The sequence below is a fragment of the Primulina eburnea genome, chromosome 16 (assembly GCF_022965805.1).
Source record: "Primulina eburnea isolate SZY01 chromosome 16, ASM2296580v1, whole genome shotgun sequence".
Lineage (NCBI taxonomy): Eukaryota > Viridiplantae > Streptophyta > Magnoliopsida > Lamiales > Gesneriaceae > Primulina > Primulina eburnea.
The window spans coordinates 25,404,670-25,476,758 of NC_133116.1; positions in this window are offsets into that span (position 1 = coordinate 25,404,670).

The window sequence follows — 72,089 nt, forward strand, 5'->3', positions numbered from 1 at the left end:
CTTTATTTTGGGGTTGCCTAGGACTAAGAAGGGGAGGGATTCTATATTCGTTGTTGTGGATATATTTTCTAAGATGGAACATTTTATAGCTTGTCATAAAACCGATTATGCTTCAAACATTGCGGATTTGTTCATTAGAGAAGTCGTTAGGTTGCATGGCATGCCTAAGACTATTGATTCTGGTCGCGATGTTAAATTTTTGAGTTACTTTTGGAATACTTTATGGTCTAAACTTGGCACGAAATTGTTGTTTTCTACTACTTCTCATCCTCAAACTGATGGACAAACTGTAGTTGTCAATAGCACTTTGGGAACACTTTTGCGTGCTATTCTTAAAAAGAACTTGGATTGACATTTCTATGGACTTTATTTTGGGGTGCCTAGGACTAAGAAGGGGATGGATTCTATTTTCGTTGTTGTGGATAGATTTTCTAAGATAGCACATTTTATAGCTTGTCATAAAACCGATGATGCTTCAAACATTGCGGATTTGTTCTTTAGAGAAGTCGTTAGGTTGCATGGCATGCCTAGGACTATTGTTTCTGGTCGCGATGTTAAATTCTTGAGTTACTTTTGGAAGACTTTATCGGATAAACTTGGCACAAAATTGTTGTTTTCTACTACTTGTCATCCTCAAACGGATGGACAAACTGAAGTTGTCAATAGCACTTTGGGAACACTTTTGCGCGCTATTCTTAAAAAGAACTTGGATTGACATTTCTAGGGACTTTATTTTGGGGTTGCCTAGGACTGAGAAGGGAGGGATTCTATTTTCGTTGTTGTGGATAGATTCTCTAAGATGGCACATTTTATAGCTTGTCATAAAACCGATTATGCTTCAAACATTGCGGATTTGTTCTTTAGAGAAGTCGCTAAGATGCATGGCATGCCTAGAACTATTGTTTCTGGTAGCGATGTTAAATTTTTGAGTTACTTTTGGAAGATTTTATGGGCTAAACTTGGCACAAAATTGTTGTTTACTACTACTTGTCATCCTCAAACGGATGGACAAACTGAAGTTGTCAAAGAACTTTGGGAACACTTTTTCGTGCTATTATAAAAAAGAACTTGTATTGACATTTCTATGGACTTTATTTTGGGGTTTCCTAGGACTAAGAAGGGGAGGGATTCTATTTTCGTTGTTGTGGATAGATTCTCTAAGATGGCGCATTTTATAGCTTGTCATAAAACCGATGATGCTTCAAACATTGCGGATTTGTTCTTTAGAGATGGAGGTAGGTTGCATGGCATGCCTAGGACTATTGTTTCTGGTCGCGATGTTAAATTCTTGAGTCACTTTTGGAATACTTTATGGGCTAAACTTGGCACAAAATTGTTGTTTTCTACTACTTGTCATCCTCAAATGGATGGACAAACTGAAGTTGTCAATAGAACTTTGGGAACACTTTTGCGTGCTATTCTTAAAAAGAACATTGATTGACATTTCTATGGACTTTATTTTGGGGTTTCCTTCGACTAAGAAGGGGATTGATTCTATTTTTGTTGTGGTGGATAGATTCTCTAAGATGGCACATTTTATAGCTTGTCATAAAATCGATGATGCTTCAAACATTGCGGATTAGTCCTTTAGAGAAGTCGGAAGGTTGCATGGCATGTCTAGGACTATTGTTTCTGGTCGCGATGTTAAATTCTTGAGTTTCTTTTGGAAGACTTTTTGGGCTAAACTTGGCACAAAATTGTTGTTTTCTACTACTTGTCATCCTCAAACGGATGGACAAACTGAAGTTGTCAATAGCACTTTGGGAACACTTTTGCGTGCTATTCTTAAAAAGAACTTGGATTGACATTTCTATGGACTTTATTTTGAGGTTGCCTAGGACTAAGAAGGGGAAGGATTCTATTTTCGTTGTTGTGGATAAATTCTCTAAGATGGCACATTTTATAGCTTGTCATAAAATCGATTATGCTTCAAACATTGCGGATTTGTTCTTTAAAGAAGTCGGTAGGTTGCATGGCATGCCTGACTATTGTTTCTGGTCGCGATGTTAAATTCTTGAGTTACTTTTGGAATACTTTATGGTCTAAACTTGGCACAAAATTGTTGTTTTCTACTACTTGTCATCCTCAAACGGATGGACAAACTGAAGTTGTCAATAGAACTTTGGGAACACTTTTGCGTGCTATTCTTAAAAAGAACTTGGATTGACATTTCTATGGACTTTATTTTGGGGTGCCTAGGACTAAGAAGGGGATGGATTCTATTTTCGTTGTTGTGGATAGATTCTCTAAGATGGCACATTTTATAGCTTGTCATAAAATCGATCATGCTTCAAACATTGCGGATTTGTTCTTTAGAGAAGTTGGTAGGTTGCATGGCATGCCTAGGACTATTGTTTCTGGTCGCGATGTTAAATTCTTGAGTTACTTTTGGAATACTTTATGGTCTAAACTTGGCACAAAATTGTTGTTTTCTACTACTTGTCATCCTCAAACGGATGGACAAACTGAAGTTGTCAATAGAATTTTGGGAACACTTTTGCGTGCTATTTTTAAAAAGAACTTGGATTGACATTTCTATGGACTTTATTTTGGGGTGCCTAGGACTAAGAAGGGGATGGATTCTATTTTCGATGTTGTGGATAGATTCTCTAAGATGGCACATTTTATAGCTTGCCATAAAATCGATGATGTTTCAAACATTGCGGATTAGTTCTTTAGAGAAGTCGGTAGGTTGCATGGCATGCCTAAGACTATTGTTTCTGGTCGCGATGTTAAATTCTTGAGTCACTTTTGGAATACTTTATGGGCTAAACTTGGCACAAAATTGTTGTTTTCTACTACTTGTCATCCTCAAACGGATGGACAAACTGAAGTTGTCAATAGAACTTTGGGAACACTTTTGCGTGCTATTCTTAAAAAGAACTTGGATTGACATTTCTATGGACTTTATTTTGGGGTTGCCTAGGACTAAGAAGGGGAGGGATTCTATTTTCGTTGTTGTGGATAGATTTCTAAGATGACACATTTTATAGCTTGTCATAAAACCGATTATGCTTCAAACGTTGCGGATTTGTTCATTAGAGAAGTCGTTAGGTTGCATGGCATGCCTAAGACTATTGATTCTGGTCGCGATGTTAAATTTTTGAGTTACTTTTGGAATACTTTATGGTCTAAACTTGGCACGAAATTGTTGTTTTCTACTACTTCTCATCCTCAAACTGATGGACAAACTGAAGTTGTCAATAGCACTTTGGGAACACTTTTGCGTGCTATTCTTAAAAAGAACTTGGATTGACATTTCTATGGACTTTATTTTGGGGTGCCTAGGACTAAGAAGGGGATGGATTCTATTTTCGTTGTTGTGGATAGATTTTCTAAGATAGCACATTTTATAGCTTGTCATAAAACCGATGATGCTTCAAACATTGCGGATTTGTTCTTTAGAGAAGTCGTTAGGTTGCATGGCATGCCTAGGACTATTGTTTTTGGTCGCGATGTTAAATTCTTGAGTAACTTTTGGAAGACTTTATCGGATAAACTTGGCACAAAATTGTTGTTTTCTACTACTTGTCATCCTCAAACGGATGGACAAACTGAAGTTGTCAATAGCACTTTGGGAACACTTTTGCGCGCTATTCTTAAAAAGAACTTGGATTGACATTTCTAGGGACTTTATTTTGGGGTTGCCTAGGACTGAGAAGGGAGGGATTCTATTTTCGTTGTTGTGGATAGATTCTCTAAGATGGCACATTTTATAGCTTGTCATAAAACCGATTATGCTTCAAACATTGCGGATTTGTTCTTTAGAGAAGTCGCTAAGATGCATGGCATGCCTAGAACTATTGTTTCTGGTTGCGATGTTAAATTTTTGAATTACTTTTGGAAGATTTTATGGGCTAAACTTGGCACAAAATTGTTGTTTTCTACTACTTGTCATCCTCAAACGGATGGACAAACTGAAGTTGTCAAATAACTTTGGGAACACTTTTTCGTGCTATTATAAAAAGAACTTGTATTGACATTTCTATGGACTTTATTTTGGGGTTTCCTAGGACTAAGAAGGGGATGGATTCTATTTTCGTTGTTGTGGATAGATTCTCTAAGATGGCGCATTTTATAGCTTGTCATAAAACCGATGATGCTTCAAACATTGCGGATTTGTTCTTTATAGAAGGAGGTAGGTTGCATGGCATGCCTAGGACTATTGTTTCTGGTCGCGATGTTAAATTCTTGAGTCACTTTTGGAATACTTTATGGGCTAAACTTGGCACAAAATTGTTGTTTTCTACTACTTGTCATCCTCAAATGGATAGACAAACTGAAGTTGTCAATAGAACTTTGGGAACACTTTTGCGTGCTATTCTTAAAAAGAACATTGATTGACATTTCTATGGACTTTATTTTGGGGTTTCTGCGACTAAAAAGGGGATTGATTCTATTTTTGTTGTTGTGGATAGATTCTCTAAGATGGCACATTTTATAGCTTGTCATAAAACCGATGATGCTTCAAACATTGCGGATTAGTCCTTTAGAGAAGTCGGAAGGTTGCATGGCATGCCTAGGACTATTGTTTCTGGTCGCGATGTTAAATTCTTGAGTTTCTTTTGGAAGACTTTATGGGCTAAACTTGGCACAAAATTGTTGTTTTCTACTACTTGTCATCCTCAAACGGATGGACAAACTGAAGTTGTCAATAGCACTTTGGGAACACTTTTGCGTGCTATTCTTAAAAAGAACTTGGATTGACATTTCTATGGACTTTATTTTGCGGTTGCCTAGGACTGAGAAGGGAGGGATTCTATTTTCGTTGTTGTGGATAGATTCTCTAAGATGGCACATTTTATAGCTTGTCATAAAACCGATTATGCTTCAAACATTGCGGATTTGTTCTTTAGAGAAGTCGCTAAGATGCATGGCATGCCTAGAACTATTGTTTCTGGTAGCGATGTTAAATGTTTGAGTTACTTTTGGAATACTTTATGGTCTAAACTTGGCACAAAATTGTTGTTTTCTACTACTTGTCATCCTCAAACGGATGGACAAACTGAAGTTGTCAAAGAACTTTGGGAACACTTTTTCGTGCTATTATAAAAAGAACTTGTATTGACATTTCTATGGACTTTATTTTGGGGTTTCCTAGGACTAAGAAGGGGAGGGATTCTATTTTCGTTGTTGTGGATAGATTCTCTAAGATGGCACATTTTATAGCTTGCCATAAAATCGATGATGTTTCAAACATTGCGGATTAGTTCTTTAGAGAAGTCGGTAGGTTGCATGGCATGCCTAGGACTATTGTTTCTGGTCGCGATGTTAAATTCTTGAGTCACTTTTGGAATACTTTATGGGCTAAACTTGGCACAAAATTGTTGTTTTCTACTACTTGTCATCCTCAAACGGATGGACAAACTGAAGTTGTCAATAGAACTTTGGGAACACTTTTGCGTGCTATTCTTAAAAAGAACTTGGATTGACATTTCTGTGGACTTTATTTTGGGGTTGCCTAGGACTAAGAAGGGGAGGGATTCTATTTTCGTTGTTGTGGATAGATTTTTTAAGATGGCACATTTTATAGCTTGTCATAAAACCGATTATGCTTCAAACATTGCGGATTTGTTCATTAGAGAAGTCGTTAGGTTGCATGGTGTAAGGCTCGAGAATTATCAGTTTCCATTGATGCTAGACTCATAGAGGTAAGAATACATGACATTTAAATGAGAATTTTGAAGGCATGGCCGAAGCCACACCGCCCCCGCGGTGCTTAGACTACCGCCCCCGCGGTGTAGGTGACAGAAATTAGTGGAATTTTGCGAACAGACACCGCACCCGCGGTTTTAGCGTGACCGCACCCGCGGTGTGAGACCGCACCCGCGGTCATGTAAGGACCGCACCCGCGGTCTAAGAATTTCAGAAAATATTCTGGCTGCCGAGAGCTCAGCGCACCCGCGCTCTTACACTGCCGCACCCGCGGTGTTGCATGCGAAATGCCACCTTTGAATTTCGTGTTGACACATGGCTTGGGGTATATAAGCTTGTATTGGCACCTCAGCTATTCTCCATTTCAGCAGCCGAGAAGCAAGAGCAAGGGGAGAGAGTTCACTTCTTTATAGTCTTTGCACTTGAGATTTTGAGTGGGTTTGTGTTCCGATTTTAATTTCGAGGCCGGATTCATGCTCCTTGCAACGAGGGCTAGCTAAAGATGTAAGTTCTTATATTTCCAGCATGTTTCGAAATTTATATGCTGGGGAAATTATGTTTTGAGTTGAGAAATGTGCTCTTGGTATATCGAGCATCGTAGATTCGTTATCAGATTGATTTTCAGATATCGTATGAGCTTGTTTCGATTTTCAGCATGTGTTAAGTTACGGTTGTTCAGATTTCAGCCTATGTATTGAGGTGTGATGAGATTATGAGTTGATTATGATCGAGTATGATATTCTTGGATTATCGATATCGAAGAATTATGCCGTTACGCCGTCGAATTGCATTGAAACCGATGTTAGCTTTGTATATTGATTTGTTTGAGATGTATATGATTGAAGTGCACATTGTTTATGCCATTTCAGATTTGTATTGGCTATTGTGAACTCGAGACTTCGACCGACGATTCGACAAGAAAGGTATAATTCATGTGGTCACGGGATTGCACAACTCGATTCAGATTTGATACGAGTTTCCCTAAATCACATACTAGATTGTTATTACATTGATTATGTAATGCCTTGTTTATTGATTTATATTCGAGTCCTGAGATAGGAGAGATTGGCAGACTTGCCAAAACTAGACGTTTCGGTGTATCGTTGCATAGTAGTAGATTTGCTCTATGTGTAGACCCTCGATACAGAGTTGACCGAAGTCTAGGAATAAGACGTAACGTTGCCCCGAGTGGTTGGGTAGGTAACAGACCGTCTTATTCACACCGGGATCCCTAGATTAGAAAAGAGTCGAGTCAAGATGTGAATTGTAGAATACAAATTTGTATTCTACTACATGTTTAGATGTATATTCATGTTACTTGATTTATGTTATGCATTGTACATGATTATGACATTGCATGCATCCATGTTTTATACTGGGATATGTTCTCACCGGAGTTATCCGGCTGTTGTCGTGTCTGTATGTGTACATGGCAACAGGTGGGGCAGGATCGGGGTCACGAGCTAGATGAGAGATGATGATAGCGTGGAGATCTCGGGCATTGCAGATTACTAGTGTTTCCTTATGAAACTTGTACTACTTATGTTTGTATTTGAGATTCGAACACTAGTGTATGATTGTACTAGACAGATATGTATGTACATTATGTTGTTTATTTCAGTTAACGATATGTTATGCTTTATCTATACATTTGAATTAATGTTAAAAGCAAATTTTTGACCCACATTTTCGAACAAAGATCCAATTAAATCCCAAAAGAATTGAGTTAGAGCCCGGGTCCCCACAACAGGTGGTATCAGAGCCGTAGGTTCTGTAGACTGAAATAGAATAGAATGAGCGGGGTAGATCGAGTCATCTTCCTTGCTTTTGAGATGCTAGCATGCTTTATTGCTTTCCCTATTATATGTTGTGTTGTATTATCTGAATTGATTTACAGCATTTCAAGCCTGAATCAGAACCGATTCTCGATCAGAGGTATATGATCAGAGAAGGGCTGAGACAGATGACATTGGGTGTGTACTAATCAGTTTTATGATCAGATTTATGCCGCCTAGACGAGTGCCACAACCAGAGCAGGGTAGCACATCCGGTGCACAGATGGATGTCACCGCTACACCGATGGAAACCTTATTGAAGAGATTCCAGTCTTTCCATCCGCCTACCCTGAAGGGCACCGAGAGTGCAGTAGAGTGCGAGAGCTGGCTCGATGATATCGAGATGTTGTTTGAGTCTTTGGCTTACACTGACGAACGACGTGTGAAGCTGATAGGGCATCAGATGCAAGAGGTTGCAAAGAGCTGGTGGTTGACTACAAAGAGAGCCTTGGAGCACCGAGGCATTGATATCACGTGGAAAGTTTTCAAAGATGAGTTCTATCAGCGCTTCTTTCCCGTTTCGTACCGGAAAGATAAGGGAGCTGAATTTGCGAATCTGAAGCAGGGACAGTGGAACATCGAGGAGTATGTTGCTAAATTTTCTGCATTGCTACGATTTGCACCGCATGTGGCCGGGAACGACGAGGCAGTGGCCGATCAGTTCATCAACGGACTAAATCCGGATGTTTTCACTTTGGTGAACACGGGCCGGCCTAGTACTTTTTCAGAGGCACTGAACCGAGCGAAGGGAGCCGAGGCTGGCTTGATCAGGCAGCGAGGGGCTTCCTACGGTGTTCAGGGGCAGAGACCGCCACAGCCTACTACCGTACAGTTTCCACCACCTCCTCCTCGTTTCGATAGCGGATCTAGTGGTAGTGGCAAGAAGGAATTTTTGAAGGCTAAAGGCAAACAGTTTAAGAAATCTGGGAGTAGTTCATCGAGTTCGAGTGGATCTCGACAGAGAGGTCAGGGGTCAGATTATAGTGGCGCATACTGTGGTTCGTGCGGAGGGCGACATGCGACGGAGCAGTGTCAAGGAGTTCTGGGACGCTGCAACATCTGTAGGCAACAGGGACATTTCGCCAGAGTTTGTCCCCAGAGAGGTGCACAACGATTCCAGAGCACAGGATCATCAGCACCAGCGCCACAGATGGAGAGACAGGCATCCTCTGTACACTCCTTTCAGCCACCCTCCACACAGACACAGCAGAGGCCAGGAGGTAGTCAGACGGTGAGTCAGCCTCCTCGACAGCAGGCACGTGTCTTTGCCTTGACAGAGGAGCAGGCGCAGGAGGCGCCAGATGACGTCATTGCAGGTAATTGTTTCCTTTGCGGTTATCCTGCATATGTGTTGATAGACACAGGGGCATCGCATACATTTATCTCTGAACATTTTGCATTGAGACATTCATTGCCTGTTGAGTCGTTGTCGACAGTAGTGTCTATAGCTTCTCCGTTGGGAAGTGGCTTGATATCTGTGACTACTGTTAGGCACTGTATGCTTCAGTTTGAGGGGCATGAGATTGATCTTGATTGTGTAGTACTTGGTTTGGCTGATTTTGATTGTATAGTCGGTATAGACATGTTGACCAAGTACAGAGCCACGGTAGATTGTTTCCACAAGATTGTCAGATTCAGACCCGAGATGACAGACGAGTGGAAATTCTACGGCAAGGGTTCCAGATCTCGGATTCCCTTAGTATCTGCTCTGACTATGAGTAGATTGCTTCAGAGAGGAGCAGAGGGCTTTCTTGTATATTCAGTAGATCTACTGAAGACGAGCCCAGCATTGGCAGATTTGCCAGTGGTTTGCGAGTTTGCAGATGTTTTTCCTGATGAGATTCCAGGGTTGCCTCCTGTTCGAGAGGTTGATTTCAGCATAGATCTTATGCCTGGTTCTGTTCCTATTTCGAGAGCTCCGTATAGGATGGCGCCGATAGAGTTGAAAGAGTTGAAAGTACAGTTGGAGGATCTTCTGTCCAAGGGATATATCAGACCCAGTGTATCACCTTGGGGTGCTCCGGTGCTTTTTGTTAGAAAGAAAGATGGTTCGATGCGACTGTGTATTGATTATAGGCAGTTGAACAAGGCGACCGTGAAGAACAAGTATCCGTTGCCTCGCATCGACGATTTGTTTGACCAGTTACAGGGATCTTCGGTATATTCGAAAATTGATTTGAGATCAGGGTATCATCAGCTCCGAGTTAGAGATGTTGATATTCCGAAGACTGCATTCCGAACCAGGTATGGACATTACGAGTTTGTTGTTATGCCTTTCGGTTTGACGAATGCACCAGCGGTGTTTATGAGTTTGATGAACCGCATTTTTCAGAGATATTTAGATGATTTTGTGATTGTGTTTATTGACGATATTTTGGTGTATTCGAAGAATTTGACTGAGCATGCAGATCACCTGAGGATTGTATTGAAGACTTTAAGAAAAGAGCAGTTGTATGCTAAACTGTCCAAGTGTGAATTCTGGTTGCGACAGGTTGTCTTCTTGGGGCATATTATATCTGGAGAGGGTATTGCGGTAGATCCGAGTAAAGTTGAGGCTGTGATCAGTTGGCCGAGACCGACTTCTGTGCCAGAGATACGCAGTTTCATGGGTCTAGCCGGGTATTATCGACGTTTTATTCGAGACTTCTCCAGTATAGCGAAGCCGATTACCCAGTTGACACAGAAGAACATGCCATTTGTGTGGTCAGAAGAGTGTGAGAGCAGTTTTGTTGAGCTGAAGAAGAGGCTGACTAGTGCGCCTGTCTTGACAATTCCATCAGGTACAGGTGAGTTCGTTGTATATTGTGATGCATCTCACAGAGGGCTTGGATGTGTTCTTATGCAGCGAGGGCACGTGATAGCATACGCCTCTAGACAGCTGAAGCCGCACGAGACTCGTTATCCGATTCATGACCTTGAATTGGCGGCGATTGTGTTTGCACTTAAGATCTGGCGTCATTATCTGTATGGCGAGAAATTTGAGATTTATTCCGATCATAAGAGCTTGAAATATCTCTTTTCTCAGTCAGAGTTGAACATGAGGCAGCGACGATGGCTTGATCTGCTGAAAGATTTTGATTGCGAGATCAAATACCATCCAGGAAAGTCGAATGCAGCGGCAGACGCCTTGAGTCGAAAGGTATGTTCTTTGTCCTTGTCGACTATAGGTGTATCGAGTTTAGTAGAAGATTGTTGCTTGTCTGGATTGACATTTAATACAGAGAGTAGACCGTTGCGACTTGCTGCGATTCAGATTGAGCCAGACTTGATTTCGAGGATCAAAGAAGCACAGAGAACTGATCCGAATGTACAGAGATCGATTGATATGGTCAGAGCTGGTCATATCTCAGAATATCAGGTCAGAGATTCTGTTCTGTATGTGCATAACCGCCTAGTGGTGCCAGATGTTTCAGATTTGAGACGACAGATCATGTCGGAGGCACATTGTAGTCGGTTCAGCATTCATCCTGGAGGCAGGAAGATGTACAATGACTTGAAGACACAATTCTGGTGGAAGCAGATGAAGACAGACATTGCAGAATTTGTGTCTAAGTGCCTGAATTGCCAGCAGGTGAAGGCAGAGAGAAAGAAGCCCGGAGGTTTACTTCAGAGTTTGTCTGTTCCTGAATGGAAATGGGACCACATTTCCATGGACTTCGTGACGAAGTTACCTCGATCTTCGCGGGGCTGTGACGCGATTTGGGTTGTGATAGACAGACTGACTAAATCAGCGTGCTTTATTCCGTACAGGATGACTTATCGACATGATCAGATGGCAGCGTTGTATGTCAGAGAGGTCGTCAGATTGCATGGTGTGCCGAAGTCGATCGTATCAGATCGTGATCCACGATTCACTTCTCACTTTTGGCACAGCTTGCAGCAGGCTTTGGGTACGACTTTACACCTGAGCACTGCTTATCATCCCCAGACGGACGGACAGTCAGAGCGGACTATCCAGACTTTAGAGGATATGCATAGAGCTGTAGTACTAGATTTTGGTACTAGTTGGCAAGATTCATTGCCGTTGTGTGAGTTTTCATACAACAACAGCTATCAGACGAGCATAGAGATGGCACCGTTCGAAGCTTTATACGGAAAGAAGTGCAGATCTCCGTTGTACTGGGATGATATTTCTGAGGTACCAGAATTGGGGCCTGATATGATTCGTGAGATGACAAAAAAAGTGAAGATCATTCAGAAACGAATGAAAACGGCACAGGATAGGCAAGCGAAATACGCCAATATTAGACGTAGACCGTTAGTATTCGAACAGGGAGACAAAGTATTTTTGAAGATTTCACCTTTCAGAGGCGTTGTCAGATTTGGAAAGCGAGGAAAGTTGTCTCCTAGATACGTCGGTCCGTATGAGATCCTTGAGAAGATTGGCGATCGAGCTTACCGACTTGCTCTTCCTCCTTCACTGTCCGGTATACATGATGTTTTTCATGTATCGATGTTGCGCAGATACATGCCGGATGATTCTCATGTCATTCAACCTGACGAAGCCGAGTTAGATCAGACTTTGAGCTACGTCGAGCAACCGATACAGATTTTGGATCGGAAGGAAAAGAAGCTTAGAACCAAGACTATTCCGCTGGTGAAGGTTCAATGGAATCGTCATGGCATCGAGGAAGCAACTTGGGAGACAGAGTCTGAAATAAGACAGAGGCATCCCGAGCTGTTCTTATGATGTGAGTCTTTCTTCCCGATTTGACTTTACAATTTTGTATATAACTGCATGAATAATTGCTTGTGATTTCGAGGACGAACTCCTGTCTAAGAGGGGGTGTAATGCCCGAGATTTAATTACTGTAATCAGATGTTGATTAATTGACTTAATGTGGTTATAGCCGGGCCAGACCGAGATTTTATTGGACCAAGAAGTAGGAAGAGCCAAGATGTGGGCCGAAAGTGTCTCGCCCGGGCGGAAGTTTATGTCCGCTCGAGCGAGACGGAATTATGCAAGAGGGCCGAAAGTGTCTCGCCCGGGCGGAAGTTTTTGTCCGCCCGAGCGAGACTGAATCGCGCAGAAGGGCCGAGAGTTGCTCGCCCGGGCGGAAACTTATGTCCGCCCGAGCGAGAGGCGTGTGTTGTGAAAAATTGTGCCACGTTTCTCTTACATGCATGGAGTATATATATATATGTATATACGTGCAAATGAAGGAAGAAAAGAAAAAGGAACGAAAGCTTCGAAGGAAAATAGCTTTTGAATTTTAGAATTCGATTTGCGATCAATCCGTCCGTTAGATTTTAAATCCGACTTCGGTACCGTGTTCCTAGCAACGTAGGCTACAACTGGACGTAAGTTTTACTACGTTTTGACATGCTTTGAAATTATGATATTGTTAGAATTGAATGGAACTCATATATGTTGTTCTCGACATATTAGACATCATAGAATCAAAGTCAGATTAAGAAACGGATTGATTATGGAATTGTTATGATTTTCGGAATAGTTTTGGAGTCAAGTGATATCAGAATTGAGTTGTTATTGAGTATGAGATATTAGAATTAATATCTGATTGATAGGGTATTGTTGGGTATATTGATATTATACCGTTATGCCATCGATATTGAATTAGATTGAGTATTGAGCAGGACAGATTTAATTCGAGTGGTATATTGATATTATACTCCACGATATTGTTCTTGTCAGATTGAGTATTGACAGATTTGAGTTCGAGACTTCGACAGAATCAGAATATCAGAAAGAAAGGTATAAATTAATGTTGAGTTGGGATTGTACAACTCGAGTGAGGTTTGACTCGAGTTTCCCTAAATCACATACTTTTATTTATTGCATTGATATTTGCAATTGATAAGACTTATGATTGTAGCTTATTGATTTATAGCTACTGTATGATAAGATTAATATTTGTAGCCTATTGATTATAGTTACTGCATGAGATGACTACTGATTCGTTAGTCATTGACTGAATGGTTTAGATACTGAATGCATGTATTGATTACTGAGTCGTGAGTCATAGGCTGATTCGCCTAGTCACCTGTTGATTCGTCCGGTTATAGACTGATTCGTCTATTTATTGGCTGATTCGCCTAATTATAGCTGATTCGCTATATTTTGACTGATTCGTCTAAACTTAAGCTGATTCGCTTAATTACAGGCTGATTCGTCTGGTTATTGGCTGATTCGCCTAATTCTTGACTGATTCGTCAATTCTGCGGCTGATTCGCCCAGACACTGAATATATGAATTATATCGATGCCGTTTAGGGATTGAGTCATTCCTATCGACTGAGATTCGGTATATTATCATTATTCAGACATCGGGATCCCTAGGATAGAGTTGAGTCGAGTCTGAGACGACGTGTTAGTTGAGTCGAGTCTGAGATAACGCGTCGGTTGAGTTGAGTCGGATATGACAGGTTGAATTACATTGTTTATATCATTCATGTTTATTGAATGCTTGATATTGATTATGTTTCTGATTTGAGACATGTTATGAATACTTCTTATATGCTTTCGTATATGTTTTTATATGACTGCATGTTTACATTGTTTATACTGGGATATTTATATCTCACCGGAGTTATCCGGCTGTTGTCTTGTTTTGTATGTGTGCATGACAACAGGTGGGGCTGGAGCAGGGTCAAGAAGAGAATGAGAGAAGATTAGATAGCGTGGAGGCTCCGGACTTGGTTAGAGATAGGGTTAGACACTTGATATTAGCTGTTAAACCCTAGTTGAATAAATGTATGTAGTACAGGACTTGTACTTTTATACTGAGTTGTATGTTCATGTTTAATATGTAATTTGAGTAAATTACATTACGTTTCCGCTTTGTATTTGGAAAAAAATTTAGACCCTGTTTTATAATTGATTAATTAGTCCCAATGATGATTAAGTACTTGATTAGCGTCCGGGTCCCCACAACAGGTGGTATCAGAGCAGTAGGTACTAGAACTGTAGATTCTTTAGATTGAGATAGAAGAGGCTAGTGAGCGGGGTAGATTGAATTTTCTTTCCTTGCTTGTGATTGCTAGCATGACTTACTGCTTTATATAATATATATTACTTGATTTATCTGATTTGATTTTGTAATATGTATTATTGGCACGAATCTGAATTGATTCTCGATCAGCAGTAAGATGATCGGAGGAGAGATTGAATTGAAACAGATGTACTGGATTGGACTACTAATCTTTTTGAGTTTCAGATATGCCTCCCAGAAGAATCCCAGAACAGGGTAGTACATCGAATCCTCCAATGGATGTAACACCAACTCCAATGGAAACCTTGCTGAAGAGGTTTCAGTCATTCAAACCACCCACTCTGAAAGGTACTGAGACATCAGTCGAGTGTGAGAGTTGGTTAGGTAGCATTGAGTTGCTGTTTGATTCACTGGGATACAGTGATGAGCGCCGGATTAAATTGATTGGACACCAGTTGCTTGATGTTGCACAAAGCTGGTGGGTTACAATGAAGAGGGCCTTGGAGCAACGAGGTACGATTATTACTTGGGATGTATTTAAAACTGAGTTTTATCAGAGATTTTTCCCAATATCGTACAGAAAGGACAAGGGGGCGGAGTTTGCCAATTTGAGACAGGGTCAGCTGAACATTGAAGAATATGTGACCAAGTTCTCTACCTTGTTGAAGTTTGCTCCTCATGTGTCTGAAAATGACGAAGCCGTTGCTGATCAGTTCATCAATGGCTTGAATCCCGATATATTTACATTGGTGAACACAGGGCGACCCAATAACTTTGCTGATGCCATGAATAGAGCAAAGGGCGCTGAGGCGGGCCTGATAAGGCAGAGAGGAGCTGAATTTGTTCCTCCAGTGTCGAGACCACAGCAACCACTTCCCCGATTCGTGAGTGGCAGTAGCATTGGTGGAAAGACCGATTTTCTGAAGGCTAGAGGAAAGCAGTTTAAGAAGTCTGTCGGCAGTTCTTCTAGCTCTAGTGGTTCTCAGCAGAGTTATACCGGCGTTTACTGCGGAAATTGTGGAGGGAGACATTCCACTGAGCAATGCCAAGGAGTACTTGGTAGTTGCCACTTCTGCAAGCAACAGGGACATTTTGCCAGAGTATGTCCACAGAGGGGTCCCCAAAGATTCCAGGGAGCTGAACCATCTGGATCAGCGGCACAGTGGGGTAGACGATCAGCTGCCGTTCCTTTATTTCAGCCAGCACCATCTCAGTCACAGCAGAGGCCAGGAGGAAGCCAGACAGTCGGCCAGCCTCCTAGACAGCAGGCCAGAGTATTTGCTTTGACCAAGGAGCAGGCTCAGGAAGCACCAGATGATGACGTTGCAGGTAACTGATTTGTTTGATTATCCTGCATATGTATTGAGGGATGCCGGTGCTTCACATACTTTTATTTTTGAAAGATTTGCATTGATGCATGCATCATCTGTTGAGTCCCTATTTACTGTAGTATTTGTTTATTTTCCTTTGGGGAAAAGATCTTGTATCAGTGATTTCTGTTAGATCTTGTGTACTACAGTAGGATGAGAATGAGATCGAGTTAGATCGTGTGGTAGCTTGTGTTGTGCTAGTGTTCTCTGATTTTGGGACGGCATTACTGATATTGATATGCTGACTAAGTACAGAGCTACCCTAGATTAGTTCCAGAAGATGGTTAGAATCAGATCTGAGATGACCAAGAATGAATATGGTACGATAAGGATTCTAGATTGAGAATTCCTTTGATCTTCGTACTAGCTATGACTCGATTATGACAGAAAGGAGCAGAGTGACTCCTTATGTATTCAGTTGATTTACTGAAATTGAGTCTATCATTGGCTGATTTACCAATGATATAAAAGTTATTAATGTTTTCTCTGATAAGACTTCAGATCTGATTCCAATCAGAGAGATTGATTTTAGCCTTGAATCTGATTGAATATTGATGCTTATTCTGAATACGTGTTTAAGACAAATGGTAGGCAATGGAGATTACATTGTACCGTCCGAACCAGAGCTGATGTTGAAACGTTAGCAGTTCAAAAAGCTGATTAGAATGGTTAGAACTCAATAACGATAGTCAGAACAGAGTGTCGATCAGAGTAACAGATATGTGATTTTGTATTTTGTATGAGATTGATTATTCTGTGATGTCAGATGTGTCAGAATGGTACAGTACAGCTTGATATTGATAGGCAGAGCCGAATACCAGGTAGGTATTTCTTCTTTAATTTATGTTATTAACTGATTTGTGTATATCAAATAGTTCGAATCATAAAGAACAGATATTGTCAGAAGCTTACAGTCATGGATTCAGTGTTCAGTCTGATGATTGAGACTGTATTGTATTCGAACAGATAGTGGTGATATAGACAAATACCGATAACTCTGAGGGATATAAGCCTATAGGCGATGATCATCTAATATTGCATGCAATCTCTGACTATGTATTTATCAATCCGAAAACATTTAAACTCTTCTCTGGTTTTAACAATCACTTTGAACTCTATATATCTCTTTGTATTCCCTTTAATCAATAATGAGACATACAATGCCTCCAATACATATAACAATACATACTATGGATCAAATGAAAGGGAATAACACAATAAACCCTTTGAAACACATACATATATAATCATGTGAGCAAAAAGGAATGAAATTCCACTTACAAACCACAACAAACACCTCAACTTAGCTCTTGATCACCACCTACAACAAATAATCCACAAATAACACCAATATCAACTAAATATCCAAGTTTACAAGCTAAATAATCAATAAATCCACATAAACAACCAACCTAAATAACTCTTAATTTACAACCTAAACAGAATCGCACCAAAAGCTTACCCAAGCTTCCTAGCACCAAGGAGAACGTCGAACTCAAGTCGAAATTCCAAACAAACGCTTGAATCGAAGATAGGAAAGGAAAGAAATGATGAAAAACCCTAAAATGGAGAGAAAATGCGAAAATGAGAAGGAAAGAAAAAGGAAAAGTGATAGCCAACCACTCCAAAATCGACTAAATATCTCGCCCATACCTTCACCGCGGGTGCGCCAACACAAGGACCGCGGGTGCGCCTAAGTTACGGCATACTCAAAAATTCTGGAACACGAACAGCGCGGGTGCAGCGACGCAAGCAGCGCGGGTGCGGTCTCTACCGCAGGGGCGGTCTCTACATCACCGCGGGTGCGGTGTGCTCACAGCATTCCAACTCCAAAACAGCACAGTACACCGCGGGGGCACTCCAGTTAAGAGCGCGGGTGCACTCAAGTCACGGCCAAGCACTATTCCCAAGCAACTAAAATCGAACCGACACTCTGAAACGAACAACCAACATCAACCAACACCTCAAGACAATAAAACTAACAATACTATAGCCCAAAAATACAACTCTGAACATCTAATCAAATATCCCAAATAACAAACGAAACTTAAATCGTACCGTACACCGGGCTCGGCTATTACAATCTCCCCCCCTTAAGGGAATTTCGTCCGCGAAATTGACGTCACGGTACGAACAACTCAGGATACTTCTCTCTCATCTCATCCTCTGGTTCCCACGTAGCCTCCTCTATCAAATGGTTCCTCCAAAGAACTTTGACAATGCCGATCTCTTTGTTCCTCAGAACTCTAACTGTGCGATCCAAAATCTGAATCGGAATCTCTTGATATGTCAAATTCGGTGTCAAGTCCAATGGCTCATGGCGAAGAACATGGGAAGGATCTGCAACATACTTCCTGAGCATCGATACGTGAAAAACATTATGGACTCTGTCAAGATCTGGAGGTAGGGCTAATCTGTAGGCTCGATCGCCAACTCTGTCCAATATCTCAAATGGACCAATAAATCTAGGACTCAACTTGCCCTTCTTACCAAATCTCATCACACCCTTGAGAGGTGCTATCTTCAGAAACACGTGATCGCCAACCTCGAACTGCATACACCGTTGGAAGGATGATTTTGGCATGATCATAGGAATGATGTTTTGTTTTTGTTATGTCATTTAAATGATCCTGTATTTATTTTGTAAAGATATTTGATGAAATGTATTTTGAAACTCCTTCCGTATATTTTTAAGAGAAAATTTTATTTCCGCTGCGTATTTATTTTAAAAGAGGATCGGGGTGTCACATTTAGTGGTATCAGAGCGGTGTTCTTCGGACCAATGCATATGACTTCGTCTACTTTCAACTGTCCGGGTATGTTTTCTTTGCATCTATCTATTGTCATGTATTGATTGGTGTCTTGTGAGCATTGTAGAGTAGAGGATGCCTCCTAAGCGTAAGGCGTCAGAGGGGGAGGATAGTTCGTCCTCGAGAGTTGTCGACGAGTTCGGCAAGTTACTGAAGGAGCAGGCTAAGGTTCACAGTGAGCAGATCCAGCAATTGCTTAGACTGCAAGGAGCAGGCCAGGGCAGAGGCCAAGGTAGAGGGCAGGTTGCTCCAGCTGCAGTTGGTTCTGATGCTATCTTTTCTGCGTTTAAGAGGATGGATCCACCCGAGTTTCCAGGCAGCTCCGATCCTTTAGCTGCAGTAGAGTGGGTCAAGGCTTTGGAGGCGATTTTTGATCATCTCCACTATGAGGACAGAGATCGTATCAGTTGTGCTGTTTTTATGCTGGTTAAAGCTGCACGTTTGTGGTGGAATGCGACCAAGGTTGGCATTGATGTTTCTACTTTGAAGTGGTCTGAGTTTACTGAGCTTTTCTACGATAAGTACTTTCCTGATGCACTGCGAGCAAGGAAGGTTACAGAGTTCTTGGAGCTTCGTCAGGGGAGCTTGAATGTAGATGAGTATATTCTCAGGTTCGAGGAGGGTTGCCTATTTGCTCCGTACATTGCTACTAGTGATAAAGATAAAGGCGCTCACTTCATTCGAGGCCTTAGAGCGGAGATCAGGCGTGATATCAATATGTCTAAGGCTGTTACTTTCAAGGAGATTGTGTCCAAGGCGTTGCTAGCAGAGCAGGACGAGAAGGATATTGCCAGGGAGAGGCAGGCGAGGTACCAGGCTAGTGTTCAAAGAGGCCAGAGTTCAGGTCAGCGTGGCAGAGATCGATTCAAGGGGAAGGGAAAGGTGGATCAGAGTCCTAGGCCACCGTCAGTGCCAGTTGCTCCGTCTGATTCTGAGAGATCTTTGTGTCCCAAGTGTGGCAGACCTCATCGTGGAGAGTGTAGATTTGGCACTCGTTCTTGCTATCGTTGTGGCATGCCAGGCCATATTTCCAGAGATTGTCCTAAGGGAGCTAGCCAGGAGAAGGTGCAGGGTCGTATCTTTTCGATGACTAAAGAAGGTATTAATCGTAATTCTTCTGTAATCTCTAGTTCCATTTTAATTTCAGGCAGAGTAGCTACTACTTTGATTGATACTGGTGCTACTCATTCTTTTATGTCTGAATTGTTTTTGAGATCTTGGGTTCGATCCTGGGGAGGCACATACTTAAGTTCATGGGCTTAAGAGTTCTATGAGTAACCATACGACGCCTATGGAAAGCCCGTGAGGGACAAAGGCCCCATAGAGGGAGCCCAAGATCGGGATAGCCTTGGGTCGGTTGGCAGTGGGCCGTATGGGCGGTCCACTGGGCCTGTAATGGGTCGTTACAGTATATCATGAACTTTCTCTTAGATGGTTTTACAGATTGACAGACCGTCAGAATGTATTAGCCAGATATTGGAAGATTTTTGTACAGCTTTAGTGCTGGATGTTAGCACTACTTGATATAACTTATTATCACTGTGTGACAATAACTATCAACTTATCAGATGGGTACCGTGTTCCTAGCAACGTAGGCTACAACTGGACGTAAGTTTTACTACGTTTTGACATGCTTTGAAATTATGATATTGTCAGAATTGAATGGAACTCATATATGTTGTTCTCGACATATTAGACATCATAGAATCAAAGTCAGATTAAGAAACGGACTGATTATGGAATTGTTATGATTTTCGGAATAGTTTTGGAGTCAAGTGATATCAGAATTGAGTTGTTATTGAGTATGAGATATTAGAATTAATATCTGATTGATAGGGTATTGTTGGGTATATTGATATTATACCGTTATGCCATCGATATTGAATTAGATTGAGTATTGAGCAGGACAGATTTAATTCGAGTGGTATATTGATATTATACTCCTCGATATTGTTCTTGTCAGATTGAGTATTGACAGATTTGAGTTCGAGACTTCGACAGAATCAGAATATCAGAAAGAAAGGTATAAATTAATGTTGAGTTGGGATTGTACAACTCGAGTGAGGTTTGACTCGAGTTTCCCTAAATCACATACTTTTATTTATTGCATTGATATTTGCAATTGATAAGACTTATGATTGTAGCTTATTGATTTATAGCTACTGTATGATAAGATTAATATTTGTAGCCTATTGATTATAGTTACTGCATGAGATGACTACTGATTCGTTAGTCATTGACTGAATGGTTTAGATACTGAATGCATGTATTGATTACTGAGTCGTGAGTCATAGGCTGATTCGCCTAGTCACCTGTTGATTCGTCCGGTTATAGACTGAGTTCTTTTGGAAGACTTTATGGGCTAAACTTGGCACAAAATTGTTGTTTTCTACTACTTGTCATCCTCAAACGGATGGACAAACGTGAAGTTGTCAATACCACTTTGGGAACACTTTTGCGTGCTATTCTTAAAAAGAACTTGGATTGACATTTCTATGGACTTTATTTTGGGTTGCCTAGGACTGAGAAGGGAGGGATTCTTTTTCGTTGTTGTGGATAGATTCTCTAAGATGGCACATTTTATAGCTTGTCATAACGATATGCTTCAAACATTGCGGATTGTTTTCTTTAGAGAGAGTGCTAGTGCATGGCATGCCTAGACTATTGTTTCTGGTGCGATGTTAAATTTTGAGTTACTTTTGGAATACTTTAGTCTAAACTTGGCACAAATTGTTGTTTTTACTACTACTTGTCATCCTCAAACGGATGGACAAACTGAAGTTGTCAAAGAACTTTGGGAACACTTTTCGTGCTATTCTAAAAAACTTGTTATGACATTTCGTATATGTTTTTATATGACTGCATGTTTACATTGTTTATACTGGGATATTTATATCTCACCGGAGTTATCCGGCTGTTGTCTTGTTTTGTATGTGTGCATGACAACAGGTGGGGCTGGAGCAGGGTCAAGAAGAGGATGAGAGAAGATTAGATAGCGTGGAGGCTCCGGACTTGGTTAGAGATAGGGTTAGACACTTGATATTAGCTGTTAAACCCTAGTTGAATAAATGTATGTAGTACAGGACTTGTACTTTTATACTGAGTTTATGTTCATGTTTAATATGTAATTTGAGTAAATTACATTACGTTTCCGCTTTGTATTTTGGAAAAAAATTTAGACCCTGTTTATAATTGATTAATTAGTCCCAATGATGATTAAGTACTTGATTAGCGTCCGGGTCCCCCCACAGGGGGAGAAATGTAAGGCTCGAGAATTATCAGTTTCCATTGATGCTAGACTCATAGAGGTAAGAATACATGACATTTAAATGAGAATTTTGAAGGCATGGCCGAAGCCACACCGCCCCCGCGTTGCTTAGACTACCGCCCCCGCGGTGTAGGTGACAGAAATTAGTGGAATTTTGCGAACAGACACCGCACCCGCGGTTTTAGCGTGACCGCACCCGCGGTGTGAGACCGCACCCGCGGTCATGTAAGGACCGCACCCGCGGTCTAAGAATTTCAGAAAATATTCTGGCTGCCGAGAGCTCAGCGCACCCGCGCTCTTACACTGCCGCACCCGCGGTGTTGCATGCGAAATGCCACCTTTGAATTTCGTGTTGACACATGGCTTGGGGTATATAAGCTTGTATTGGCACCTCAGCTATTCTCCATTTCAGCAGCCGAGAAGCAAGAGCAAGGGTAGAGAGTTCACTTCTTTATAGTCTTTGCACTTGAGATTTTGAGTGGGTTTGTGTTCCGATTTTAATTTCGAGGCCGGATTCATGCTCCTTGCAACGAGGGCTAGCTAAAGATGTAAGTTCTTATATTTCCAGCATGTTTCGAAATTTATATGCTGGGGAAATTATGTTTTGAGTTGAGAAATGTGCTCTTGGTATATCGAGCATCGTAGATTCGTTATCAGATTGATTTTCATATATCGTATGAGCTTGTTTCGATTTTCAGCATGTGTTAAGTTACGGTTGTTCAGATTTCAGCCTATGTATTGAGGTATGATGAGATTATGAGTTGATTATGATCGAGTATGATATTCTTGGATTATCGGTATCGAAGAATTATGCCGTTACGCCGTCGAATTGCATTGAAACCGATGTTAGCTTTGTATATTGATTTGTTTGAGATGTATATGATTGAAGTGCACATTGTTTATGCCATTTCAGATTTGTATTGGCTATTGTGAACTCGAGACTTCGACCGACGATTCGACAAGAAAGGTATAATTCATGTGGTCACGGGATTGCACAACTCGATTCAGATTTGATACGAGTTTCCCTAAATCACATACTAGATTGTTATTACATTGATTATGTAATGCCTTGTTTATTGATTTATATTCGAGTCCTGAGATAGGAGAGATTGGCAGACTTGGCAAAACTAGACGTTTCGGTGTATCGTCGCATAGTAGTAGATTTGCTCTATGTGTAGACCCTCGATACAGAGTTGACCGAAGTCTAGGAATAAGACGTACCGTTGCCCCGAGTGGTTGGGTAGGTAACAGACCGTCTTATTCACACCGGGATCCCTAGATTAGAAAAGAGTCGAGTCAAGATGTGAATTGTAGAATACAGATTTGTATTCTACTACATGTTTAGATGTATATTCATGTTACTTGATTTATGTTATGCATTGTACATGATTATGACATTGCATGCATCCATGTTTTATACTGGGATATGTTCTCACCGGAGTTATCCGGCTGTTGTCGTGTCTGTATGTGTACATGGCAACAGGTGGGGCAGGATCGGGGTCACGAGCTAGATGAGAGATGATGATAGCGTGGAGATCTCGGGCATTGCAGATTACTAGTGTTTCCTTATGAAACTTGTACTACTTATGTTTGTATTTGAGATTCGAACACTAGTGTATGATTGTACTAGACAGATATGTATGTACATTATGTTGTTTATTTCAGTTAACGATATGTTATGCTTTATCTATACATTTGAATTAATGTTAAAAGCAAATTTTTGACCCACATTTTCGAACAAAGATCCAATTAAATCCCAAAAAAATTGAGTTAGAGCCCGGGTCCCCACACAGGTGGTATCAAGCCGTAGGTTCTGTAGACTGAAATAGATAGAATGACGGGGTAGATCGAGTCATCTTCCGCTTTTGAGATGCTAGCATGCTTTATTGCTTTCCCTATTATATGTTGTGTTGTATTATCTGAATTGATTTACAGCATTTCAAGCCTGAATCAGAACCGATCTTCGATCAGAGGTATATGATCAGAGAAGGGCTGAGACAGATGACTTGGGTGTGTACTATCAGTTTTATGATCAGATTTGCCGCCTAGACGAGTGCCACACCAGAGCAGGGTAGCACATCCGGTGCACAGATGGATGTCACCGCTACCTACACAGACTGGAAACTTATTGAAGAATTCCAGTCTTTCCATCCGCTACCCTGAAGGCACCGAGAGTGCAGTAGAGTGCGAGAGCTGGCTCGATGATATCGAGATGTTGTTTGAGTCTTTGGCTTACACTGACGAACGACGTGTGGAGCTGATAGGGCATCAGATGCAAGAGGTTGCAAAGAGCTGGTGGTTGACTACAAAGAGACCTTGGAGCACCGAGGCTTGATATCACGTGGAAAGTTTTCAAAGATAGTTCTATCACCGCTTCTTTCCCTTTCGTACCGGAAAGATAAGGGAGCTGAATTTGCGAATCTGAAGCAGGGACAGTGGAACATCGAGGATATGTTGCTAAATTTTTTGCATTGCTACGATTTGCACCGCATGTGGCCGGGAACGACGAGGCAGTGGCCGTCAGTTCATCAACGGACTAATCCGGATGTTTTCACTTTGTGAACACGGGCCGCCTAGTACTTTTCAGAGGCACTGAACCGAGCGAAGGGAGCCGAGGCTGGCTTGATCAGGCAGCGAGGGGCTTCCACGGTGTTCAGGGCCAGAGACCCCGCCACAGCCTACTACCGTAACAGTTTCCACCACCACCTCTCTCCTCGTTTCGATAGCGGATCTAGTGGTAGTGGCAGAAGGAATTTTTGAAGGCTAAAGGCAAACAGTTTAAGAAATCTGGGAGTTAATCGAGTTCGAGTGGATCTCACAGAGAGGTCAGGGGTCAGATTATAGTGGCGCATACTGTGGTTCGTGCGGAGGGCGACATGCGACGGAGCAGTGTCAAGGAGTTCTGGGACGCTGCAACATCTGTAGGCAACAGGGACATTTCGCCAGAGTTTGTCCTCAGAGAGGTGCAAACGATTTCAGAGCACAGGATCATCACACCAGCGCCACAGATGGAGAGACAGGCATCCTCTGTACACTCCTTTCAGCCACCCTCACACAGACACAGCAGAGGCCAGGAGGTAGTCAGACGTGAGTCAGCCTCCTCGACAGCAGGCACGTCTTTGCCTTGACAGAGGAGCAGGCGCAGGAGGCGCCAGATGACGTCATTGCAGGTAATTGTTTCCTTTGCGGTTACCCTGCATATGTGTTGATAACACAGGGGCATCGCATACATTTATCTCTGAACATTTTGCATTGAGACATTCATTGCCTGTTGATCGTGTCGACAGTAGTGTCTATAGCTTCTCCGTTGGGAGGTGGCTTGATATCTGTGACTACTGTTGGCACTGTATGCTTCAGTTTGAGGGGCATAGATTGATCTTGATTGTGTATTACTTGGTTTGGCTGATTTTGATTGTATGATCGGTATGACATGTTGACCAAGTACAGAGCCACGGTAGATTGTTTTTCCACAAGATTGTCAGTTCAGACCCGAGATGACAGACGAGTGGAAATTCTACGGCAAGGGTTCCAGACTCGGATTCCCTTAGTATCTGCTCGACTCTGATTAGAGATAGATTGCTTCAGAGAGGAGCAGAGGGCTTTCTTGTTATTCAGTAGAATCTACTGAAGACGAGCCAGCATTGGCAGATTTGCCAGTGGTTTGCGAGTTTGGCAGATTTTTTCCTGATGAGATTCCAGGGTTGCCTCCTGTTCGAGAGGTTGATTTCAGCATAGATCTTATGCCTGTTCTTTCCTATTTCGAAGCTCCGTATAGGATGGCGCCGATAGAGTTGAAAGAGTTAAGAAGTACAGTTGGAGGATCTTCTGTCCAAGGGATATATCAGACCCAGTGTATCACCTGGGGTGCTCCGGTGCTTTTTGTTAAAAGAAAGATGGTTCGATCGACTGTGTATTGATTATAGGCAGTTGAAACAAGGCGACCGTGAAGAACAAGTATCCGTTGCCTCGCATCGACGATTTGTTTGACCAGTTACAGGGATCTTCGGTATATTCGAAAATTGATTGAGATCAGGTATCTCAGCTCCGAGTTAGAGATGTTGATATTCCGAAGACTGGCATTCCGAACCAGGTATGGACATTACGAGTTTGTTGTTTATGCCTTTCGTTTGACGAATGCACCCAGCGGTGTTTATGAGTTTGATGAACCGCATTTTTCAGAGATATTTAGATGATTTTGTGATTGTGTTTATTGACGATATTTTGTGTAGATTCGAAGAATTGACTGAGCATGCAGATCACCTGAGATTGTATTGAAGACTTTAAGAAAAGAGCAGCTGTATGCTAAACTGTCCAAGTGTGAATTCTGGTTGCGACAGGTTGTCTTCTTGGCATATTATATCTGGAGAGGGTATTGCGGTAGATCCGAGTAAAGTTGAGGCTGTGATCAGTTGGCCGAGACCGACTTCTGTGCCAGAGATACGCAGTTTCATGGGTCTAGCCGGGTATTATCGACGTTTTATTCGAGACTTCTCCAGTATAGCGAAGCCATTACCCAGTTGACACAGAAGAACATGCCATTTGTGTGGTCAGAAGAGTGTGAAGCAGTTTTGTTGAGCTGAAGAAGAGGCTGACTAGTGCGCCTGTCTTGACAATTCCATCAGGTCAGGTGATTCGTTGTATATTGTGATGCTCTCACAGAGGCTTGGTGTGTGTTCTTATGCAGCGAGGGCACGTGATAGCATACGCCTCTAGACAGCTGAAGCCGCACGAGACTCGTTATCCGATTCATGACCTTGAATTGGCGGCGATTGTGTTTGCACTTAAGATCTGGCGTCATTATCTGTATGGCGAGAAATTTGAGATTTATTCCGATCATAAAGCTTGAAATATCTCTTTTTCTCAGTCAGAGTTGAACATGAGGCAGACGATGGCTTGACTGCTGAAAGATTTTGATTGCGAGATCAAATACCATCCAGAAAGTCGAATGCAGGCCAGACGCCTTGAGTCGAAAGGTATGTTCTTTGTCCTTGTCGACTATAGGTGTATCGAGTTTAGTAGAAGATTGTTGCTTGTCTGGATTGACATTTAATACAGAGAGTAGACCGTTGCGACTTGCTGCGATTCAGATTGAGCCAGACTTGATTTCGAGGATCAAAGAAGCACAGAGAACTGATCCGAATGTACAGAGATCGATTGATATGGTCAGAGCTGGTCATATCTCAGAATATCAGGTCAGAGATTCTGTTCTGTATGGCATAACCGCCTAGTGGTGCCAGATGTTTCAGATTTGAGACGACAGATCATGTCGGAGGCACATTGTAGTCGGTTCAGCATCATCCTGGAGGCAGGAAGATGTACAATGACTTGAAGACACAATTCTGGTGGAAGCAGATGAAGACAGACATTGCAGAATTTGTGTCTAAGTGCCTGAATTGCCAGCAGGTGAAGGCAGAGAGAAAGAAGCCCGGAGGTTTACTTCAGAGTTTGTCTGTTCCTGAATGGAAATGGGACCACATTTCCATGGACTTCGTGACGAAGTTACCTCGATCTTCGCGGGGCTGTGACGCGATTTGGGTTGTGATAGACAGACTGACCAAATCAGCGTGCTTTATTCCCGTACAGGATGACTTATCGACATGATCAGATGGCCAGCGTTGTATGTCAGAGAGGTCGTCAGATTGCATGGTGTGCCGAAGTCGATCGTATCAGATCGTGATCCACGATTCACTTCTCACTTTTGGCACAGCTTGCAGCAGGCTTTGGGTACGACTTTACACCTGAGCACTGCTTATCATCCCCAGACGGACGGACAGTCAGAGCGGACTATCCAGACTTTAGAGGATATGCATGAGAGCTGTAGTACTAGATTTTGGTACTAGTTGGCAAGATTCATTGCCGTTGTGTGAGTTTTCATACAACAACAGCTATCAGACGAGCATAGAGATGGCACCGTTCGAAGCTTTATACGGAAAGAAGTGCAGATCTCCGTTGTACTGGGATGATATTTCTGAGGGTACCAGAATTGGGGCCTGATATGATTCGTGAGATGACAGAAAAAGTGAAGATCATTCAGAAACGAATGAAAACGGCACAGGATAGGCAAGCGAAATACGCCAATATTAGACGTAGACCGTTAGTATTCGAACAGGGAGACAAAGTATTTTTGAAGATTTCACCTTTCAGAGGCGTTGTCAGATTTGGCAAGCGAGGAAAGTTGTCTCCTAGATACGTCGGTCCGTATGAGATCCTTGAGAAGATTGGCGATCGAGCTTACCGACTTGCTCTTCCTCCTTCACTGTCCGGTATACATGATGTTTTTCATGTATCGATGTTGCGCAGATACATGCCGGATGATTCTCATGTCATTCAACCTGACGAAGCCGAGTTAGATCAGACTTTGAGCTACGTCGAGCAAACCGATACAGATTTTGGATCGGAATGAAAAGAAGCTTAGAACCAAGACTATTCCGTTGGTGAAGGTTCAATGGAATCGTCATGGCATCGAGGAAGCAACTTGGGAGACAGAGTCTGAAATAAGACAGAGGCATCCCGAGCTGTTCTTATGATGTGAGTCTTTCTTCCCGATTTGACTTTACAATTTTGTATATAACTGCATGAATAATTGCTTGTGAGTTCGAGGACGAACTCCTGTCTAAGAGGGGGAATGTAATGCCCGAGATTTAATTACTGTAATCAGATGTTGATTAATTGACTTAATGTGGTTATAGCCGGGCCAGTCCGAGATTTATTGGACCAAGAAGTAGGAAGAGCCAAGATGTGGGCCGAAAGTGTCTCGCCCGGGCGGAAGTTTATGTCCGCTCGAGCGAGACGGAATTATGCAAGAGGGCCGAAAGTGTCTCGCCCGGGCGGAAGTTTTGTCCGCCCGAGCGAGACTGAATCGCGCAGAAGGGCCGAGAGTTGCTCGCCCGGGCGGAAACTTATGTCCGCCCGAGCGAGAGGCGTGTGTTGTGAAAAATTGTGCCACGTTTCTCTCACATGCATGGAGTATATATATATATGTATATACGTGCAAATGAAGGAAGAAAAGAAAAAGGAACGAAAGCTTCGAAGGAAAATAGCTTTTGAATTTTAGAATTCGATTTGCGATCAATCCGTCCGTTAGATTTTAAATCCGACTTCGGTACCGTGTTCCTAGCAACGTAGGCTACAACTGGACGTAAGTTTTACTACGTTTTGACATGCTTTGAAATTATGATATTGTCAGAATTGAATGGAACTCATATATGTTGTTCTCGACATATTAGACATCATAGAATCAAAGTCAGATTAAGAAACGGACTGATTATGGAATTGTTATGATTTTCGGAATAGTTTTGGAGTCAAGTGATATCAGAATTGAGTTGTTATTGAGTATGAGATATTAGAATTAATATCTGATTGATAGGGTATTGTTGGGTATATTGATATTATACCGTTATGCCATCGATATTGAATTAGATTGAGTATTGAGCAGGACAGATTTAATTCGAGTGGTATATTGATATTATACTCCTCGATATTGTTCTTGTCAGATTGAGTATTGACAGATTTGAGTTCGAGACTTCGACAGAATCAGAATATCAGAAAGAAAGGTATAAATTAATGTTGAGTTGGGATTGTACAACTCGAGTGAGGTTTGACTCGAGTTTCCCTAAATCACATACTTTTATTATTGCATTGATATTTGCAATTGATAAGACTTATGATTGTAGCTTATTGATTTATAGCTACTGTATGATAAGATTAATATTTGTAGCCTATTGATTATAGTTACTGCATGAGATGACTACTGATTCGTTAGTCATTGACTGAATGGTTTAGATACTGAATGCATGTATTGATTACTGAGTCGTGAGTCATAGGCTGATTCGCCTAGTCACCTGTTGATTCGTCCGGTTATAGACTGATTCGTCTATTTATTGGCTGATTCGCCTAATTATAGCTGATTCGCTATATTTTGACTGATTCGTCTAAACTTAAGCTGATTCGCTTAATTACAGGCTGATTCGTCTGGTTATTGGCTGATTCGCCTAATTCTTGACTGATTCGTCAATTCTGCGGCTGATTCGCCCAGACACTGAATATATGAATTATATCGATGCCGTTTAGGGATTGAGTCATTCCTATCGACTGAGATTCGGTATATTATCATTATTCAGACATCGGGATCCCTAGGATAGAGTTGAGTCGAGTCTGAGACGACGTGTTAGTTGAGTCGAGTCTGAGATAACGCGTCGGTTGAGTTGAGTCGGATATGACAGGTTGAATTACATTGTTTATATCATTCATGTTATTGAATGCTTGATATTGATTATGTTTCTGATTTGAGACATGTTATGAATACTTCTTATATGCTTTCGTATATGTTTTATATGACTGCATGTTTACATTGTTTATACTGGGATATTTATATCTCACCGGAGTTATCCGGCTGTTGTCTTGTTTTGTATGTGTGCATGACAACAGGTGGGGCTGGAGCAGGGTCAAGAAGAGGATGAGAGAAGATTAGATAGCGTGGAGGCTCCGGACTTGGTTAGAGATAGGGTTAGACACTTGATATTAGCTGTTAAACCCTAGTTGAATAAATGTATGTAGTACAGGACTTGTACTTTTATACTGAGTTGTATGTTCATGTTTAATATGTAATTTGAGTAAATTACATTACGTTTCCGCTTTGTATTTGGAAAAAAATTTAGACCCTGTTTTATAATTGATTAATTAGTCCCAATGATGATTAAGTATCTTGATTGCGTCCGTCCCCACAACAGGTGGTATCAGAGCAGTAGGTACTAGAACGTGTATTCTTTAGATTGAGATAGAAGAGGCTAGTGAGCGGTAGATTGAATTTTCTTTCCTTGCTTGTGATTGCTAGCATGACTTACTGCTTTATATAATATATATTACTTGATTTATCTGATTTGATTTTGTAATATGTATTATTGGCACGAATCTGAATTGATTCTCGATCAGCAGTAAGATGATCGGAGGAGAGATTGAATTGAAACAGATGTACTGGATTGGACTACTATCTTTTTGAGTTTCAGATATGCCTCCCAGAAGAATCCCAGAACGGGTAGTACATCGAATCCTCCAATGGATGTAACCCAACTCCAATGGAAACCTTGCTGAAGAGGTTTCAGTCATTCAAACCACCCACTCTAAAGGTACTGAGACATCAGTCGAGTGTGAGAGTTGGTTAGGTAGCATTGAGTTGCTGTTTGATTCACTGGATACAGTGATGAGGCCCGGATTAAATTGATTGGACACCAGTTGCTTGATGTTGCACAAAGCTGGTGGGTTACAATGAAGAGGGCCTTGGAGCACGAGTACGATTATTACTTGGGATGTATTTAAAACTGAGTTTTATCAGAGATTTTTCCCAATATCGTACAGAAAGGACAAGGGGGCGGAGTTTGCCAATTTGAGACAGGTCAGCTGAACATTGAAGAATATGTGACCAAGTTCTCTACCTTGTTGAATTTTGCTCCTCATGTGTCTGAAAATGACGAAGCCGTTGCTGATCAGTTCATCAATGGCTTGAATCCCGATATTTTACATTGGTAAACACAGGGCGACCCAATAACTTTGCTGATGCCATGATAGAGCAAAGGCGCTGAGGCGGGCCTGATAAGGCAGGAGAGAGCTGAATTTGTTCCTCCAGTGTCGAGACCACAGCAACCACTTCCCTTCGTGAGTGGCAGTAGCTTGGTGGAAAGACCGATTTTCTGAAGGCTAGAGGAAAGCAGTTTAGAAGTCTGTCGCAGTTCTTCTAGCTCTAGTGGTTCTCAGCAGAGTTATACCGGCGTTTACTGCGGAAATTGTGGAGGGAACATTCCACTGACAATGCCAAGGAGTACTTGGTAGTTGCCACTTCTGCAAGCAACAGGACATTTTGCCAGAGTATGTCCACAGAGGGGTCCCCAAAGATTCCAGGGAGCTGAACCATCTGGATCAGCGGCACATGGGGTAGCGATCAGCTGCCGTTCCTTTATTTCAGCCAGCACCTCTCAGTCACAGCAGAGGCCAGGAGGAAGCCAGACAGTCGGCCAGCCTCCTAGACAGCAGGCCAGAGTATTTGCTTTGACCAAGGAGCAGGCTCAGGAAGCACCAGAGATGACGTTGCAGGTAACTGATTTGTTTGATATCCTGCATATGTATTGAGGGATGCCGGTGCTTCACATACTTTTATTTTTGAAAGATTTGCATTGATGCATGCATCATCTGTTGAGTCCCTATTTACTGTAGTATTTGTTTATTTTCCTTTGGGGAAAAGATCTTGTATCAGTGATTTCTGTTAGATCTTGTGTACTACAGTAGGATGAGAATGAGATCGAGTTAGATCGTGTGGTAGCTTGTGTTGTGCTAGTGTTCTCTGATTTTGGGACGGCATTACTGATATTGATATGCTGACTAAGTACAGAGCTACCCTAGATTAGTTCCAGAAGATGGTTAGAAATCAGATCTGAGATGACCAAGAAGAATATGGTACGATAAGGATTCTAGATTGAGAATTCCTTGATCTTCGTACTAGCTATAGACTCGATTATTGACAGAAAGGAGCAGAGTGACTCCTTATGTATTCAGTTGATTTACTGAAATTGAGTCTATCATTGGCTGATTTACCAATGATATAAGTTTAATGTTTTCTCTGATAAGACTTCAGATCTGATTCCAATCAGAGAGATTGATTTAGCCTTGAATCTGATTGAATATTGATGCTTATTCTGAATACGTGTTTAGACAAATGGTAGGCAATGGAGATTACATTGTACCGTCCGAACCAGAGCTGATGTTGAAACGTTAGCAGTTCAAAAAGCTGATTAGAATGGTTAGAACTCAATAACGATAGTCAGAACAGAGTGTCGATCAGAGTAACGATATGTGATTTTGTATTTTGTATGATTGATTTATTCTGTGATGTCAGATGTGTCAGAATGGTACAGTACAGCTTGATATTGAAGGCAGAGCCGAATACCAGGTAGGTATTTCTTCTTTAATTTATGTTATTAACTGATTTGTGTATATCAAATAGTTCGATCATAAGAACAAGATTTGTCAGAAGCTTACAGCATGGATTCAGTGTTCAGTCTGATGATTGAGACTGTATTGTATCGAACAGATAGTGGTGATATAGACAAATACCGATAACTCTGAGGGATATAAGCCTATAGGCATGATCATCTAATATTGCATGCAATCTCTGACTATGTATTTATCAATCCGAAAACATTTAAACTCTTCTCTGGTTTTAACATCACTTTGAACTCTATATCCTTTGTATTCCCTTTAATCAATATGGACATACAATGCCTCCAATACTATAACAATACATACTATGGATCAAATGAAAGGGAATAACACAATAAACCCTTTGAAACACATACATATATAATCATGTGAGCAAAAAGGAATGAAATTCCACTAACAACCACAACAAACACCTCAACTTAGCTCTTGATCACCACCTACAACAATAATCCACAATAAACACAAATCAAACTACTAATATCCAGTTTACAAGCTAAATAATCAATAAATCCACAAACAACCACCTAAATAACTCTAATTTACAACCTAAACAGAATCGCACAAAAAGCTACCCAAGCTTCCTAGCACCAAGGAGAACGTCGAACTCAAGTCGAAATTCCAAACAAACGCTTGAATCGAAGATAGGAAGGAAAGAAATGATGAAAAACCCTAAAATGGAGAGAAAATGCGAAATGAGAAGGAAAGAAAAAGGAAAAGTGATAGCCAACCACTCCAAAATCGACTAAATATCTCGCCCATACCTTCACCGCGGGTGCGCCAACACAAGGACCGCGGGTGCGCCTAAGTTACGGCATACTCAAAAATTCTGGAACACGAACAGCGCGGGTGCAGCGACGCAAGCACGGCGGGTGCGGTCTCTACCGCAGGGGCGGTCTCTACATCACCGCGGGTGCGGTGTGCTCACAGCATTCCAACTCCAAAACAGCACAGTACACCGCGGGGGCACTCCAGTTAGAGCGCGGGTGCACTCAAGTCACGGCCAGCACTATTCCCAAGCAACTAAATCGAACCGACACTCTGACAACACAACCAACCATCAACCAACACCTCAAGACAATAAAACAACAATACTATAGCCCAAAAAATACAACTCTGAACATCTAATCAAATATCCCAAATAACAAACGAAACTTAATCGTACCGTACACCGGGCTCGGCTATTACAATCTCCCCCCCTTAAGGGAATTTCGTCCGCGAAATTGACGTCACGGTACGACAAACTCAGGATACTTCTCTCTCATCTCATCCTCTGGTTCCCACGTAGCCTCCTCTATCAAATGGTTCCTCCAAAGAACTTTGACAATGCCGATCTCTTTGTTCCTCAGATCACTCTACTGTGCGGGGGCGGGGGGGAATCCAACTTCTGGTCGCGATGTTAAATTTTTGAGTTACTTTTGGAAGACTTTATCGGATAAACTTGGCACAAAATTGTTGTTTTCTACTACTTGTCATCCTCAAACGGATGGACAAACTGAAGTTTTCAATAGCACTTTGGGAACACTTTTGCGCGCAATTCTTAAAAAGAACTTGGATTGACATTTCTAGGGACTTTATTTTGGGGTTGCCTAGGACTGAGAAGGGAGGGATTCTATTTTCGTTGTTGTGGATAGATTCTCTAAGATGGCACATTTTATAGCTTGTCAGAAAACCGATTATGCTTCAAACATTGCGGATTTGTTCTTTAGAGAAGTCGCTAAGATGCATGGCATGCCTAGAACTATTGTTTCTGGTAGCGATGTTAAATTTTTGAGTTACTTTTGGAAGATTTTATGGGCTAAACTTGGCACAAAATTGTTGTTTTCTACTACTTGTCATCCTCAAACGGATGGACAAACTGAAGTTGTCAAAGAACTTTGGGAACACTTTTTCGTGCTATTATAAAAAAGAACTTGTATTGACATTTCTATGGACTTTATTTTGGGGTTTCCTAGGACTAAGAAGGGGAGGGATTCTATTTTCGTTGTTGTGGAAAGATTCTCTAAGATGGCGCATTTTATAGCTTGTCATAAAACCGATGATGCTTCAAACATTGCGGATTTGTTCTTTAGAGAAGGAGGTAGGTTGCATGGCATGCCTAGGACTATTGTTTCTGGTCGCGATGTTAAATTCTTGAGTCACTTTTGGAATACTTTATGGGCTAAACTTGGCACAAAATTGTTGTTTTCTACTACTTGTCATCCTCAAATGGATGGACAAACTGAAGTTGTCAAAAGAACTTTGGGAACACTTTTGCGTGCTATTCTTAAAAAGAACATTGATTGACATTTCTATGGACTTTATTTTGGGGTTTCCTGCGACTAAGAAGGGGATTGATTCTATTTTTGTTGTTGTGGATAGATTCTCTAAGATGGCACATTTTATAGCTTGTCATAAAATCGATGATGCTTCAAACATTGCGGATTAGTCCTTTAGAGAAGTCGGAAGGTTGCATGGCATGTCTAGGACTATTGTTTCTGGTCGCGATGTTAAATTCTTGAGTTTCATTTGGAAGACTTTTTGGGCTAAACTTGGCACAAAATTGTTGTTTTCTACTACTTGTCATCCTCAAACGGATTGACAAACTGAAGTTGTCAATAGCACTTTGGGAACACTTTTGCGTGCTATTCTTAAAAAGAACTTGGATTGACATTTCTATGGACTTTATTTTGAGGTTGCCTAGGACTAAGAAGGGGAAGGATTCCATTTTCGTTGTTGTGGATAAATTCTCTAAGATGGCACATTTTATAGCTTGTCATAAAATCGATGATGCTTCAAACATTGTGGATTTGTTCTTTAAAGAAGTCGGTAGGTTGCATGGCATGCCTGACTATTGTTTCTGGTCGCGATGTTAAATTCTTGAGTTACTTTTGGAATACTTTATGGTCTAAACTTGGCACAAAATTGTTGTTTTCTACTACTTGTCATCCTCAAACGGATGGACAAACTGAAGTTGTCAATAGAACTTTGGGAACACTTTTGCGTGCTATTCTTAAAAAGAACTCTGATTGACATTTCTATGGACTTTATTTTGGGGTGCCTAGGACTAAGAAGGGGATGGATTCTATTTTCGTTGTTGTGGATAGATTCTCTAAGATGGCACATTTTATAGCTTGTCATAAAATCGATGATGCTTCAAACATTGCGGATTTGTTCTTTAGAGAAGTTGGTAGGTTGCATGGCATGCCTAGGACTATTGTTTCTGGTCGCGATGTTAACTTCTTGAGTTACTTTTGGAATACTTTATGGTCTAAACTTGGCACAAAATTGTTGTTTTCTACTACTTGTCATCCTCAAACGGATGGACAAACTGAAGTTGTCAATAGAATTTTGGGAACACTTTTGCGTGCTATTTTTAAAAAGAACTTGGATTGACATTTCTATGGACTTTATTTTGGGGTGCCTAGGACTAAGAAGGGGATGGATTCTATTTTCGTTGTTGTGGATAGATTCTCTAAGATGGCACATTTTATAGCTTGCCATAAAATCGATGATGTTTCAAACATTGCGGATTAGTTCTTTAGAAAAGTCGGTAGGTTGCATGGCATGCCTAAGACTATTGTTTCTGGTCGCGATGTTAAATTCTTGAGTCACTTTTGGAATACTTTATGGGCTAAACTTGGCACAAAATTGTTGTTTTCTACTACTTGTCATCCTCAAACGGATGGACAAACTGAAGTTGTCAATAGAACTTTGGGAACACTTTTGCGTGCTATTCTTAAAAAGAACTTGGATTGACATTTCTATGGACTTTATTTTGGGGTTGCCTAGGACTAAGAAGGGGAGGGATTCTATTTTCGTTGTTGTGGATAGATTTTCTAAGATGACACATTTTATAGCTTGTCATAAAACAGATTATGCTTCAAACATTGCGGATTTGTTCATTAGAGAAGTCGTTAGGTTGCATGGCATGCCTAAGACTATTGATTCTGGTCGCGATGTTAAATTTTTGAGTTACTTTTGGAATACTTTATGGTCTAAACTTGGCACGAAATTGTTGTTTTCTACTACTTCTCATCCTCAAACTGATGGACAAACTGAAGTTCTCAATAGCACTTTGGGAACACTTTTGCGTGCTATTCTTAAAAAGAACTTGGATTGACATTTCTATGGACTTTATTTTGGGGTGCCTAGGACTAAGAAGGGTATGGATTCTATTTTCGTTGTTGTGGATATATTCTCTAAGATAGCACATTTTATAGCTTGTCATAAAACCGATGATGCTTCAAACATTGCGGATTTGTTCTTTAGAGAAGTCGTTAGGTTGCATGGCATGCCTAGGACTCTTATTTCTGGTCGCGATGTTAAATTCTTGAGTTACTTTTGGAAGACTTTATCGGATAAACTTGGCACAAAATTGTTGTTTTCTACTACTTGTCATCCTCAAACGGATGGACAAAATGAAGTTGTCAATAGCACTTTGGGAACACTTTTGCGCGCTATTCTTAAAAAGAACTTGGATTGACATTTCTAGGGACTTTATTTTGGGGTTGCCTAGGACTGAGAAGGGAGGGATTCTATTTTCGTTGTTGTGGATAGATTCTCTAAGATGGCACATTTTATAGCTTGTCATAAAACAGATTATGCTTCAAACATTGCGGATTTGTTCTTTAGAGAAGTCGCTAAAATGCATGGCATGCCAAGAACTATTGTTTCTGGTAGCGATGTTAAATTTTTGAGTTACTTTTGGAAGATTTTATGGGCTAAACTTGGCACAAAATTGTTGTTTTCTACTACTTGTCATCCTCAAACGGATGGACAAACTGAAGTTGTCAAAGAACTTTGGGAACACTTTTTCGTGCTATTATAAAAAAGAACTTGTATTGACATTTCTATGGACTTTATTTTGGGGTTTCCTAGGACTAAGAAGGGGAGGGATTCTATTTTCGTTGTTGTGGATAGATTCTCTAAGATGGCGCATTTTATAGCTTGTCATAAAACCGATGATGCTTCAAACATTGCGGATTTGTTCTTTAGAGAAGGAGGTAGGTTGCATGGCATGCCTAGGACTATTGTTTCTGGTCGCGATGTTAAATTCTTGAGTCACTTTTGGAATACTTTATGGGCTAAACTTGGCACAAAATTGTTGTTTTCTACTACTTGTCATCCTCAAATGGATGGACAAACTGAAGTTGTCAAAAGAACTTTGGGAACACTTTTGCGTGCTATTCTTAAAAAGAACATTGATTGACATTTCTATGGACTTTATTTTGGGGTTTCCTAGCGACTAAGAAGGGGATTGATTCTATTTTTGTTGTTGTGGATAGATTCTCTAAGATGGCACATTTTATAGCTTGTCATAAAATCGATGATGCTTCAAACATTGCGGATTAGTCCTTTAGAGAAGTCGGAAGGTTGCATGGCATGTCTAGGACTATTGTTTCTGGTCGCGATGTTAAATTCTTGAGTTTCATTTGGAAGACTTTTTGGGCTAAACTTGGCACAAAATTGTTGTTTTCTACTACTTGTCATCCTCAAACGGATTGACAAACTGAAGTTGTCAATAGCACTTTGGGAACACTTTTGCGTGCTATTCTTAAAAAGAACTTGGATTGACATTTCTATGGACTTTATTTTGAGGTTGCCTAGGACTAAGAAGGGGAAGGATTCCTATTTTCGTTGTTGTGGATAAATTCTCTAAGATGGCACATTTTATAGCTTGTCATAAAATCGATGATGCTTCAAACATTGTGGATTTGTTCTTTAAAGAAGTCGGTAGGTTGCATGGCATGCCTAGACTATTGTTTCTGGTCGCGATGTTAAATTCTTGAGTTACTTTTGGAATACTTTATGGTCTAAACTTGGCACAAAATTGTTGTTTTCTACTACTTGTCATCCTCAAACGGATGGACAAACTGAAGTTGTCAATAGAACTTTGGGAACACTTTTGCGTGCTATTCTTAAAAAGAACTCTGATTGACATTTCTATGGACTTTATTTTGGGGTGCCTAGGACTAAGAAGGGGATGGATTCTATTTTCGTTGTTGTGGATAGATTCTCTAAGATGGCACATTTTATAGCTTGTCATAAAATCGATGATGCTTCAAACATTGCGGATTTGTTCTTTAGAGAAGTTGGTAGGTTGCATGGCATGCCTAGGACTATTGTTTCTGGTCGCGATGTTAACTTCTTGAGTTACTTTTGGAATACTTTATGGTCTAAACTTGGCACAAAATTGTTGTTTTCTACTACTTGTCATCCTCAAACGGATGGACAAACTGAAGTTGTCAATAGAACTTTGGGAACACTTTTGCGTGCTATTTTAAAAAGAACTTGGATTGACATTTCTATGGACTTTATTTTGGGGTGCCTAGGACTAAGAAGGGGATGGATTCTATTTTCGTTGTTGTGGATAGATTCTCTAAGATGGCACATTTTATAGCTTGCCATAAAATCGATGATGTTTCAAACATTGCGGATTAGTTCTTTAGAGAAGTCGGTAGGTTGCATGGCATGCCTAAGGACTATTGTTTCTGGTCGCGATGTTAAATTCTTGAGTCACTTTTGGAATACTTTATGGGCTAAACTTGGCACAAAATTGTTGTTTTCTACTACTTGTCATCCTCAAACGGATGGACAAACTGAAGTTGTCAATAGAACTTTGGGAACACTTTTGCGTGCTATTCTTAAAAAGAACTTGGATTGACATTTCTATGGACTTTATTTTGGGGTTGCCTAGGACTAAGAAGGGGAGGGATTCTATTTTCGTTGTTGTGGATAGATTTCTAAGATGACACATTTTATAGCTTGTCATAAAACAGATTATGCTTCAAACATTGCGGATTTGTTCATTAGAGAAGTCGTTAGGTTGCATGGCATGCCTAAGACTATTGATTCTGGTCGCGATGTTAAATTTTTGAGTTACTTTTGGAATACTTTATGGTCTAAACTTGGCACGAAATTGTTGTTTTCTACTACTTCTCATCCTCAAACTGATGGACAAACTGAAGTTCTCAATAGCACTTTGGGAACACTTTTGCGTGCTATTCTTAAAAAGAACTTGGATTGACATTTCTATGGACTTTATTTTGGGGTGCCTAGGACTAAGAAGGGTATGGATTCTATTTTCGTTGTTGTGGATATATTCTCTAAGATAGCACATTTTATAGCTTGTCATAAAACCGATGATGCTTCAAACATTGCGGATTTGTTCTTTAGAGAAGTCGTTAGGTTGCATGGCATGCCTAGGACTCTTATTTCTGGTCGCGATGTTAAATTCTTGAGTTACTTTTGGAAGACTTTATCGGATAAACTTGGCACAAAATTGTTGTTTTCTACTACTTGTCATCCTCAAACGGATGGACAAAATGAAGTTGTCAATAGCACTTTGGGAACACTTTTGCGCGCTATTCTTAAAAAGAACTTGGATTGACATTTCTAGGGACTTTATTTTGGGGTTGCCTAGGACTGAGAAGGGAGGGATTCTATTTTCGTTGTTGTGGATAGATTCTCTAAGATGACACATTTTATAGCTTGTCATAAAACAGATTATGCTTCAAACATTGCGGATTTGTTCTTTAGAGAAGTCGCTAAAATGCATGGCATGCCAAGAACTATTGTTTCTGGTAGCGATGTTAAATTTTTGAGTTACTTTTGGAAGATTTTATGGGCTAAACTTGGCACAAAATTGTTGTTTTCTACTACTTGTCATCCTCAAACGGATGGACAAACTGAAGTTGTCAATAGAACTTTGGGAACACTTTTGCGTGCTATTATAAAAAAGAACTTGTATTGACATTTCTATGGACTTTATTTTGGGGTTTCCTAGGACTAAGAAGGGGAGGGATTCTATTTTCGTTGTTGTGGATAGATTCTCTAAGATGGCGCATTTTATAGCTTGTCATAAAACCGATGATGCTTCAAACATTGCGGATTTGTTCTTTAGAGAAGTCGGTAGGTTGCATGGCATGCCTAGGACTATTGTTTCTGGTCGCGATGTTAAATTCTTGAGTCACTTTTGGAATACTTTATGGGCTAAACTTGGCACAAAATTGTTGTTTTCTACTACTTGTCATCCTCAAACTGGATGGACAAACTGAAGTTGTCAATAGAACTTTGGGAACACTTTTGCGTGCTATTCTTAAAAAGAACATTGATTGACATTTCTATGGACTTTATTTTGGGGTTTCCTGCGACTAAGAAGGGGATTGATTCTATTTTTGTTGTTGTGGATAGATTCTCTAAGATGGCACATTTTATAGCTTGTCATAAAACCGATGATGCTTCAAACATTGCGGATTAGTCCTTTAGAGAAGTCGGAAGGTTGCATGGCATGCCTAGGACTATTGTTTCTGGTCGCGATGTTAAATTCTTGAGTTTCTTTTGGAAGACTTTATGGGCTAAACTTGGCACAAAATTGTTGTTTTCTACTACTTGTCATCCTCAAACGGATGGACAAACTGAAGTTGTCAATAGCACTTTGGGAACACTTTTGCGTGCTATTCTTAAAAAGAACTTGGATTGACATTTCTATGGACTTTATTTTGAGGTTGCCTAGGACTAAGAAGGGGAGGGATTCTATTTTCGTTGTTGTGGATAAATTCTCTAAGATGGCACATTTTATAGCTTGTCATAAAATCGATGATGCTTCAAACATTGCGGATTTGTTCTTTAAAGAAGTCGGTAGGTTGCATGGCATGCCTAGGACTATTGTTTCTGGTCGCGATGTTAAATTCTTGAGTTACTTTTGGAATACTTTATGGTCTAAACTTGGCACAAAATTGTTGTTTTCTACTACTTGTCATCCTCAAACGGATGGACAAACTGAAGTTGTCAATAGAACTTTGGGAACACTTTTGCGTGCTATTCTTAAAAAGAACTTGGATTGACATTTCTATGGACTTTATCAATTTGGGGTGCCTAGGACTAAGAAGGGATGGATTCTATTTTCGTTGTTGTGGATAGATTCTCTAAGATGGCCCATTTTATAGCTTGCCATAAAATCGATGATGTTTCAAACATTGCGGATTAGTTCTTTAGAGAAGTCGGTAGGTTGCATGGCATGCCTAGGACTATTGTTTCTGGTCGCGATGTTAAATTCTTGAGTCACTTTTGGAATACTTTATGGGCTAAACTTGGCACAAAATTGTTGTTTTCTACTACTTGTCATCCTCAAACGGATGGACAAACTGAAGTTGTCAATAGAACTTTGGGAACACTTTTGCGTGCTATTCATTAAAAAGAACTTGGATTGACATTTCTATGGACTTTATTTTGGGGTTGCCTAGGACTAAGAAGGGGAGGGATTCTATTTTCGTTGTTGTGGATAGATTTTCTAAGATGGCACATTTTATAGCTTGTCATAAAACCGATTATGCTTCAAACATTGCGGATTTAGTTCATTAGAGAAGTCGTTAGGTTGCATGGCATGCCTAAGGACTATTGATTCTGGTCGCGATGTTAAATTTTTGAGTTACTTTTAGGAATACTTTATGGTCTAAACTTGGCACGAAATTGTTGTTTTCTACTACTTGTCATCCTCAAACTGATGGACAAACTGAAGTTGTCAATAGCACTTTGGGAACACTTTTGCGTGCTATTCTTAAAAAGAACTTGGATTGACATTTCTATGGACTTTATTTTGGGGTGCCTAGGACTAAGAAGGGGATGGATTCTATTTTCGTTGTTGTGGATAGATTCTCTAAGATAGCACATTTTATAGCTTGTCATAAAACCGATGATGCTTCAAACATTGCGGATTTGTTCTTTAGAGAAGTCGTTAGGTTGCATGGTATGCCTAGGACTATTGTTTCTGGTCGCGATGTTAAATTCTTGAGTTACTTTTGGAAGACTTTATCGGATAAACTTGGCACAAAATTGTTGTTTTCTACTACTTGTCATCCTCAAACGGATGGACAAACTGAAGTTGTCAATAGAACTTTGGGAACACTTTTGCGTGCTATTCTTAAAAAGAACTTGGATTGACATTTCTATGGACTTTATTTTGGGGTTGCCTAGGACTAAGAAGGGGAGGGATTCTATTTTCGTTGTTGTGGATAGATTTCTAAGATGACACATTTTATAGCTTGTCATAAAACAGATTATGCTTCAAACATTGCGGATTTGTTCATTAGAGAAGTCGTTAGGTTGCATGGCATGCCTAAGACTATTGATTCTGGTCGCGATGTTAAATTTTTGAGTTACTTTTGGAATACTTTATGGTCTAAACTTGGCACGAAATTGTTGTTTTCTACTACTTCTCATCCTCAAACTGATGGACAAACTGAAGTTCTCAATAGCACTTGTGACACCCCGATCCTCTTTTAAAATAAATACGCAGCGGAAATAAAATTTTCTCTTTAAAATATACGGAAGGAGTTTCAAAATACATTTCATCAAATATCTTTACAAAATAAATACATGATCATTTAAATGACATAACAAAAACAAAATATCATTCCTATGATCATGCCAAAATCCTCCTTCCAACGGTGTATGCATATGACCCCCGATCTACAGTCAACGTCCCGAGGCACCACTCTGATCTGCATCACATGAAAATAACTGAAATGAGAATAAATCTCAGCAAGTGGAACTCTTATATAACAATGAACAATAACTCTGTAAAACATCTCTTTGAAATCATAAATACCATCAACTCTGAACTGTAAACTCTGAATATCAATAATATAGCAATAGCATAAAATATGATGGTATTTCTCTTTTGCTCTGGGGATTGATATCAATAGTATCTCTGCTCTGGGGTTGCTCGTATCCCAAATCGATATAAATACCGATAACTCTGAGGGATATAAGCCTCTGGGCGATGATCATCTAATATTGCATGCAATCTCTGACTATGTATTTATCAATCCGAAAACATTTAAACTCTTCTCTGGTTTTAACAATCACTTTGAACTCTATATATCTCTTTGTATTCCCTTTAATCAATAATGAGACATACAATGCCTCCAATACATATAACAATACATACTATGGATCAAATGAAAGGGAATAACACAATAAACTCTTTGAAACACATACATATAAAATCATGTGAGCAAAAGGAATGAATTTCCACTTACAAACCACAACAAACACCTCAACTTAGCTCTTGATCACCACCTACAACAAATAATCCACAAATAACACCAATATCAACTAAATATCCAAGAATACAAGCTAAATAATCCATAAATCCACATAAACAACCAACCTAAACAACTCTTAATTTACAACCTTAACAGAATCGCACCAAAAACTTACCCAAGCTTCCTAGCACCAAGGAGAACGTCGAACTCAAGTCGAAATTCTAAACAAACGCTTGAATCGAAGATAGGAAGTGAAAGAAATGACCAAAAACCCTAGAAATGGAGAGAAAAGTCGAGAATTGAGGAGAAAAGAAAGAGAAAGTATGGCCAACCACTCCAAAAAGTAGCTTAAAAACTCGCCCATACCTTCACCGCGGGTGCGCCAACACAAGGACCGCGGGTGCGCAATGGCTACGGCATACTCAAAAATTCTGGAACACGAACAGCGCGGGTGCGGCGACGCAAACAGCGCGGGTGCGGTCTCCACCGCAGGGGCGGTCTCTACATCACCGCGGGTGCGGTGTGCTCACGGCATTCCAACTCCAAAACAGCACTAGTACACCGCGGGGGCACTCCAGTTAAGAGCGCGGGTGCACTCAAGCCACGGCCAAGCACTATTCCCATGCAACTAGAATCGATCCGAAACTCTGAAACGAACAACCAACATCAACTAACACCTCAAGACAATAAAACTAACAATACTATAGCCCAAAAATACAACTCTGAACATCTAATCAAATATCCCAAATAACAAACGAAACTTAAATCGTAACGTACACTGGGCTCGGCTATTACAATCTCCCCCCCTTAAGGGAATTTCGTCCGCGAAATTGACGTCACGGCACGAACAACTCAGGATACTTCTCTCTCATCTCATCCTCTGGTTCCCACGTAGCCTCCTCTAACAAATGGTTCCTCCAAAGAACTTTGACAATGCCGATCTCTTTGTTCCTCAGAACTCTAACTGTGCGATCCAAAATCTGAATCGGAATCTCTTGATATGTCAAATTCGGCGTCAAGTCCAATGGCTCATGGCGTAGAACATGGGAAGGATCTGCAACATACTTCCTGAGCATCGAAACGTGAAACACATTATGAACTCTGTCAAGATCTGGAGGTAGGGCTAATCTGTAGGCTCTGTCACCAACTCTGTCCAAAATCTCGAATGGACCAATAAATCTAGGACTCAACTTGCCCTTCTTGCCAAATCTCATCACACCCTTGAGAGGTGCTATCTTCAGAAACACGTGGTCGCCAATCTCGAACTGCAAAGGTCTGCGACGAACATCTGCATAGCTCTTCTGTCTGGACTGGGCAGTCTTCATCCTTTCTCTGATAACAGCAACAACATCAGCAGTCTGCTGGACCAACTCTGGTCCCAACATCTTCCTCTCACCAACCTCGTCCCAATACAAGGGAGACCTGCACTTCCTGCCATAAAGTGCCTCATACGGTGCCATGCCAATCGTCGCCTGGTAGCTATTATTATAAGTGAACTCAGCCAAAGGCAACAAAGAATCCCAGCTACCTGGAAAGTCTATAGTACACGCTCTGAGCATATCCTCAAGAATCTGAATGACTCTCTCTGACTGACCATCACTCTGAGGATGATAGGCTGTACTGAACGCTAATCGCGAACCCATAGCTCTGTGCAAACTCTTCCAAAACTCTGAAGTAAATCTGGGGTCACGATCAGACACGATCGACACAGGAACACCATGAAGTCTAACAATCTCTGCTATGTAGTCCTCGGCATACTGGTTCATCGAATACGTCGTCTTGACTGGAAGAAAGTGCGCTGACTTAGTCAATCGATCAACGATAACCCAAATAGAATTGAAACCTCTCCGCACTCTGGGAAGACCAGTCACGAAATCCATCGTAATATGCTCCCACTTCCACTGAGGAATCGGCAACGACAACAATGTCCCAGCAGGTCTCTGGTGCTCAATCTTCACCTGCTGACAAGTAAGGCACTGAGAAATGAACACGGCAACATCCTTCTTCATACCTGGCCACCAGTAGAGTCGACGAAGATCCTGATACATCTTCGTACTGCCTGGATGAATCGAATACGGCGCGGTATGAGCCTCTGTCAGAATATCTCTACGAATATCGTCGCCAGAAGGAACACAAATACGACCTCTGAAAGTCACCAAACCATCACCATTCAAGGCAAACTCTGAATTACCTCTAATCTCTGCTCTATCTCTCAACTCTGTCAACTGAACATCAGTCGACTGCTCTCTACGAATCCTGTCCGTCAATGAAGATCGAATAACTAACGCTGAAAGACGAGCAATGGTGCCTGGAATCACCAGATCAATATCCTCTCTCTGCAAATCCATCAGTAACGGTCTCTGAATCAAAGAACTCAATGAAACACTCGACTTGCGGCTTAAAGCATCAGCCACAACATTCGCCTTCCCTGGGTGATAACTGATAGTCACATCGTAATCTTTGACCAGCTCTAACCACCTCCTCTGCCGCATATTGAGCTCTTTCTGCGAGAACAGATACTTCAAACTCTTGTGGTCTGTGAAGATCTCACACTTTTCGCCATACAGATAATGTCTCCAAATCTTAAGGGCGAAAACCACAGCTGCTAGCTCCAAATCGTGCGTCGGATAATTCTTCTCATAATCCTTCAACTGGCGAGAAGCATAGGCAATGACCTTACCTCTCTGCATCAACACTGCACCGAGACCCTTCTTCGACGCATCGGTAAAGACCACAAAATCCTCTGAACCACTGGGCAATGCGAGAATAGGAGCTGACGTCAATCTATCCTTCAACTCCTGAAATGCGCTCTGGCAATCTATAGACCACTCGAACTTCACAGTCTTCCTTGTCAGATTGGACAATGGCAGGGCAATCTTGGAAAAATCCGAAATAAAACGACGATAATAACCCGCCAAACCAAGGAAACTGCGTACCTCTGAAACAGTCGTAGGAATAGGCCACTTCTGAATCGCCTCTATCTTCATCGGATCAACAGCAATGCCATCCCTCGAAACGACATGGCCTAGAAAAGAAATCTGATCCAGCCAAAACTCACACTTCTTCAACTTAGCAAACAACCTCCGCTCTCTCAGCAACTGGAGAACAACTCTGAGATGCTCTGAATGAAGCTCTCTGGTCTTGGAATAGATCAATATATCGTCGATAAAGACAATGACGAAGCTATCCAAATACGGCTTGAACACACGGTTCATCAGGTCCATGAAAACAGAAGGGGCATTGGTCAAACCAAAAGACATCACGAGAAACTCATAGTGACCATACCTGGTCCTGAAAGCCGTCTTAGGGATATCAGACTCCCTAACCTTCAACTGATAGTAGCCAGACCGAAGATCAATCTTCGAGAAAACAGTGGCACCCTGGAGTTGGTCAAATAGATCGTCAATCCGTGGCAACGGATACTTGTTCTTGATCGTCACTTTGTTGAGCTCTCTGTAATCGATACACAGACGCAAAGACCCGTCCTTCTTCTTAACAAATAGAACCGGAGCTCCCCAAGGCGAAGAACTCGGACGAATGAAACCCTTATCTAGAAGATCCTGCAACTGCGTCTTCAACTCTTTCATCTCGGTAGGAGCCATCCTATACGGAGCCTTAGAAATAGGAACCGTACCTGGAGCAAGATCAATAACAAACTCTACATCTCTATCTGGCGGCAAACCCGGAACATCATCCTCAAACACATCCGCAAACTCCCTCACCACATCAATATCATCAATATTCAACTTAATCAGTCTATCCATATCCACAACAGATGCTAGAAAAACATCACAACCTCTACACAATAGCCTCTCAGCATCAAGACACGAAATAAAAGGAAGGACCAGCGAAGTACCTGAGCTGGCGAGAACTCCTCCCTGGTCATCATCTGCAAAAGTCACCGTACTTAGCAACGCAATCAATAACAGCACGATAGGTCGACAGCCAATCCATGCCAAGAATAACATCAAAGGCAACCATCGGGATCACAATCAAATCAGCAAAGACCTCTCGATCAACAAAACGAACGGGGCACGCATACACTATGGAAGTCGGGCACAAAACATCTCCCGAAGGCAAAACAACACTAAGCTGAAGGGGAATAACAGAAGGAACTATACCCAAAGATCTCAAAAACAATTCAGACATAAAAGAATGAGTAGCACCAGTATCAATCAAAGTAGTAGCTACTCTGCCTGAAATCAAAATGGAACTAGAGATTACAGAAGAATTACGATTAATACCTTCCTTAGTCATCGAAAAGATACGACCCTGCACCTTCTCCTGGCTAGCTCCCCTAGGACAATCTCTGGAAATATGGCCTGGCATGCCACAACGATAGCAAGAACGAGTGCCAAATCTACACTCTCCACGATGGGGTCTGCTACACTTGGGACACAAAGATCTCTCAGAATCAGACGGAGCAACTGGCACTGACGGTGGCCTAGGACTCTGATCCACCTTGCCCTTCCCCTTGAATCGATCTCTGCCACGCTGACCTGAACTCTGGCCTCTTTGAACATTAGCCTGGTGCCTCGCCTGTCTCTCCCTGGCGATATCTTTCTCGTCCTGCTCTGCTAGCAACGCCTTGGACACAATCTCCTTGAAAGTCACAGCCTTGGACATATTGATATCACGCCTGATCTCCGCTCTAAGGCCTCGAATGAAGTGAGCACCTTTATCTTTATCACTGGTAGCAATGTACGGAGCAAAAAGGCAACCCTCCTCGAACTTGAGAATATACTCGTCCACATTCAAGCTCCCCTGACGAAGCTCCAAGAACTCTGTGACCTTCCTCGCTCGCAGTGCATCAGGAAAGTACTTGTCGTAGAAAAGCTCAGTAAACTCAGACCACTTCAAAGTAGAAACATCAATGCCAACCTTGGTCGCATTCCACCACAAACGTGCAGCTTTAACCAGCATGAAAACAGCACAACTGATACGGTCTCTGTCCTCATAGTGGAGATGATCAAAAATCGCCTCCAAAGCCTTGACCCACTCTACTGCAGCTAAAGGATCGGAGCTGCCTGGAAACTCGGGTGGATCCATCCTCTTAAACGCAGAAAAGATAGCATCAGAACCAACTGCTACTGGAGCAACCTGCCCCCTACCTTGGTCTCTGCCCTGGCCTGCTCCTTGCAGTCTAAGCAACTGCTGGATCTGCTCACTGTGAACCTTAGCCTGCTCCTTCAGTAACTTGCCGAACTCGTCGACAACTCTCGAGGACGAACTATCCTCCCCCTCTGACGCCTTACGCTTAGGAGGCATCCTCTACTCTACAATGCTCACAAGATACCAATCAATACATAACAATAGATAGATGCAAAGAAAACATACCCGGACAGTTGAAAGTAGACGAAGTCATATGCATTGGTCCGAAGAACACCGCTCTGATACCACTAAATGTGACACCCCGATCCTCTTTTAAAATAAATACGCAGCGGAAATAAAATTTTCTCTTTAAAATATACGGAAGGAGTTTCAAAATACATTTCATCAAATATCTTTACAAAATAAATACATGATCATTTAAATGACATAACAAAAACAAAATATCATTCCTATGATCATGCCAAAATCCTCCTTCCAACGGTGTATGCATATGACCCCCGATCTACAGTCAACGTCCCGAGGCACCACTCTGATCTGCATCACATGAAAATAACTGAAATGAGAATAAATCTCAGCAAGTGGAACTCTTATATAACAATGAACAATAACTCTGTAAAACATCTCTTTGAAATCATAAATACCATCAACTCTGAACTGTAAACTCTGAATATCAATAATATAGCAATAGCATAAAATATGATGGTATTTCTCTTTTGCTCTGGGGATTGATATCAATAGTATCTCTGCTCTGGGGTTGCTCGTATCCCAAATCGATATAAATACCGATAACTCTGAGGGATATAAGCCTCTGGGCGATGATCATCTAATATTGCATGCAATCTCTGACTATGTATTTATCAATCCGAAAACATTTAAACTCTTCTCTGGTTTTAACAATCACTTTGAACTCTATATATCTCTTTGTATTCCCTTTAATCAATAATGAGACATACAATGCCTCCAATACATATAACAATACATACTATGGATCAAATGAAAGGGAATAACACAATAAACTCTTTGAAACACATACATATAAAATCATGTGAGCAAAAGGAATGAATTTCCACTTACAAACCACAACAAACACCTCAACTTAGCTCTTGATCACCACCTACAACAAATAATCCACAAATAACACCAATATCAACTAAATATCCAAGATTACAAGCTAAATAATCCATAAATCCACATAAACAACCAACCTAAACAACTCTTAATTTACAACCTTAACAGAATCGCACCAAAAACTTACCCAAGCTTCCTAGCACCAAGGAGAACGTCGAACTCAAGTCGAAATTCTAAACAAACGCTTGAATCGAAGATAGGAAGTGAAAGAAATGACCAAAAACCCTAGAAATGGAGAGAAAAGTCGAGAATGAGGAGAAAAGAAAGAGGAAAGTATGGCCAACCACTCCAAAAAGTAGCTTAAAAACTCGCCCATACCTTCACCGCGGGTGCGCCAACACAAGGACCGCGGGTGCGCAATGGCTACGGCATACTCAAAAATTCTGGAACACGAACAGCGCGGGTGCGGCGACGCAAACAGCGCGGGTGCGGTCTCCACCGCAGGGGCGGTCTCTACATCACCGCGGGTGCGGTGTGCTCACGGCATTCCAACTCCAAAACAGCACAGTACACCGCGGGGGCACTCCAGTTAAGAGCGCGGGTGCACTCAAGCCACGGCCAAGCACTATTCCCATGCAACTAGAATCGATCCGAAACTCTGAAACGAACAACCAACATCAACTAACACCTCAAGACAATAAAACTAACAATACTATAGCCCAAAAATACAACTCTGAACATCTAATCAAATATCCCAAATAACAAACGAAACTTAAATCGTAACGTACACTGGGCTCGGCTATTACAGCACTTTGGGAACACTTTTGCGTGCTATTCTTAAAAAGAACTTGGATTGACATTTCTATGGACTTTATTTTGGGGTGCCTAGGACTAAGAAGGGTATGGATTCTATTTTCGTTGTTGTGGATATATTCTCTAAGATAGCACATTTTATAGCTTGTCATAAAACCGATGATGCTTCAAACATTGCGGATTTGTTCTTTAGAGAAGTCGTTAGGTTGCATGGCATGCCTTGGACTCTTATTTCTGGTCGCGATGTTAAATTCTTGAGTTACTTTTGGAAGACTTTATCGGATAAACTTGGCACAAAATTGTTGTTTTCTACTACTTGTCATCCTCAAACGGATGGACAAAATGAAGTTGTCAATAGCACTTTGGGAACACTTTTGCGCGCTATTCTTAAAAAGAACTTGGATTGACATTTCTAGGGACTTTATTTTGGGGTTGCCTAGGACTGAGAAGGGAGGGATTCTATTTTCGTTGTTGTGGATAGATTCTCTAAGATGACACATTTTATAGCTTGTCATAAAACAGATTATGCTTCAAACATTGCGGATTTGTTCTTTAGAGAAGTCGCTAAAATGCATGGCATGCCAAGAACTATTGTTTCTGGTCGCGATGTTAAATTTTTGAGTTACTTTTGGAAGATTTTATGGGCTAAACTTGGCACAAAATTGTTGTTTTCTACTACTTGTCATCCTCAAACGGATGGACAAACTGAAGTTGTCAATAGAACTTTGGGAACACTTTTTCGTGCTATTATAAAAAGAACTTGTATTGACATTTCTATGGACTTTATTTTGGGGTTTCCTAGGACTAAGAAGGGGAGGGATTCTATTTTCGTTGTTGTGGATAGATTCTCTAAGATGGCGCATTTTATAGCTTGTCATAAAACCGATGATGCTTCAAACATTGCGGATTTGTTCTTTAGAGAAGGAGGTAGGTTGCATGGCATGCCTAGGACTATTGTTTCTGGTCGCGATGTTAAATTCTTGAGTCACTTTTGGAATACTTTATGGGCTAAACTTGGCACAAAATTGTTGTTTTCTACTACTTGTCATCCTCAAACTGGATGGACAAACTGAAGTTGTCAATAGAACTTTGGGAACACTTTTGCGTGCTATTCTTAAAAAGAACATTGATTGACATTTCTATGGACTTTATTTTGGGGTTTCCTAGGACTAAGAAGGGGATTGATTCTATTTTTGTTGTTGTGGATAGATTCTCTAAGATGGCACATTTTATAGCTTGTCATAAAACCGATGATGCTTCAAACATTGCGGATTAGTTCTTTAGAGAAGTCGGAAGGTTGCATGGCATGCCTAGGACTATTGTTTCTGGTCGCGATGTTAAATTCTTGAGTTTCTTTTGGAAGACTTTATGGGCTAAACTTGGCACAAAATTGTTGTTTTCTACTACTTGTCATCCTCAAACGGATGGACAAACTGAAGTTGTCAATAGCACTTTGGGAACACTTTTGCGTGCTATTCTTAAAAAGAACTTGGATTGACATTTCTATGGACTTTATTTTGAGGTTGCCTAGGACTAAGAAGGGGAAGGATTCTATTTTCGTTGTTGTGGATAAATTCTCTAAGATGGCACATTTTATAGCTTGTCATAAAATCGATGATGCTTCAAACATTGCGGATTTGTTCTTTAAAGAAGTCGGTAGGTTGCATGGCATGCCTAGGACTATTGTTTCTGGTCGCGATGTTAAATTCTTGAGTTACTTTTGGAATACTTTATGGTCTAAACTTGGCACAAAATTGTTGTTTTCTACTACTTGTCATCCTCAAACGGATGGACAAACTGAAGTTGTCAATAGAACTTTGGGAACACTTTTGCGTGCTATTCTTAAAAAGAACTTGGATTGACATTTCTATGGACTTTATCAATTTGGGGTGCCTAGGACTAAGAAAGGGATGGATTCTATTTTCGTTGTTGTGGATAGATTCTCTAAGATGGCCCATTTTATAGCTTGCCATAAAATCGATGATGTTTCAAACATTGCGGATTAGTTCTTTAGAGAAGTCGGTAGGTTGCATGGCATGCCTAGGACTATTGTTTCTGGTCGCGATGTTAAATTCTTGAGTCACTTTTGGAATACTTTATGGGCTAAACTTGGCACAAAATTGTTGTTTTCTACTACTTGTCATCCTCAAACGGATGGACAAACTGAAGTTGTCAATAGAACTTTGGGAACACTTTTGCGTGCTATTCATAAAAAGAACTTGGATTGACGTTTCTATGGACTTTATTTTGGGGTTGCCTAGGACTAAGAAGGGGAGGGATTCTATTTTCGTTGTTGTGGATAGATTTTTAAGATGGCACATTTTATAGCTTGTCATAAAACCGATTATGCTTCAAACATTGCGGATTTATTCATTAGAGAAGTCGTTAGGTTGCATGGCATGCCTAAGGCTATTGATTCTGGTCGCGATGTTAAATTTTTGAGTTACTTTTAGAATACTTTATTGTCTAAACATGGCACGAAATTGTTGTTTTCTACTACTTCTCATCCTCAAACTGATGGACAAAGTGAAGTTGTCAATAGCACTTTGGGAACACTTTTGCGTGCTATTCTTAAAAAGAACTTGGATTGACATTTCTATGGACTTTATTTTGGGGTGCCTAGGACTAAGAAGGGGATGGATTCTATTTTCGTTGTTGTGGATTGATTCTCTAAGATAGCACATTTTATAGCTTGTCATAAAACCGATGATGCTTCAAACATTGCGGATTTGTTCTTTAGAGAAGTCGTTAGGTTGCATGGTATGCCTAGGACTATTGTTTCTGGTCGCGATGTTAAATTCTTGAGTTACTTTTGGAAGACTTTATCGGATAAACTTGGCACAAAATTGTTGTTTTCTACTACTTGTAATCCTCAAACGGATGGACAAACTGAAGTTGTCAATAGCACTTTGGGAACACTTTTGCGCGCTATTTTTAAAAAGAACTTGTATTGACATTTCTATGGACTTTATTTTGGGGTTTCCTAGGACTAAGAAGGGGAGGGATTCTATTTTCGTTTTTGTGGATAGATTCTCTAAGATGGCGCATTTTATAGCTTGTCATAAAACCGATGATGCTTCAAACATTGCGGATTTGTTCTTTAGAGAAGGAGGTAGGTTGCATGGCATGCCTAGGACTATTGTTTCTGGTCGCGATGTTAAATTCTTGAGACACTTTTGGAATACTTTATGGGCTAAACTTGGCACAAGATTGTTGTTTTCTACTACTTGTCATCCTCAAACGGATGGACAAACTGAAGTTGTCAATAGAACTTTGGGAACACTTTTGCGTGCTATTCTTAAAAAGAACTTGGATTGACATTTCTATGGGCTTTATTTTGGGGTTTCCTGCGACTAAGAAGGGGATTGATTCTATTTTTGTTGTTGTGGATAGATTCTCTAAGATGGCACATTTTATAGCTTGTCATAAAATCGATGATGCTTCAAACATTGCGGATTTGTTCTTTAGAGAAGTCGGAAGGTTGCATGGCATGCCTAGGACTATTGTTTTTGGTCGCGATGTTAAATTCTTGAGTTTCTTTTGGAAGACTTTATGGGCTAAACTTGGCACAAAATTGTTGTTTTCTACTACTTGTCATCCCCAAACGGATGGACAAACTGAAGTTGTCAATAGCACTTTGGGAACACTTTTGCGTGCTACTCTTAAAAAGAACTTGGATTGACATTTCTATGGACTTTATTTTGATGTTGCCTAGGACTAAGAAAGGGAGGGATTCTATTTTCGTTGTTGTGGATAAATTCTCTAAGATGGCACATTTTATAGCTTGTCATAAAATCGATGATGCTTCAAACATTGCGGATTTGTTCTTTAGAGAAGTCGGTAGGTTGCATGGCATGCCTAGGACTATTGTTTCTGGTCGCGATGTTAAATTCTTGAGTTACTTTTGGAATACTTTATGGTCTAAACTTGGCACAAAATTGTTGTTTTCTACTACTTGTCATCCTCAAACGGATGGACAAACTGAAGTTGTCAATAGAACTTTGGGAACACTTTTGCGTGGTACTCTTAAAAAGAACTTGGATTGACATTTCTATGGACTTTATTTTGGGGTGCCTAGGACTAAGAAGGGGATGGATTCTATTTTCGTTGTTGTGGATAGATTCTCTAAGATGGCACATTTTATAGCTTGCCATAAAATCGATGATGTTTCAAACATTGCGGATTAGTTCTTTAGAGAAGTCGGTAGGTTGCATGGCATGCCTAGGACTATTGTTTCTGGTCGCGATGTTAAATTCTTGAGTTACTTTTGGAATACTTTATGGTCTAAACTTGGCACAAAATTGTTGTTTTCTACTACTTGTCATCCTCAAACGGATGGACAAACTGAAGTTGTCAATAGAATTTTGGGAACACTTTTGCGTGCTATTTTTAAAAAGAACTTGGATTGACATTTCTATGGACTTTATTTTGGGGTTGCCTAGGACTAAGAAGGGGAGGGATTCTATTTTCGTTGTTGTGGATAGATTTTCTAAGATGGCACATTTTATAGGTTGTCATAAAACCGATTATGCTTCAAACATTCCGGATTTGTTCATTAGAGAAGTCGTTAGGTTGCATTGCATGCCTAGGACTATTGATTCTGGTCGCGATGTTAAATTCTTGAGTTACTTTTGGAATACTTTATGGTCTAAACTTGGCACGAAATTGTTGTTTTCTACTACTTGTCATCCTCAAACGGATGGAGAAACTGAAGTTGTCAATAGAACTTTGGGAACACTTTTGCGTGCTATTCTTAAAAAGAACTTGGATTGACATTTCTATGGAGTTTATTTTGGGGTGCCTAGGACTAAGAAGGGGATGGATTCTATTTTCGTTGTTGTGGATAGATTCTCTAAGGTGGCACATTTTATAGCTTGCCATAAAATCGATGATGTTTCAAACATTGCGGATTAGTTCTTTAGAGAAGTCGGTAGGTTGCATGGCATGCCTAGGACTATTGTTTCTGGTCGCGATGTTAAATTCTTGAGTTACTTTTGGAATACTTTATGGTCTAAACTTGGCACAAAATTGTTGTTTTCTACTACTTGTCATCCTCAAACGGATGGACAAACTAAAGTTGTCAATAGAACTTTGGGAACACTTTTGCGTGCTATTCTTAAAAAGAACTTGGATTGACATTTCTATGGACTTTATTTTGGGGTTGCCTAGGACTAAGAAGGGGAGGGATTCTATTTTCGTTGTTGTGGATAGATTTTGTAAGATGGCACATTTTATAGCTTGTCATAAAACCGATTATGCTTCAAACATTGCGGATTTGTTCTTTAGAAAAGTCGCTAAGATGCATGGCATGCCTAGAACTATTGTTTCTGGTCGCGATGTTAAATTTTTGAGTTACTTTTGGAAGATTTTATGGGCTAAACTTGGCACAAAATTGTTGTTTTCTACTACTTGTCATCCTCAAACGGATGGACAAACTGAAGTTGTCAAAGAACTTTGGGAACACTTTTTCGAGCTATTCTAAAAAAGAACTTGTATTGACATTTCTATGGACTTTATTTTGGGGTTTCCTAGGACTAAGAAGGGGAGTGATTCTATTTTCGTTTTTGTGGATAGATTCTCTAAGATGGCGCATTTTATAGCTTGTCATAAAACCGATGATGCTTCAAACATTGCGGATTTGTTCTTTAGAGAAGGAGGTAGGTTGCATGGCATGCCTAGGACTATTGTTTCTGGTCGCGATGTTAAATTCTTGAGACACTTTTGGAATACTTTATGGGCTAAACTTGGCACAAGATTGTTGTTTTCTACTACTTGTCATCCTCAAACGGATGGACAAACTGAAGTTGTCAATAGCACTTTGGGAACACTTTTGCGTGCTATTCTTAAAAAGAACTTGGATTGACATTTCTATGGACTTTATTTTGGGCTGCCTAGGACTAAGAAGGGGATGGATTCTATTTTCGTTGTTGTGGATAGATTCTCTAAGATAGCACATTTTATAGCTTGTCATAAAACCGATGATGCTTCAAACATTGCGGATTTGTTCTTTAAAGAAGTCGGTAGGTTGCATGGCATGCCTACGACTATTGTTTCTGGTCGCGATGTTAAATTCTTGGGTTACTTTTGGAATACTTTATGGTCTAAACTTGGCACAAAATTGTTGTTTTCTACTACTTGTCATCCTCAAACGGATGGACAAACTAAAGTTGTCAATAGAACTTTGGGAACACTTTTGCGTGCTATTCTTAAAAAGAACTTGGATTAACATTTCTATGGACTTTATTTTGAGGTTGCCTAGGACTAAGAAGGGGAAGGATTCTATTTTCGTTGTTGTGGATAAATTCTCTAAGATGGCACATTTTATAGCTTGTCATAAAATCGATGATGCTTCAAACATTGCGGATTTGTTCTTTAAAGAAGTCGGTAGGTTGCATGGCATGCCTACGACTATTGTTTCTGGTCGCGATGTTAAATTCTTGGGTTACTTTTGGAATACTTTATGGTCTAAACTTGGCACAAAATTGTTGTTTTCTACTACTTGTCATCATCAAACGGATGGACAAACTGAAGTTGTCAATAGAATTTGGGAACACTTTTGCGTGCTATTTTTAAAAAGAACTTGGATTGACATTTCTATGGACTTTATTTTGGGGTGCCTAGGACTAAGAATGGGATGGATTCTATTTTCGTTGTTGTGGATAGATTCTCTAAGATGGCACATTTTATAGCTTGCCATAAAATCGATGATGTTTCAAACATTGCGGATTAGTTCTTTAGAGAAGTCGGTAGGTTGCATGGAATGCCTAAGACTATTGTTTCTGGTCGCGATGTTAAATTCTTGAGTCACTTTTGGAATACTTTATGGGCTAAATTTGGCACAAAATTGTTGTTTTCTACTACTTGTCATCCTCAAACGGATGGACATACTGAAGTTGTCAATAGCACTTTGGGAACACTTTTGCGTGTTATTCTTAAAAAGAACTTGGATTGACATTTCTATGGACTTTATTTTGGGGTGCCTAGGACTAAGAAGGGGATGGATTCTATTTTCGTTGTTGTGGATAGATTCTCTAAGATGGCACATTTTATAGCTTGCCATAAAATCGATGATGTTTCAAACATTGCTGATTAGTTCTTTAGAGAAGTCGGTAGGTTGCATGGCATGCCTAAGACTATTGTTTCTGGTCGCGATGTTAAATTCTTGAGTCACTTTTGGAATACTTTATGGGCTAAACTTGGCACAAATTGTTGTTTTCTACTACTTGTCATCCTCAAACGGATGGACAAACTAAAGTTGTCAATAGAACTTTGGGAACACTTTTGCGTGCTATTCTTAAAAAGAACTTGGATTGACATTTCTATGGACTTTATTTTGGGGTTGCCTAGGACTAAGAAGGGGAGGGATTCTATTTTCGTTGTTGTGGATAGATTTTCTAAGATGGCACATTTTATAGCTTGTCATAAAACCGATGATGCTTCAAACATTGCGGATTTGTTCTTTAAAGAAGTCGGTAGGTTGCATGGCATGCCTACGACTATTGTTTCTGGTCGCGATGTTAAATTCTTGGGTTACTTTTGGAATACTTTATGGTCTAAACTTGGCACAAAATTGTTGTTTTCTACTACTTGTCATCCTCAAACGGATGGACAAACTAAAGTTGTCAATAGAACTTTGGGAACACTTTTGCGTGCTATTCTTAAAAAGAACTTGGATTGACATTTCTATGGACTTTATTTTGGGGTGCCTAGGACTAAGAAGGGGATGGATTCTATTTTCGTTGTTGTGGATAGATTCTCTAAGATAGCACATTTTATAGCTTGTCATAATGTGGGGACCCGGACGCTAATCATCTTCTTAATCACCGTTGGGATTTAATTATCAGTTCTGATAAACAGGGTCTAAAATTTTTTCTTTTTTAAAATAAAGTGCGGAAGATAATGACATCTACATGATATACATATCTGTATAAAACTACGTTTCAGTATAAAGATACAATAATGTACAACAGTCTTTTTAATTAATCTAAGGTTCAACTACTGCAGTTCAAGTAGTAAAATCCAATCTACTGTAAGTCCGGAATCGCCACGCTAAACTCGTCTTCTCTCGTCATCTTCTCGACCCTGATCCAGCCCCACCTGTTGTCATGCACACATACAAAACACGACAACAGCCGGATAACTCCGGTGAGAATAAATCCCAGTATAAAACATGGTAAGCATGTATATAAACAAACTAATTCATTAAACATGCGATTATGTATAAACATAATATCTTTCATAGTCTATGAAATTAAGCATGCAGCTCAAATCAGATAAACAAGCATATAAACAATCTAAATCATAAAACATGCTAGCACAACTGAAAGCAATAACGATGGGTCCCATGGTCTAGGAGCCACATCCATATAAGCATGAAGTCCTAATCAAATCATGTCTAGACTCGACTCGATCTGGAACTCTAGGGATCCCGGGGTGAATAAGACGGCACTGTCTGTCACCTACCCTCCCAATCGAGGTGCTGTCCGTCTTATTCCTAGACTTCGGCCTGATCTGTATCCACGTCTACAAAGGAGCGGTGATCTTCCCCTAAGCTGAGATATCGCCGAACATCTAGAAGTCTGGATGATCTCGCAGACTTTCCTATCTTAATGCATGAATACACAATCTGTAAACAAGCATAATCATCTTAATGCAATGTAACATGATCTGTAAACAAAGCATAGCAAGATTTGAATACAAGTTCTATAAACAAATATATAAACAAGAACATAGTATGTGATTTATTGGGCAACTCAAATGGTGATCTCAATTGAGTTGGTTCTTCCCGAATATCACATGAATTATACCTTTGTCGTCCCCGTCTGAGGAAGACGAAGTCTTGAAGTCCAGTCTGTCCATATCCGATCTGAAATGACAATATAAATACACTGTATCAATGTGTAACTCAATTCACAATCTGTTCTGATCAATACTCAATTCAGTATACAATCTGATCAATGTCTGAACAAGATACAATCTGAGTCATATCAATAATATCACAATCTAATCGAAATCATATCTGAATCTGATCAATCTGTTTCCAGCATATGAATATCTAACAAATACATCTTCAGAGATGCTGAAATACGGTATTCTTTCTTCGATCTGACTTCACATATCTACTGAATAATCTATCCAGACATACAAGAATAATCATCTCTCTATTCTTCAATCAAGAACAATACAAATCTAGTGTTTAATCTCAATCAATATCTGCTGAAAATCATAACAATTGTATAACCAATCTATTATTCAATCTGTCTTCGATTATACAATGATTACTACAGCAGAAACACCATATCTGAATCATATTCAGTTCTGACAACATCCTAATTTCAAAACATCGCAAAACGTAACGAAACTTACGTCCTTGTGTAGCTCGTGTCGAGAGGAACACGCTGCTGCGTTCAGCTTCGAATTCTAATACCCGGATTTCTCACAAAATGCGTAAGGATATTTCTCTCCAAAGCCTCGCCCCTTTTTCTGAAATTCTAAGAGAAACCACGCGTCCTTCATCTATATATATTGCATGCAAAAGTTGGGAAACGTGGCTTATTTCTTCATGTAACACGCATGACCGCGGGTGCGGTGAGCGTAGCAGCGCGGGTGCGCTCAAGCGGTGATCTATATCCAAAATGTTCGAAGCAAAGACCGCGGGTGCGCTGCCTACAAGACCGCGGGTGCGGTGTCCTCAGCGCGGGTGCGCTCCATCTAATACCGCAGGTGCGGTGTGGCTACGGGCTTTGCACTACATTTTCTGCACACACACCGCGGGGGCGGTCGTGCTAGCACCGCGGGTGCGGTTGTGCAAACTTCTAAATTCTAGTTTTCTGATCATGCCACACCTGGTTTCTCAAGTCTTTCCTTCCCTCATTGCATGTCATGCATTCTCGTATCTTCCGAGTCTCCCGTTAATGAAGATTAATAATCTTGGTTCAACAATCCTATAATTTCCTGGCATTACATTTCTCCCCCTCTTAGATCTGAGTTCGTCCTCGAACTCTCAAGTGATCAATTCAGCTGTACAAGAAGAAATGTATACTAGAGTTAAACTCGAACTCAACTCTCTGATTCCAGTCTGGAACAAGAATTCATGAAGTATCCTATCATAATATTTCTTAAACCAACTCTGACCGAATCAATCTTGCCATGCTGGTTATACAACATCTGTATAAACCAATTACAGTTCAGTAACCAATACCAACAGTCATTGTTCAACCTGTTTATCCCAATCAAGGATATATTCAATCTTCCACTCTCAATACCAAGCATCATCATCTGACGTTGGTTTATCAAATCTGTCATTTCTGAGTTATCTTTATTCCTGTCTGAATTTTCTTTATACGGATTCTGTAGCACTTACTGTACAATGTGTCATCTGTAACTATCTCAGTACTCTTTTGATAGCTATCACCACACAATCACCCATAAGGTAACAAAACTTTATGTCAACTAGTGTTAGCATCCAGCACTACCACTCTCTGGATATCTTCCAATATCTGGCTAGTACATTCTGACTGTCTGTCAATCTCTCTAACTACCTGCCAATCTGTAATAAATCTGCACAAGAGAGCTTATGATATAATTTATCACAAGTACAACTCCATCAAAAACACAATCTGATATCATCTTATTCAATATTCTAATCTATCTGATTATTTCTTTGACATCGATCTATGTCATCTAGTTCTGTTTGTACGTAATCTGGTACAAACTGATAGATATAGATTGAGAAATCTGTCAATCATAATCATATCATATCAAAATCTAAGGAAAAAGGGTTGTAATGTCATTACGAAACCCATAGAAATGTACTCCCATTTCTATTCAGAAATATACAAATTCTGTAATACTCTTCTGATTTCTATCTTTCTGGCTTCTTCTGTTAGCAATTCCGACTTATCAGTACAATTTTTTTGCCAACATTTCTAGTACAAATTCTGTGACAACTGATCTGATCTGTCTATATCACCACTATCTGTTCGAATAACGTACATTCACAACTATCTGAATAAAACTGAATCCATAACTGTTCGGTTCTGATGGTATCTGTTAATTCAGAGTCGAACCATCCTGTATAAACAAATCAGTGAATAACATAAATTAAGTAAGAAATACCTACCTGGTATTCAGCTCTGACTATCAATATCAAAATCTGTAACCAATTCTGAAACATTCTGATATCATAACATAATCAGTCCCATATAACACAAAATCAAATATCTGTTATTCTGACTGATGCTCTGTTCTGATTATTACAAACAAATTCTAAACATTCTGATCACATGTCTGACTGTTTACACTAATCGGTATCAAACACTGATTCACAATAACAGGAATATTACATCAGATTCAGAATAGCAAAAACCTATACAGATCTAGTACTCATAAAACAACGATTGCGGCAACACTGATGATTCTGACTACTGATCAATCTTCACAGTGCCTAAATCATCTGTCATATCTCATCTGCAAATAGAATATGCTCTCAACAATATCAGATGTATCAAATACTGATTTAGAGCAAGCACAATACGTAAGCAGATATAATATAATAAGGAGATCAGAGAATAAGAAAATCTGTAAAACTCAGCGATTCTGACTTTCTGACATTTCTGCTAATTCTGATATATCTGTTACCTGTGTCGGTTACAGTCACTGATTTCTGTCTCAACTGTACAAATAAATCGATATACAAACTGCAGATATCACATATTCTGAATACAATCTGTTTCAACCAAAATACATATCTGAACAATTTCTGTATACAAGAATCATAATTCTCAGAATATTTAGTATGATCTTTCAAATATTCCTTCAATTCATTTTGTATCATTCTGTATAGTCAATACCATTCTGTACTAAATCTACTATACAAACAATGCCAGATCTCAATTCAATTCTGAACTCTATCTTTCTGATATAACACAATCCTGAAATCTGATCTAGGCAAACATCAGCCAACTTGTATAATATTGGCCAATCTGTCAATACTAAACTCGATTTCAGTGGATCTACTGAATACATAAGGATGCAATCTGCTCCTTTCTGTACTAATCGGGTCATATACAATCTCAATATTACAGGAATTCTAACTCTAGAATCCTTATTATGAAATCTGCACGCATCAGCCATATCTGGTCTAAATCTTATACTCGAGTTCTGTACTTGTTTAGCATATTTTTATCAATAATACAATTAAATCTGAAACACAAGTACCTCCTAATCTAACTCGATCTCATTCTTATCTTACTGTAGTTTATGATATTTCACAGAAATCTCTGATATCTATCTTTCTTTTCCCAGAATACAGGAATCAATACTACAGTACAAATATCAATGCAGTTCTGTCAAAGGTACTCAAAATGAATGCATTAGTATACATCAATACATATGCAACAAAATCATAGAGTAACAGTACCTGTCACTATATCATCAAATGTCTCCTGGGGCTGTTCTTCGATCACCATATCCAGATGGTCCTGCTCCCTGAAATCTTCGGGAACCTCTCTGGGGACAAACTCTAGCAAAGTGCCCCGGCTGTCGACAGATACGACAACTACCAGTAACTCCCTGGCATAGCTCCGTGGGATGTCTTCCTCCGCAAGTGCTGCAATACACGCCAACATAACTCGGGCTAGAACCACTGGAGCTAGAGGAACCACTTCCCAACTTCTTAAATGGCTTCTTTCGAGTTTTCAGCGCATCTTGCTTCCCACTCGTACCACCGTGACCATATCGAAGAGGGGATTGCTGTGTCTGGGGTGGCTTCACACACAACCTTGTCAATTGTCTAATCAGACTCGCCTCCGCTCTCTTCGCTCTACTCAGGATGTCAGCAAAATGGTAGGGTCGTTGCAAATTCATGAATGCAACTACCTCTGAATTCAACCCTCTGATGAATTGATTTACTATAGCTTCATCATTTCCAGCTAAATGAGGAGCAAAACGCATTAGAGTCGAGAATTTAGCAATATATGCGTCAATATTTAGCTGCTCTTGGCTCAAATTCTCAAACTCTAATTTCTTGTCCTCTCGGTATGAAGCTGAGAAAAATCTTCGATCGAATTCAGTTCTGAATATTTCCCACGACATCACTGTACCTCTCTGTGCCCACATTCTTGTACTGGTAATCCACCAACTCCTGGCGGCTTCTCGTAACTGGTAAGGCACCATTTTAACTCTCTGTTCATCTGTACAGTCAAGTAAATCGAACAAAATTTCTATATCATCAAACCAGTTCTGACAATCTTCAGATGTCTCGGTACCATTCAGAATCGGCAGCTGTAATAATTCAAATTCTTTCATCTTTTCTTCTAGCTGAGCTTCTGATGCATCTAGCTGTTCAGACGAAGTACTACCCCTTTCTGGAAATCTCCGAGGCGGTATATCTGAATGTCAAACAAATCAATACACAATCTGTATAATCTGTCTCAGCCCTCCTCTGATCATATACCTCTGATCCAGACTCGGTTCTGATTCAGGCTTATTAATTACATGCTGCAATCAACTCAGATAACAAACAACATGTAATAGGGAAAGCAATAAATCATGCTAGCACACACAATGTAGTCAACATCGAAATAAATCTCATGCTAGCAAGCACATGCAAGGGAGAAAGTTCAATCTACCCCGCTCATTCTCTTCTATCTCAATCTAACTCATTCTAAAGGATCTATCAATTCTCAATTCTGACTATCTCAATCTAAAGGATCTATCGCTCTGATAATCTAAGTCTAAAAGAACTATTAGCTCTGATACCACCTGTTGTGGGGACCCGGACGCTAATCATCTTCTTAATCACCGTTGGGATTTAATTATCAGTTCTGATAAACAGGGTCTAAAATTTTTTTCTTTTTTTAAAATAAAGTGCGGAAGATAATGACATCTACATGATATACATATCTGTATAAAACTACGTTTCAGTATAAAGATACAATAATGTACAACAGTCTTTTTAATTAATCTAAGGTTCAACTACTGCAGTTCAAGTAGTAAAATCCAATCTACTGTAAGTCCGGAATCGCCACGCTAAACTCGTCTTCTCTCGTCATCTTCTCGACCCTGATCCAGCCCCACCTGTTGTCATGCACACATACAAAACACGACAACAGCCGGATAACTCCGGTGAGAATAAATCCCAGTATAAAACATGGTAAGCATGTATATAAACAAACTAATTCATTAAACATGCGATTATGTATAAACATAATATCTTTCATAGTCTATGAAATTAAGCATGCAGCTCAAATCAGATAAACAAGCATATAAACAATCTAATCATAAAACATGCTAGCACAACTGAAAGCAATAACGATGGGTCCCATGGTCTAGGAGCCACATCCATATAAGCATGAAGTCCTAATCAAATCATGTCTAGACTCGACTCGATCTGGAACTCTAGGGATCCCGGGGTGAATAAGACGGCACTGTCTGTCACCTACCCTCCCAATCGAGGTGCTGTCCGTCTTATTCCTAGACTTCGGCCTGATCTGTATCCACGTCTACAAAGGAGCGGTGATCTTCCCCTAAGCTGAGATATCGCCGAACATCTAGAAGTCTGGATGATCTCGCAGACTTTCCTATCTTAATGCATGAATACACAATCTGTAAACAAGCATAATCATCTTAATGCAATGTAACATGATCTGTAAACAAAGCATAGCAAGATTTGAATACAAGTTCTATAAACAAATATATAAACAAGAACATAGTATGTGATTTATTGGGCAACTCAAATGGTGATCTCAATTGAGTTGGTTCTTCCCGAATATCACATGAATTATACCTTTGTCGTCCCCGTCTGAGGAAGACGAAGTCTTGAAGTCCAGTCTGTCCATATCCGATCTGAAATGACAATATAAATACACTGTATCAATGTGTAACTCAATTCACAATCTGTTCTGATCAATACTCAATTCAGTATACAATCTGATCAATGTCTGAACAAGATACAATCTGAGTCATATCAATAATATCACAATCTAATCGAAATCATATCTGAATCTGATCAATCTGTTTCCAGCATATGAATATCTAACAAATACATCTTCAGAGATGCTGAAATACGGTATTCTTTCTTCGATCTGACTTCACATATCTACTGAATAATCTATCCAGACATACAAGAATAATCTTCTCTCTATTCTTCAATCAAGAACAATACAAATCTAGTGTTTAATCTCAATCAATATCTGCTGAAAATCATAACAATTGTATAACCAATCTATTATTCAATCTGTCTTCGATTATACAATGATTACTACAGCAGAAACACCATATCTGAATCATATTCAGTTCTGACAACATCCTAATTTCAAAACATCGCAAAACGTAACGAAACTTACGTCCTTGTGTAGCTCGTGTCGAGAGGAACACGCTGCTGCGTTCAGCTTCGAATTCTAATACCCGGATTTCTCACAAAATGCGTAAGGATATTTCTCTCCAAAGCCTCGCCCCTTTTTCTGAAATTCTAAGAGAAACCACGCGTCCTTCATCTATATATATTGCATGCAAAAGTTGGGAAACGTGGCTTATTTCTTCATGTAACACGCATGACCGCGGGTGCGGTGAGCGTAGCAGTGCGGGTGCGCACAACCGGTGATCTATATCCAAAATGTTCGAAGCAAAGACCGCGGGTGCGCTGCCTACAAGACCGCGGGTGCGGTGTCCTCAGCGCGGGTGCGCTCCATCTAATACCGCAGGTGCGGTGTGGCTACGGGCTTTGCACTACATTTTCTGCACACACACCGCGGGGGCGGTCGTGCTAGCACCGCGGGGGCGGTTGTGCAAACTTCTAAATTCTAGTTTTCTGATCATGCCACACCTGGTTTCTCAAGTCTTTCCTTCCCTCATTGCATGTCACGCATTCTCGTATCTTCCGAGTCTCCCGTTAATGAAGATTAATAATCTTGGTTCAACAATCCTATAATTTCCGGGCATTACAATAAAACCGATGATGCTTCAAACATTGCGGATTTGTTCTTTAGAGAAGTCGTTAGGTTGCATGGCATGCCTAGGACTATTGTTTCTGGTCGCGATGTTAAATTCTTGAGTTACTTTTGGAAGACTTTATCGGATAAACTTGGCACAAAATTGTTGTTTTCTACTACTTGTCATCCTCAAACGGATGGACAAACTGAAGTTGTCAATAGCACTTTGGGAACACTTTTGCGCGCTATTCTTAAAAAGAACTTGGATTGACATTTCTAGGGACTTTATTTTGGGGTTGCCTAGGACTGAGAAGGGAGGGATTCTATTTTCGTTGTTGTGGATAGATTCTCTAAGATGGCACATTTTATAGCTTGTCATAAAACCGATTATGCTTCAAACATTGCGGATTAGTTCCTTTAGAGAAGTCGCTAAGATGCATGGCATGCCTAGAACTATTGTTTCTGGTCGCGATGTTAAATTTTTGAGTTACTTTGGAAGATTTTATGGGCTAAACTTGGCACAAAATTGTTGTTTTCTACTACTTGTCATCCTCAAACGGATGGACAAACTGAAGTTGTCAAAGAACTTTGGGAACACTTTTTCGTGCTATTATAAAAAAGAACTTGTATTGACATTTCTATGGACTTTATTTTGGGGTTTCCTAGGACTAAGAAGGGGAGGGATTCTATTTTCGTTGTTGTGGATAGATTCTCTAAGATGGCGCATTTTATAGCTTGTCATAAAACCGATGATGCTTCAAAAATTGCGGATTTGTTCTTTAAAGAAGTCGGTAGGTTGCATGGCATGCCTAGGACTATTGTTTCTGGTCGCGATGTTAAATTCTTGAGTCACTTTTAGAATACTTTATGGGCTAAACTTGGCACAAAATTGTTGTTTTCTACTACTTGTCATCCTCAAATGGATGGACAAACTGAAGTTGTCAATAGAACTTTGGGAACACTTTTGCGTGCTATTCTTAAAAAGAACTTGGATTGACATTTCTATGGACTTTATTTTGGGGTTTCCTGCGACTAAGAAGGGGATTGATTCTATTTTTGTTGTTGTGGATAGATTCTCTAAGATGGTACATTTTATAGCTTGTCATAAAATCGATGATGCTTCAAACATTGCGGATTAGTCCTTTAGAGAAGTCGGAAGGTTGCATGGCATGCCTAGGACTATTGTTTCTGGTCGCGATGTTAAATTCTTGAGTTTCTTTTGGAAGACTTTATGGGCTAAACTTGGCACAAAATTGTTGTTTTCTACTACTTGTCATCCTCAAGCGGATGGACAAACTGAAGTTGTCAACAGCACTTTGGGAACACTTTTGCGTGCTATTCTTAAAAAGAACTTGAATTGACATTTCTATGGACTTTATTTTGAGGTTGCCTAGGACTAAGAAGGGGAAGGATTCTATTTTCGTTGTTGTGGATAAATTCTCTAAGATGGCACATTTTATAGCTTGTCATAAAATCGATGATGCTTCAAACATTGCGGATTTGTTCTTTAAAGAAGTCGGTAGGTTGCATGGCATGCCTAGGACTATTGTTTCTGGTCGCGATGTTAAATTCTTTAGTTACTTTTGGAATACTTTATGGTCTAAACTTGGCACAAAATTGTTGTTTTCTACTACTTGTCATCCTCAAACGGATGGACAAACTGAAGTTGTCAATAGAACTTTGGGAACACTTTTGCGTGCTATTCTTAAAAAGAACTTGGATTGACATTTCTATGGACTTTATTTTGGGGTTGCCTAGGACTAAGAAGGGGAGGGATTCTATTTTCGTTGTTGTGGATAGATTCTCTAAGATGGCACAATTTATAGCTTGTCATAAAATAGATGATACTTCAAACATTGCGGATTTGTTCTTTAGAGAAGTTGGTAGGTTGCATGGCATTCCTAGGACTATTGTTTCTGGTCGCGATGTTAAATTCTTGACTTACTTTTGGAAAACTTTATGGTCTAAACTTGGCACAAAATTGTTGTTTTCTACTACTTGTCATCCTCAAACGGATGGACAAACTGAAGTTGTCAATAGAACTTTGAGAACACTTTTGCGTGCTATTCTTAAAAAGAACTTGGATTGACATTTCTATGGACTTTATTTTGGGGTTGCCTAGGACTAAGAAGGGGAGGGATTCTATTTTCGTTGTTGTGGATAGATTTTCTAAGATGGCACATTTTATAGCTTGTCATAAAACCGATTATGCTCCAAACATTGCGGATTTGTTCATTAGAGAAGTCGTTAGGTTGCATGGCATGCCTAAGACTATTGATTCTGGTCGCGATGTTAAATTTTTGAGTTACTTTTGGAATACTTTATGGTCTAAACTTGGCACGAAATAGTTGTTTTCTACTACTTGTCATCCTCAAACGGATGGACAAACTGAAGTTGTCAATAGCACTTTGGGAACACTTTTGCGTGCTATTCTTAAATAGAACTTGAATTGACATTTCTATGGACTTTATTTTGAGGTTGCCTAGGACTAAGAAGGGGAAGGATTCTATTTTCGTTGTTGTGGATAAATTCTCTAAGATGGCACATTTTATAGCTTGTCATAAAATCGATGATGCTTCAAACATTGCAGGATTTGTTCTTTAAAGAAGTCGGTAGGTTGCATGGCATGCCTAGGACTATTGTTTCTGGTCGCGATGTTAAATTCTTGAGTTACTTTTGGAATACTTTATGGTCTAAACTTGGCACAAAATTGTTGTTTTCTACTACTTGTCATCCTCAAACGGATGGACAAACTGAAGTTGTCAATAGAACTTTGGGAACACTTTTGCGTGCTATTCTTAAAAAGAACTTGGATTGACATTTCTATGGACTTTATTTTGGGGTTGCCTAGGACTAAGAAGGGGAGGGATTCTATTTTCGTTGTTGTGGATAGATTCTCTAAGATGGCACAATTTATAGCTTGTCATAAAATAGATGATACTTCAAACATTGCGGATTTGTTCTTTAGAGAAGTTGGTAGGTTGCATGGCATTCCTAGGACTATTGTTTCTGGTCGCGATGTTAAATTCTTGACTTACTTTTGGAAAACTTTATGGTCTAAACTTGGCACAAAATTGTTGTTTTCTACTACTTGTCATCCTCAAACGGATGGACAAACTGAAGTTGTCAATAGAACTTTGAGAACACTTTTGCGTGCTATTCTTAAAAAGAACTTGGATTGACATTTCTATGGACTTTATTTTGGGGTTGCCTAGGACTAAGAAGGGGAGGGATTCTATTTTCGTTGTTGTGGATAGATTTTCTAAGATGGCACATTTTATAGCTTGTCATAAAACCGATTATGCTTCAAACATTGCGGATTTGTTCATTAGAGAAGTCGTTAGGTTGCATGGCATGCCTAAGACTATTGATTCTGGTCGCGATGTTAAATTTTTGAGTTACTTTTGGAATACTTTATGGTCTAAACTTGGCACGAAATTAGTTGTTTTCTACTACTTGTCATCCTCAAACGGATGGACAAACTGAAGTTGTCAATAGCACTTTGGGAACACTTTTGCGTGCTATTCTTAAAAAGAACTTGAATTGACATTTCTATGGACTTTATTTTGAGGTTGCCTAGGACTAAGAAGGGGAAGGATTCTATTTTCGTTGTTGTGGATAGATTCTCTAAGATGGCACATTTTATAGCTTGTCATAAAATCGATGATGCTTCAAACATTGCGGATTTGTTCTTTAGAGAAGTCGGTAGGTTGCATGGCATGCCTAGGACTATTGTTTCTGGTCGCGATGTTAAATTCTTGAGTCACTTTTGGAATACTTTATGGGCTAAACTTGGCACAAAATTGTTGTTTTCTACTACTTGTCATCCTCAAACGGATGGACAAACTGAAGTTGTCAATAGAACTTTGGGAACACTTTTGCGTGCTATTCTTAAAAAGAACTTGGATTGACATTTCTATGGACTTTATTTTGGGGTTGCCTAGGACTAAGAAGGGGAGGGATTCTATTTTCGTTGTTGTGGATAGATTTTCTAAGATGGCACATTTTATAGCTTGTCATAAAATCGATGATGCTTCAAACATTGCGGATTTGTTCTTTAGAGAAGTTGGTAGGTTGCATGGCATGCCTAGGACTATTGTTTCTGGTCGCGATGTTAAATTCTTGAGTTACTTTTGGAATACTTTATGGTCTAAACTTGGCACAAAATTGTTGTTTTCTACTACTTGTCATCCTCAAACGGATGGACAAACTGAAGTTGTCAATAGAACTTTTGGAACACTTTTGCGTGCTATTCTTAAAAAGAACTTGGATTGACATTTCTATGGACTTTATTTTGGGGTTTCCTAGCACTAAGAAGGGGATTGATTCTATTTTCGTTGTTGTGGATAGATTCTCTAAGATGGCACATTTTATAGCTTGTCCATAAAATCGATGATGCTTTCAAACATTGCGGATTAGTTCTTTAGAGAAGTCGGTAGGTTGCATGGCATGCCTAAGACTATTGTTTCTGGTCGCGATGTTAAATTCTTGAGTCACTTTTGGAATACTTTATGGGCTAAACTTGGCACAAAATTGTTGTTTTCTACTACTTGTCATCCTCAAACGGATGGACAAACTGAAGTTGTCAATAGAACTTTGGGAACACTTTTGCGTGCTATTCTTAAAAAGAACTTGGATTGACATTTCTATGGACTTTATTTTGGGGTTGCCTAGGACTAAGAAGGGGAGGGATTCTATTTTCGTTGTTGTGGATAGATTCTCTAAGATGGCACATTTTATAGCTTGTCATAAAACCGATTATGCTTCAAACATTGCGGATTTGTTCATTAGAGAAGTCGTTAGGTTGCATGGCATGCCTAAGGACTATTGATTCTGGTCGCGATGTTAAATTTTTGAGTTACTTTTGGAATACTTTATGGTCTAAACTTGGCACAAAATTGTTGTTTTCTACTACTTGTCATCCTCAAACGGATGGACAAACTGAAGTTGTCAATAGAACTTTGGGAACACTTTTGCGTGCTATTCTTAAAAAGAACTTGGATTGACATTTCTATGGACTTTATTTTGGGGTTGCCTAGGACTAAGAAGGGGAGGGATTCTATTTTCGTTGTTGTGGATAGATTCTCTAAGATGGCACATTTTATAGCTTGTCATAAAATCGATGATGCTTCAAACATTGCGGATTTGTTCTTTAGAGAAGTTGGTAGGTTGCATGGCATGCCTAGGACTATTGTTTCTGGTCGCGATGTTAAATTCTTGAGTTACTTTTGGAAACTTTATGGTCTAAACTTGGCACA